The 63,802-nt window shown below is 40.5% G+C and overlaps 1 protein-coding gene across 3 annotated transcripts; it reads left to right on the top strand.

Annotated features, from left to right (window-relative positions):
- Positions 1 to 5,451: 5,451 nt before the first annotated feature.
- PPA2 (pyrophosphatase (inorganic) 2) lies at positions 5,452 to 40,527 on the top strand. 3 transcript variants are annotated; one of them, XM_027890505.1, is made up of 12 exons: positions 5,452 to 5,611; positions 7,405 to 7,469; positions 9,094 to 9,138; positions 17,706 to 17,759; positions 20,228 to 20,347; positions 22,101 to 22,187; positions 23,501 to 23,627; positions 31,275 to 31,402; positions 33,182 to 33,267; positions 34,673 to 34,742; positions 39,263 to 39,302; positions 40,347 to 40,527. In XM_027890505.1, exons 1-12 carry the CDS (start codon positions 5,482 to 5,484, stop codon positions 40,373 to 40,375), a joined length of 981 nt encoding a protein of 326 aa, XP_027746306.1. In that variant the 5' UTR covers positions 5,452 to 5,481; the 3' UTR covers positions 40,376 to 40,527. The 3 variants fall into 3 exon arrangements, with proteins under 3 accessions (XP_027746306.1, XP_027746305.1, XP_027746304.1); XM_027890504.1 differs by lacking the exon at positions 17,706 to 17,759 and having other exon boundaries at positions 5,498 to 5,611; XM_027890503.1 differs by lacking the exons at positions 39,263 to 39,302; positions 40,347 to 40,527 and adding an exon at positions 36,142 to 39,192 and having other exon boundaries at positions 5,498 to 5,611; positions 34,673 to 34,743.
- The last annotated feature ends 23,275 nt before the right edge of the window (positions 40,528 to 63,802 follow it).

Below are 63,802 nucleotides of genomic sequence, written 5' to 3'. Positions count from 1 at the left end.
TTTGTGTAGGTCTGTGAAACAGTCTCAGAGCTGGGCCAGCTCCCAAAGGCGGACATCTAAGGGCAGGGCTGCTTTGAAAGGGCTGGGAGGTGAGAAGGAGAAGTAACTTGCTACAAAACTGAGCAGCCCTTTGATTTCTTCAGAGTTACAGCTGCGTAGTTATTTTCTAAGGAAAATAACCTGACTCTGTTGATCAAGTAGATGGCACTGTGATATCAAAGCTAATGAGGAGAGACAAGCAAGCATGCGAGACACAGGTAAAAGAACAGGAAGATGAATCCTTATTATTGTTAAGTTTCAATGTAAAGTAGGGGGGCGTAGAAATTGCCAAAGGTGAAATATTTTCTCTGGGAATTTCGGGAACCTTATGTCTGGCAATTCACAAATCAAGATGGGAATGCAGACTAAAAACTATCATGAACAACAGGCAAGATTTTCCTTTTAGGTCCCTATTTTGAATGATTATAGATTTGCAGCTTCACACTATAACTTCATATTTCCAGACAGTATTTTTATATTATGAATTGCAGCCTTTTTTTTCCCATCTCTTCATTTGTGTTTGTGCACATATGTGAAAGAATCAATGAAAGAACGAACAGGAAAGGATACTATTTGGCGATTTCTGTTTTATGATGGGGAAGTTGCCTTGGATAACGAAGACAGAAATCTTAAAAAAAAATTTAAGTTTTAGTTCATACTCACAAACAAGTTTTGATGAGAGTTAGGGTAGACTGAAAATCCTTGGTTCACAGAGCTAGACATGAACTCAGTGCAGACGCCTAAGAGGAAAGAAATGGCCATATCCTACAAAACATGACTCAGCCACGATGCCTTGGCCTCTTGATAGCCAAATTGCTTTCTAGGCAGAGGTCCAGAGAAGCTAAGTCTGGCAAGCGAATCCTAACATACATTATGGGGAGCCTAAACGAAAAGCATGGTTAAAAAAGAAACCACTTACTCAGAAAAAAACCAAGGTGTAAACTTGACATCTTCCTACACACGGTAATGTAAATCCAAATTTTGCATAAATACAGAGGATCAGTCTCTTTAAAGCAATCGGGTTATTGAAGTGAATTCACCCAAATTTACCCCCAAAAAAAGGGTTTGCAGTGTGGCCCAGGGTACTTAGTTTCTTTGGGACACTAGCCTGTGTTTTTATTCACATTGAGAGGGAAAGTAACATAACTTGACAAACCTAATTCTAGTTGCTGAAATAGATTATTCCCTTTATCCAGATGATGTAGTGTTTTGTTGCCATCAGGCATTCACCCACGAGCAAAATGCAAATATGTGTGTGAGTAGGCTGCGGGTAGACATCCTCTCTAGACGTCCTCTCCCAGATCCAGCCGTGCCAATGAAAGAGGTTACTGACTCCCACAGCTCGTCACCCTCCTCCTGCTGCAGACTGTCAGTGCACAGATCCACAGGAGCAGTTGTTCATGCTCCTTAATTTGCTTTGGCTGAAAAGCAGCCTGATTAACTTAGCCCGACGTCTCTAAGCTACCTCAGCTGGCCTTGCTTGTCTTGGTCTGATCTAGGGAGCACTGGTATGAGTTGATCCGTTGGCACCTTGGTGAGATGCTGATGGCTGAAGAAGGAAACACTGGCAAACAAGTGAAAGCAGCAACCTGTTCCACTGAGGCAGCTGGATAGGGAGGATGGCTATCCATGACTGCTGGCCTCTTGCATACACACAGCAGCAAAACAAAAGGCTGGCAGGAATTGATTCCTTCAGATTAATGGTCTTATAAGCCATGGAGATAGAAGTTCTATTACAGCAAAATTTAACGATAATGATGTAATCACCAGTCAAGAGCAAATGCACTGAAATAGCACATAGTGGTACTAATGAAATTCCTCAAAGCCTTATTAGCTGAAAAGATGAAAATTATTTTCATTCAGGAGGATGGGTGTCTTTAAATTATAATGTTTTCTGTATTTAATTTCCACAGCATTTTCATGGGCAAAAGCCTTAATTTTAAAATATATACGTGTATATAAAAAAATGTATCTAAAATAAATATAAGTGTACATTGCAGAGTACAAACTTTTAAAGAAAGGATGTCCTTCAGGCTTAGATGATTATATTGTTGCTGAGTTTTTGCTATACTCCAGTGGCATTTTGCTGGAATGAGATTCACCCCTGTGCAGAGGGCAAGCATAAAACCTAAGTACCATGTAAGTCCTACTTAAGTCTTAAGGACCTTGTTCTCATTCCATTGAAATAAATAGCAATATTTTCATTGTTTTTCAGTAGGGGCTGTTTCAAGGTCAACAAATGGGATCAGTCCTATAAATGCCTTTTGCTGGCCCAATTGGAATGATACTACAAGGAGCTGGATGTAAAATGCTTGGGAATGAATGTGAAGAAATCCCCTGGGATTAAAAGACTTGGTAATTCTGGACACTTTGCTAAAGGTAAATACCGGAACAAAAAAAAATTAACCTGTCTCAAAGATTCAAGGATGTTAGGTAGATTTATTCTAATCAGGAAGCTAGTCTCACTCAAATATGACTTGAGGAGTTGTGCGCGTACTTCTGCTGTATTCTCTGTAATTTAATGCACAATACTGAAAAATGCAGTAAAACCTATTTAAAGCATTTTTATTTCTTCAGTAGTAGGGTAATTTTGGATACTTTAGAGTCCTAAAATATCATGTTCTCTGCTGTGGCAGCATTAACATGTGTGGTTTTCTGCTGTATCATCTACCCTTGCTAGGTAACAAGAAGACATCAATCTATGCATCTAAACAGAGTCTGCATAGAAATTCGTTTATATTTCATAAGTTCTAAGTGCTTCACAGCTGATTTCCCATTACAGATGAGAGATCTTTAGGTAAGACCAGGTTCACAATACAAGGCAACGGAGAACTCTGTGCTCAGACTTTGTGCATCTTACAGGGACTTTGTGCCTTACAGGGCATTGCAACGTATTTCACTTTCAATCTTGTATAGGGAAATAAATATGTATCGGACTCCCACAAAAATAACCTTGCACCCAACTGTTAGCTTTGCAAATGTAAAAGTACCGTGTGCGTGCTTGGTAAGTGATTTTCAAAGATTCTGACCTTCCATAAATGAAACCCAGATTCCTCAGAACTAAGCAGAGGCAGAAGGCTGGGCCTATGGCACATGTTTCCTTTTAAACTTGCCCATCTCAGCAGCAGGCCAACTCAAAGAAAGCATACAATAATAGATTTTAATACAATAGGAAAAAAAAAATTGGGTTTCCCTTTTTTAACTATTCCATATGAAAAGCAGATTATTTGCCCTCTTGACAAAATTAAAATATCAGTAACTTCAGAGACCTTCCCATACCTGAAGGGAGTCTACAATAAAAAGGGAAAGGGACTTTTTATAAGCCCATGTAGTGACAGGACAACGGGGAATGGCTTCAAACTGAAAGAGAGTAGGTTTAGATTAGATATTAGGAAGAAATTCTTTACTATGGGGGTGGTGAGGCACTGGAATTGAGAAGTTGTGGATGCTCCATGCCTGGAAGTGTTCAAGGCAAGGTTGGATGGAGTTCTAAGCAAGCTGGTCTGGTGAAAGGTGTCTGAAATGTGTCCCTGTCCATGATGGGACGGGGGGGGGCGTGGGGTGGGGGTGGGTGGATCTAGATGGTCTTTAAGGTCGCTTTCACCCAGGCCATTCTATGATTCTATGAAGAATTTCATCCCCACATGTCCAGTGGGGAGGATTAGCCCGATAACCTTGCATTTGATGAACTCAGGGAAGAAAAATGCCAACTCCTATAGTGGAACATGAACTACTATTTTGCAGCTTCTGCGGAAGTGGGTAATGGGCCTGCAAAATAGCATGGAGATAAGTCTGTGGTCACAAATACAGCAAGCAGTGGCACAAATCAGAGGAGAATACAGCTTTTTTTTTTTTTTTTTTTTTTTTTTTTCCTCAGAGCTTTCTTGTAATGGAAAATCTACATACTAACTACATACTAGAACACAGCTTCCTTTAAGATCCAGGGCAGCAACTAACATATTTCAACCTAGTACATAGGGGAACAGTGACTGAGGCCATCATGAAAATCTCTTGCTCCAATGTAAAATAATTCTTTGTCCTTTCTGCACATGCTGAATATACAATCCTGACTCTTTCCTGATCTACCTAAGTAGTAGAGGGAAGAAATAATGTGAAGAAGTAGTTATATCCTGTTTAAATCTGATTGAAGAGACTAAGCCTTTCTGCAGCAAATAAATAAATTCCAATAACATTTAAAATACTGCAAAAATAATAAGGGTAACATGGAGTTATCCTCCAGAGATCTTTCAGGATAATTCAAATCACAGTTAAAATTCAAAGCTAACATTGACCACTTTTAATGGTGAATACATGAGATAATTGGCTCGGGATTTAAGTGATGATACAATAAAAGTTGCTCTCTCATTTTCTCCATCGATGAAATGCAAATAGTGGTATCTGCCCCTTTTCAGGAATTTTTGAAAGATCCACAAATAAGGAGCACTGCTCCAAGAACTATCACCCTTATCGACAGAGGAAATTAATTTGAAATTTTCCTCAAGGATCAATGAAAAGACAATTCAAAGGAATCAGATCATGTGTAGAGGTATTAAGCTTTAAAACTAGGACCACATGAATACAGATGAGAATCTAATTTAAGTATCAGCAGTGTTCAATATAAAAATTCACCTGCCATTGGCAACCTAAGCAAATAGCCCGTCCGTAAGCAGTGCAGACACAGACTGGCTTGGGTGACATAAAACTGTGTGCCAAGAAGGAACAAACAAACTACGGAGCAGCATGGCAGGGTCGTCACACTGCCGTGGGCCTCAGGTAGGGATAGCAACCCTACCACCATCATCCCTAATTTTGCATCCACACTTTTCACAGAATCACAAAATCGGTCAGTTTGGAAGTGGGTCACCCGCTCCAGCCTCCCTGCGCATTGCACAGACCTGCATCCAGACAATTCTTGAATATCTCCAGTGAGAAAGACTCCACAACCTCTCTGGGCAGCCTGTTCCAGGGCTCGGTCACCCGAAAAGTAAATTCAATTCTGCCTCATATTCAGGTAGAACTTCCTGTGCAACAGTTTCTACCCATTGCCTCGTGTCCCATTGCTCGGCACCACCGAAAAGAGCCTGGCTCCATCTTCTTGGCAACGCCTTCTCACGTAGCAGTGCTGGTGGCCCCGAGAACTCCTCAGCCCGGGCACCGCTGGGGTACGACCCTGCCCAGGCTTGCCTGGCTCCCGCTGCGGGTCACCTGCAACCTCAAGGAGGGGTTGTTTTGTTTTGTTTTGTTTTTTTAAATCATTATTACTTTCAACTCGGCGGACCGCTCCCTCGAGGCCGGGCAACGCACAGCCTCCCTCTCCGCCCGAGGCGCCCCCCGCGCCGCCGGCAGGCCCGCGGCCTCCGAGCCGGCGGGGGCAGGCGGGGCCGGGGCCGGGGCCGGCGCAGCGCCGGCGGCCGCAGGAAGGGGAGGGCGGCCGCCGCCATCATGCGGGCGCCGCGGGGGCTGTCGCGGCTGCTGCTGGCGGCGCGGGGGTGGGGGCGCCTGGGCGCCATGGCCCGCTACGGCACGGAGCAGCGGGGCCGGCCCAACTCGCCCGATTACCGCCTCTACTTTAGTAAGTAGCAGCCCACCCGGGCTCCGTAAAGCCCTTCCTTCCCCGTCCCGCGCGGCGCACGGAGGGGGAGAGGCGGCGGGTCCCCGCTCCCGCCGAGACACATCGGGCTCGGTGAGGTATCGCCCCTGAGCCTCCCCCTTGGCTGCAGGGAGGGAGCAGTGTTTTCCAGAGCGGGGGGCGGATCCGGTGGAGATCCCGGCTTTTGGAGGGGATGCTGGGCCTGCTCAGCCCCGGCTCTGCCGTGCCCTTCCGCAGCCCCGGAGGACGAAGGGCGCCGGGGGTGAAGCGCCGCCGTGGTGCCGTGCTGTGGCAGCCTGGGCGCGGGGGGCTGTGGCACCACCCGGGGCACAGCCGTGGGAGCCTCTGCGGTGCGACAGCCCAGCCTGTCCCTTGTGACCAAGGCAGCCGTCCCTCCCTTCCTCCAGACACGTCACCGAGACGGGAGGCTGGCATGCGAACCGTGGGGCTCCGGCCCCGAGCGGGGGTGGGGGGGAAGGCAGCGAGTGGCACAGCGAAGGCACGGGCAGCGCTCCAGGAGGCTTCTCAAGGCCCTCTGAGAGCTGGGGGTGTGCCGTGTTCGGTATTGCCCATTTTCGTAACAATGTTGTCTGCTTGTGTGCCAGTTCTCCGGCAGCGGTTTTTGAAACAGTGTTGTCTATCTGGGTGCCAAATCTCTAGCAGTGGTTTTGTACGTTTTTTTGGTCCATTGACCTACAAGCAAGTCAATTCTGACGTCCGCTGGTGTGGGAGAAGCGGAGGCGGCGCGTACCCGGTTGGCAGAGTCCTGCCAGAGCTCCCTTGTGCTCGGTCCCTGGGGCTGCCAGGGCACGAGCTCATCCAGGGAAAGTCACTTTCTTCAGTGGAAATGAACAGCTTAGCACTAAACTTTGTTTTGTTCGGTGGGAGCAGCTGGGAGGGCTTCCTGGAGTTGCAAATCAACTCCATTCACTCCTCTTTGCTGAGGTGGTCAAAGTAAAGTCCAAAGCTAAGTGACGTTCCTTCTCTGCTTTTTCCTTTACTGTGAATAGAGGTGCTAGCAGAGGAGAAATTCCTTGACGTTTGGGTTACTGTTTACACTGTTTTGATGTGATACTTGGGCTTTTAGTATGTTGAAAAAATTCAGTGGAGTAGTTTGAAAAACTTAATCATCCTCTCCAATGAATTTTGTTTCTTTCTGGAGTGGGAGCAAGGCTGAGGCACAGATTGGGCCCCCTTTAAGTTAATGTCAATTTCTGCTGGTTTCAAGGTGTGGTGTTTCATATCTAGGGCCTGAGGGATACCTCACTCTTTTGATCAGACTTTGGCCTACTATGTTGGGGGATTTTCTCTTTGTGGCCCTGAAACTCAGTTTATTAGAAATCCAGTGAAATCACACTGTTCTAGCAACATTGCTAGAAACCCAGATGAATTCATGTATTGCTGATGGACGTGAGGTTCCTTTGTTTTGATTTGGGGTTTTTTCCGCTATTAATGGTTGTTATGGCGAGTGAGGAGAAAAGAGTATGAAAGGATCTTCTCATCTTTACATAGTTTGTATTGCCAGGTAGTCAGAAGAGGAGCATAGTGTTGAATACTAAAGCAATAAATTTGATTCTAATGAATCCTTATCAAAACAACCAAATTCCTTTTCCTGTGTGTAGGTTAATTTTTAGCACCTGAAATCAAACTTTGGAAAAAGTTTAACTGATTCATAATCGTAGCATGTATACATTTCTTTATTGCATGATATTTAGCAACACCAACATCATATGGCACATCTTTAGGTTTGCAATGTTACTTCTTTTGTCTTTCAGAGAATGCAGATGGTAAATATATTTCCCCATTTCATGACATTCCACTGTTTGCTGCATCTAAAGAGGTATGTATTTATGCCTTGAATTGCAATTAATTTCAAGACTGTTGGATAATCAGTGGAGAAATGCATTGTGCCAGAAACCCAGACTGATTCCTTATGTAGTAAAGGCAGAATAACTCCACCACATTTTCTCTGCTGAGTTCAGTAACTTGCAGTGAAACGTAATGATTGCCGTGTAGGCAAGCCTAGGTGTTTCTTTAAGTCCTCAAGTGACTGAGGGCAGGAGGAACCCTCACTGTACCTTGTGATTATTCTCTGTGTTTGGGTTTGTGTTTATGTGCGCTTGAATTAATTTTCTATTGTTACTCTTTTTAAATTGGCGGTTTCCAATTAAAAGTGTACATTTCTTTGTAGTGGAAGTACAGCACAGTTGCTTGCGCAACTTACGGCGTACGTCTTTAATTCCCAGAAGGAGCGTTGTAATTGGAAGGCAACACTAATGCCCAAGAGAGAAGTGGTAATGACACCTTTGGAGAATGGCAGTGCGTGAGGTGCAGCTGAGCACTTTCACGTCTTGTTAGCCACCCTCCCTGGGGCTTCGTTACAGCAATAATGAAACGCCTGTTTTCTCTGTCACTGGTGGGAGAACTGCCAGTCTTCAGTTTAGGTTTAGGTTTGCTTGTCATGGTGTGCTTGTTACACAAACAGGTTGGGAGGGTTTTAGCCGTTTCCTTGATCTGTTGCTGAGTCTCTGTGGGTGATATGAATGGTGTGAAAGGTCAGTAGTTTTAACGTGTTCAGATGGAGACTTCTGAGCTGATGAACCAATCTTGTGAATTATTAAAATCGAGAGATTAAAAATATGAATGAAACCTTTTTGATCAACAGACCCGAGTGCTAGTCAATGGAAGAGGTAAGTCATTCAGAGTGTCATTATAAGGTGCCCTGTTCAGTGAGTGCTAGTGCTGGAAAACCAGTGGGCATTTTCATCACATGTTCCTTGTTGGCCTTGCTATCCCTGTATATAGAGTTTAGAGTTTATAGGAGTGGGCTATAGTCTGTAGTTTTTCAGTAGATTAAATTAGAGTACAGCAATATCTGATCAATGTGGAGAGACTTTCATTTTGGTATGTGAGCAGAAAAACAGCATCCCACCTGACAGAGCCTGGGGAGGGCGGACAGGGAGGAGGGGGCAAGAACGGGAGTCATTGTGGTGGTCTCCCTTAATTTTGCCTTCTTTGTAAGAGGAGGACATATAGTTGTATGTTACAGGCTTTCCACCCTGTGGTCTAAGCTTTGTGGACTTTATGATGGATAACTCCAACCTTATTTTTCATACTCGTTTTGTTTATTTGGGATTTTTTTTTGCCTTCTTCAGCTGTACAGAATGATGACTGTGTTTTTAATCAGTTGAGGACAGGCCTAAATTGCTGCTTAAGTTTCTTAGTAGTTGAGAGACAGTGGACGTATCCTTGTACATTTTTTATTTTCTTCTGTTAACATCTTGAAGGTTAATATTTCACTATGAAACAGAACTGAGTACTTTTTAAAGTTATACTTTAGGCCTTTATGCTCAAAAAGGGATGTTTCAATTGCATTGCAGACTACTGTTATCTATAGTTATGTGAATACGGTATTCCTCTCTGATGTTCTTGATACACTTTTTTACTTCACTCTTTCCCTATAGGATAAAGAAATTCCTGCAAAGAGGGCAAAGACTACTGGATCTGAGGTACTCCTAAATTTTGGGTTTGGGTTTGGGGTTTTTTTTTAACTATTTCGTCTAGTTCCTTTCCCACATCAGTTCATTACTCTGCAAAGTGAACTTGCTCTCAGTGAATAAAGTTGACATGTCTTCAAATGCAAGTCTTTCAGGAGGAGAAGGCTTAAAGAGATTTAATATTCTCCTCCTTGAATAGACCAGAAATGTCAGGATTCTTTTATTTGTCAAGATGTTCTCAAAGGCAAACACTTATACCACTCTTTCAAAGGTTTGTTGTGGCTAGTGCAGTGTAAATATGTAGATCTTTTTTACTATTGCATTCAGAAACATTTGCAATAAAACCGCCATTAATTAAATATTCATTATACTCTGTGGATAATCTTTGTTATATATACAAGAACTCCAGAAGTCCTCAGTATGTTAGGGCAGAAATTATACTAAGTATCTACTTTTCAGAATTGTTGTTTTGTATTCTCATATGAGAAGCCCAAAGGGAAAAAAATTACATCTGCTAATAGTTCAGCATTATCCAGCACTGAATTTAAGCCTAACAGAAGCCCAAAAAACATGGAAGATCTGCTCAAGCTTTTTCTGGGAAACAAGATTTGTTTATGCAAGTGTCTTTTCCAAAATGTAACATCTTGTGGTCTGCTTTGGCTGGCATAGGCTCATCTGAAAGTTACTAAAAACATGTGAAAGAAAAAAAATGAACCAAACTATGTTTTAAGGCCATGATGTGTGTATGTGTGTGGGTAGGTGTGTGTCCCAAGCTTTATCTCCTCATATCTGTTTGGCCAGTCATATTGCAAAACTGTAACTACCCATCTGATGTGAAAGAACTGCTCTAACTGTCTGGGTTCTCACAGTTTTGCAACTGGTGTGTGGTACACCGGTTCTTCTGCTGTGCAACAGTCCCCACACAATCCTGCCCTGTGTATTACCTCTCCCTTTGCTCTGTGATTCATTCAAGCTACAACGCCTAAGTAATGCCTTTTAGATTTCCTGTAGCTTGATGCCCATTCACCTACAATCCAGTAGGTGTAGAATCATGTCTGAAAGGAATTATTCAGGAGAAAGAGTATGTACCAGTTGACTTTTCTGAAAAATCATTGTCTTGCAACATCAGTTCTTATTTACTGCTCTTGCTGGAAGTCAAGTATTCTGTTTCTTACCTGCTTATAAATACTGTGACAATACCCACCAGGTGCAAATATGTTTTATGCAGCATCTAAAAATGTTCAAAACTGCATTTGTCTATGCAGTGAGAAGCACGTTAGCTTGTTGAAAACCATGTTTATAGTAGTCTGGGGAGAGGGGGGTAGAAAATGCCAGTGAGGCTGAGCAGCTCTTGCTTTCTGGGCCAGTGTAGCCTCTGGGGCTGCTTCACATAATTCCTCCTGTGAGAGAGCTCTGGACTGTGGTCTAATAGAGCTACAGAAAATGAGCAAAGGCAAAGGTACATTTCAATCTTAGTGGGTTTCTGATGCAAGTAAGCAAACAAATGCACAGAGTACAGGCTTCCCAAACATGCTTGGTCTTTACTTACATGGTAAGATGTGAGAACTCAGATCGTTTAGAAAACCGTTTTTCATTATGATCTTTGGGAGTTGGGGAGGAGAAAGAAAACAGAGGAATCTTTGTGTTCAGGAAAGCAGTTTCTTCTTACACTGGGCTCTTCAGCAGATCTCGCCTTAGCCTGGTGAGAAATGCTCTGCTTTGTGTGCTTGTATGCAGGGAAAGCATAGCTTATTAGGATATAACAGGAAAATGAGGAATTGATTTGCGTGTACTGATTTCAGAAGAACTTTGAAGCACTGTACTCCTTCCTCTTGTCTAGGGATGCAAAGGTTGCTATTGATAGCTGGTGTTCAGTTGATCCTTGCACTGAATTTGAGCAGAATTCAAAGGTGATAGTCGTTCTTAACCTGGAAACACACTGACATCTTTAAAATTTGTGCTTTTAAGGTGACAGTTATTTGTTATTCTGGACAAGGGCAAGCCCTCTTAAGAGTGTTAAATTAAGTGTCTTAAATTATGCTGAGCTGGTGTTCATCAGATGGCAGTCTAGCTAAGGAAACTGAAGATAATTCTGCAAGAGTCTCTTCTGTCTGTCTAATCTACTTTAAATTGCCAGAAAAGAAAGTTTCAAAATAGAGGAGTTTCAGCTTTCAGCAGTCATGGGGTAGGGGAAGGCACATCCTACAAGTCGCTGTTTTGCAGTCTGTTTGTAGTTCTAAGGGAAACGTGGTGGTGTTTCTGTATGAACTGTTTTCACTAATGCAAGTATTTCTTGTAACATTTTAGACCTTCCCAAATCTCAGTTAAATTTAACTTTGCAGACACTGCTGACAACTGACTTTTTACTTTCACAGATGATTTTTGACCGTTTGATGACTAGAGAGAAGTTATTTTGAGGGAGAAACTGTGCTGAAAGAAATCATATTCAACTCCAGTCTCAAAATTATTAGCAGTTTGCAGTCTGAACTCCTGCATTGTCTTAAGCATTGCAAGCACTTGGAATCCATTCCTGCTCAAGTAAATCTCTGTGAAAGGTTTCAGAAGTTTCACATCTCTGTCTGGAAGAGCGGATGTTTCCACTATGGTTGCAATCAAAACTGTCAGAGCCTGATTGTTGAATATGGTCTTCCATGTCTGGCAGGAAGAAGGTTTGAAGAGGTCATGGTTGTCTTTTCAAGAGAAATGTGACATGTTGCTTCCCTGCTGTAGTGAAAGGGTTTCTAATCTACTTGTCATTTTATATCTTTGGTAAAGTATTCACATGTCACATCATTCAGAGGACCCAGGTGTTCCTGAATACAAAGTTTTATTTCAGGTGTGGGTCCTGGTAAGGAATCTGTCCCAGCATGTAGAGATTGTAGTCCTTTAACTTGCAGACACTCACAAGGGTATCTGAAAAAAAAAAAAAAAACAAAACAGAAAGAAGGAAACAAGACAGCTTTTGTTTTTGTTTTATCCTGTGGGTTGCACAGTGCTGGAATGCCCTTGTGAACTTCAGCTGAGTTGCTTCTGTGAGGCAGAAACTTCTGATAAATTAACTAGTCAGGTGAGATATAAAGGGTTATCAGAGTGGTCATGCAGTCTGAATAGGTGATCTGATAGAGGACTTTATGCTTCAAACAGTGTTCAAAACTGGTGTCAGAGTTGTCTCATAATAAAGTCAGTATGTTTCTTAAGAAAGGAAAAGCTGTCATCATTTTCTGTGCAGAACAGGTGCACACTTTCTACTGACTTTGTATTCTGCCTTAACTACAGCCTCTGTTACAGTTCTTGCTATGTTAGACCTTTTTTAATATATGTAATTTGAGCTATAATGCGTCCATTATGTGGTCAGGGATTTGTGTTCCAAATTTTAGATTATCAGTGAATCTTTCACCCTGATGCTTGAACTTGCCCAGTCGTTTTCTAAGGATGTGTCCATTAGCTGCAGCCTTGCTTTGTGTTCTTGTAGAGGGACAAATACTGAGAGTAGAAGTAGTCTTCATTCAGCAGTCCAGCTGAAATCTACCCAGAGTAGAGTGGGTTTACTGAGAAAGTTACGTCAGTGATTTGATCAAACTTAACTTCAAATAAATGGTTCCTTAAACTTGAGAAAGCCAGTGTTTCATTTTTATTCATGTCATGGTTGTACACTGTAGTTTTGCAGATGAATGTGTCCCATAACTGGTTGATCAGAGAATAAGCCTGACACCAGTGAGATACCTGTGTGTAAAAACCTAGATGTGGTGTTTGTGATTCCCTTTTCAGTATAAAATGAGGGAAGTACACTATGAAGAGACTGCAGGCACTTTGCATTTATGCTGGGCACTGCATTCCTTTTTTTTTTGCTATGTGGCATGTTAATTTATGTTGGAAAAGTTCCACTGACTTCTCATTTAGATACTACCTATTTGGTGTCCAGATGTTGCTGGCATCTGGTTCGTTGTTTTCATTTGCAAATACCTTACAGGAAGTGTTACGTTGGGAATACTTATAACACGGGTACTCATTTTATAAGGAAGCCCCACTCCATTTATTTCTGGGTATATTTCATGACAGTCCATATTTTCCCTCTTGTTTTCCTTTTCTTTTTTTTTTCCCTTTCTTATAAACATCATCCTTTGTTCACACTGCTGCTACACTGCAGCTCATCGCTTTCATTCTCGTCAGTCCTCAGGTGCATGCTGCCATGTTCAGTTGATAGTTGATGAGAATCCCTGCAAGATTGCAAAGTAGCAGACAGAAAATAAAAGGAAATGATAGCTGCTTTTCCTTTTCTATTTCTTCTGAGCCCAGAACTTCACTATGATGAAGAGTGACCAGCTACCTCTAGTGCTTTCGGATTTTTTTAAGTACTCTTCTATAAAAACTACTAAAATAATTGTATGCTTTAGCATATCTTTTTTCCTTGTCATGCAAGGTGATGGTGAATCACAGTCAGGGCTTAAAAAGTGGTGATGTTTGTCATTTTATGAAATTGTACTGAGTTTCTGTTCCTCTTTACCTTGTCACTTTCCTTGCTCTACAGAGGTTGCTCCACTTCTGCTTCAAATTAGCTGAACCTTCAAAGTTGAGCATTAAGAGTTGCAACCCTCGAGCAAAACCATGTTTATTCAATACCCTTTCTTCAAGTGCAGGAGCTAAGGAACTTGGAATGACTGGGAAAGGAAATAGTTGAACAACAAAGGGAAAGTTAGGTAAGAAAGAATTGTTTTTGAGACAGGTATAGGGCATTCCACAAAGGCAGATTATAAAAATAGTGTCAGAAAGTTTTTGGTGTTTTTTTTTCTCTTCTGATATTCATATTTCTAATGACAAACCCTGATCAAAATGAGTTATCTTCTATAAAAATCTGTATTGCCAGAACTAGCAGTTATTTTTGGCCATCAGTCTTTGAGGAGAGAATGATGACTAACAGTTTACCTGGGTACAACAGTCTGTATTTTCCTTGTTTTTCTCGATACTTGCTGTATAAATGTGCCAAAGTGTTTTTGTGTATCTTTTTTATCTTTCTGTGGTTTTCTTATTTCAAAAAAACCAAAAAAATGTTTCTGTTGTTTATGTGAGAGACATTTCTGCTTGTCTCAGCAAAAACTATATCATGATATATTAAAAATGATGTTCAGCTGAAATGGAATGCAGTAATTTGCCAACCAGTGTTAAAGACAACATCCCGATAAAGCAAACAGTTACAACCTACGTGAGTTCCCGTATAATGTACTTAGTGTGTAGTTCTTAGGAAATAAAGGGTATCATTTAGACATACTGGTTGTTCCTACTGATGTCATTTTCTGCTGATTTTCTTATTCAGTTTTAGGAGTTAGGAAATGCACTTTTGACTTCTCTGTGTTGTGCAACTAGATTCCACACCCCCTCCGGGCCCCCATCACCTCTTCAAGGTATAATAGAACATAAGTACAAATGTCTGTCTCGTGTTCACATTGACCCAAAGTCAAACAAGCTACGTAATGCCCTGGATTGAAAGTCCCTCTGGGCTCTGTCAGCGCTCTTTCCCTAGCAGATGAGTTCTGTCCCTTTCTCTGAATCTAGGAAACTGTTTTCTCCTTTTTTCTTGTGTGCTCCAGGAATACTGTTCTGAGGAGATTGTCAGCCAGCAGAGATGGTCTGAGGCTGCTCCGTCTGGCCTGTTGTACAGTCGGCTCCCCTTAAGTGGAGTCCCTTCTACATTAGGCACTTGCAGAGTGGGATTAAATCTGGACTGCAGCTAGCAATGATCTCAGGGCAGGCCAGGGGACTACTGTTGTACTAAGGTGGTTAAATGGTAGACTTTTCAAGCACTAGTTTTTGTTTAATGAGAGATCTTTTTTCTGTCATTCGAAGGTGTGTCAGATGGGCTGTTGAAGCAGTCTCATCATTGCTTGAGGGGGTAGAAGTGCTCACTTGGGGGTTTTGTGGGGTGGAATATTTTGTTTTACTGATTTAAAATAAAGATAAAAATATCAATTACCAGATGCATTCACTAGCCAAAACTAACCACTGAATGACATATGCAGATGGTAATCTGTGAAGACAGGTGGTGTCTGACACTTGCATTTCTGTTTGCAGTTGAGGCAGGAACAGTTTTCAGCAAGGGATGGGGGACAACATTCAAGTACTTTGAAGGAATAGGTGCTTGGTGTGGGAAAATAAGAGTGATGGAAATATTCCTGGGTGATACTTAGGCAAGGAAGGAAACTGGATAGGAAGAGGAGGGAAAAAAACCCTAAAAAACCAGAGGAGTCTACTTCTCTCTGTCTGTCAAAATATGTGCTCTTCTTTCCACACCAGTGGATCTCATCTCACCACTGTGAAAATTTGATTGCCCTATAAATAAAACTTTTTATTTTTAAATGTAAATACTGTATGAAGTCATTAATCTCTTGTAAATGCTTGTGGCAGCTTAGAATTAGAGAGAGTACTTTCAGGGATTTTTTTGCATACAAATTAATCTGTCAGGCTGTCACATTTAAGACTCTTGACAATTCACATTTGACCGATACCACAAATTATGAGGGCCTGGTCTTTGAGCTGAGTTGAATCCAAGTGGGGTTATTTTGTTTGTGTGTGAGAGCAACACTGTGTTCATTTCAGTCCAGTTGTTGTCCAGCTCTGAGGGTTGATTTGGTGAAGAGCTGGACTAACTGTTGACTAATTAAAGCTCAAAACCAATTTTAGAGGTTGCTGAAGCCATTGTATTTGACATGGTCAGGAAAGCATATAGTAGCATCTAAACAAGAAAAACACAGGATTGTGGTAGAGGAGAAGACATCATGTATAATTCCAGGAGTAGTTTGTAAGTTTTCTGCCTGTAGCTACCAGTCAGAACAGTTCTTTGACCTGCTTAGCAGTTCCGTAAGAGTTTCTTGTCAGCACTGGCTTTCATGCTGAGCATTTCTGTTTTCCACGTGTTTCCCAGATGGATGTGCAGACATTATTTGGCTCTCTTCCAACCCTTCTCTTACCTGCTGGTGCATGTGTGTTGCTTTGTTCTGTCTCCTTCCTCAGTATTGACATTTTTGAGCCCTTGTTCTGATTACTTTTGTTTCAACTATTCTTATATACATAAGGTGTTCTTTATGTAACTGAAACTTATCTGAAGCACCTTTCTTCTTTGTTTTTTTTTTTTTTTTTTTTTTTTTTTTTTTTAAAAAACTTTTTTTTTTTTTTTTTTGGTCATGACCTGATTGGTAAAAGTGATTCCATCTGATGTGCCACAGATTGCAGTATGGGCACCGTACTTAGGGATGGCAAATATAATTTTAATTTGTTGGGAATCTGCTGTTAGGGTTGTGCATAGCTTGTGATCTCACGATAGAAATGCTGAGTGACAGTTGAGATTTTCCTTTGCTTATTGCTTTACACATTCCAGATTTGTTTGGGAGGAGATGATCATAGAACCATTGGAATTACTTTAATCAGACTGTGACATTGACCCTGGTAATGGTATTTTTTTGTTGCAGCTGCAAGATGCAAGGAGCAAAATTACAAATATTTAAGGGTCCACTGGAGCCTTCATTTCAACGTTGTTAAAGAGTCAGTGAAAATCAGCAGTTGGTTTAACTTTATATTTTTTTCCTACAAATTCTGCAAACACATACTTTGTCTTTCCTGAGCTGTTGTGATTGTTAATACCAACGTAAGTTTTCTTTGGCTATGAAGTGATATCCCAGGCAATGTGATATTTTTGGGGTTATTTTAGTAATCTAAAATAGGTTGTAGACATTGCTTGATGGTTTGGTCTAGTTACCCAATACAGTGAATACTCCACTCCTTGGTAGTGCTTACCTCTGACAGCTTCAGAAGAAGAAATCTTACAGCAGTTACACAGAGCTTTTTGGAAAACACTGCTTTAACTTCCTCAGTAAGAAAGGTGTAGACTACTTATTTTTCTTCTAAAAGCATGCAAGTTTCCATGTTTTGGGTTTATTCCTCCCACACCCCCTTCTCCAAACAGCTTTCACTTCGTTTCTCTTAGGAAGAAGGCTAACACGAATTTGAGGTATTTGTGTCCATGTCCTTCCTCGGCCATCACTTTTTGATTGGTGTCACCTCACTTCAAGTAGATTTGACTGAGAATCAGAAATGTCAGTGGTTGTTGCATTTGCATGGGTTTTTAAGAAAAAATTAATGAGGCAAAAGAGGAGAGCCTTGAAGAAATAAATCCTTGGCGGGGAGGAAAACAGAAAAGCATTGTCCTTTCCATTGCTTAAGGGAAACTAACTCTTTCCTACAGAAACATCCAATCCTCTTTGACTAGTAGACTGAACCACTGCCATGTGGCAAACCATTCCCTGGACATTTTGTGAAAAGTAATCTTGATATGGGAATAAAAAACATCATGTGTATTTCCATTACTTTTTGTTGTTTGTATTCTCAAAGGAGTGAGGTGGGGAAAGGATGAACCAAAGAGGTTGAATATCACTGTGTGGAACTAAATGAATTGTAGAAGTAAAAGCAGCTGGAATGGAGAAGTGTAGTGCATGTTGCTGCTGAATGCAGAGGAGAGAATTTGTGTTACTGTAAAATCCTAATTGCCAAGAGAAATTTATTTTTGGTTCTGACATTGTTTTTTGTTTTAGGTCCTGTATAATATGATTGTAGAAGTACCTCGTTGGACTAATGCAAAAATGGAGGTAATTAACAAAAATACATTGATTATGTGAGTATTTATGGAAGGTATGACAATGCAGTGGCTTCCAGTAGTCTGAGTTTTAATCACAGTGTGTATTGCTCTTTACACATAAAATCTTCTCTGTTAAAAAATTGATTTGAAGTGGTGCATACAGACACTCTCCTTGCAATTATATAAAGTGTCTTCTTTACAACCCTCTGATTGGAGGGTGCAGCATACCCTCAGCAGAGTCCTGAAGTACTGACTTTCAGGATATTGTCCAGCATTTTAGTCTTACTTTTTCTTGCTTATGGAGCATTCCACTCAGAGGATTTAATTCATCATTTCCACTGTATGGTGTGCTGGGCCAAATCCTGACAAATGGAGTTGCAAATAAAAAAGCATTTCTTTGTGACAAAAAAAAAAATTACTTGGGGATCTCACTGATTGAAAGTATCTCCTGCAGGGAGATATTTTACAAATAGAGCTTCATCTGTAGTGTTTGTAAAACAACACATCTCACCAGGATATGTCCTAACTTTCTGAAGACTTGTATTAATCTTAGGGATGCTTCCCAGCTGCTTTTAAGGAAGCTTGTGGTTGAGCTGTTAACTATTTTAATTATTGAAAATAATACCAAAGAACTTCCCCAGCCTGTTATTTCAGAATTTTGTTTTCTCCTTTCTCTGATGATAGAAAATTATTTTGAGCTGTGTTTACCATCACAGTTGTTATTCTGCAACCAGAATATCTTACCTTAGATATTTACCTTGTATTTCCAACTGATGATTTATCGTGGAAACTGAGTTTTCTTTCATAGAGATTTCCTTTGACAGTTCTACTTGAACTCATTGCCTAAAGCTCAGGTTGCTCCCCTTCCTCTTCTCTTGAGACATTATAGTCAGGGCTAGAAAAGTTTACTGTCCAGTTAGGTTGAGAAATCTGTGGTGTTTAGACTCTTCTGGCTTGATAGAGGAGACTAGATGTAGTTCTCTAACATTTAACTTCTAATTAACCTGAAATTCCCTGCATCAGTCATTAAGGCAGTTGTCTTGCCATGCCATTGTGTCCTGGCACTCCTTCAGTCCAGACTGTGGTAAGCTGCTAATACCTGCTAATACCTTGTCTGCATCTCTGTGCTGATATTCCCTCTTGTAGAATGGAGATTGTAGGAAATTAAACCTTGCCTTAGAGTGAATGTTACCCTCTGTTACATCCCCAGTGACAGATCTTCTGCTCATCACCTTATTGCGTTCTTGTTGTTCTTCCCTTCATTTTACTGAAGGGGCTTTTCATGAAACTTTTGTCTGCTGCTTCCAGTCACTCTTCTTTGTCCCACTTTCCATCAAGAAAAAGCATCGCTGAGCTCCACTTCTGTCAGTGTCCCAGGTGGCACATTTAAGGTCTTCACTGTTAAGTTGTGACCAGGAGCAAGTTAGAATCCAGTGTGAAACCAGAAACGTGTGAACCGTTATCTCAGCTCTTGGGGAGGGTTTACTTGTGGAATAAGTATGTGCTATTTATTGACAGTTTGCTGTGGTTCAAAAAGGTGGAATTCCTTGGGGATGGCTTTGTAAACAAAGTGAGAGAGGTGCTTTAGGTAAATGACGGTGATGTAAAATGAATATGGAGTAAGGGCTGTGTGCTTATGCATGGAAGCTGTGCACCACCTGAGCCAGTGTAACCACTTCAGCTGCTAACCGGTGTTTTGCCATTCAGATGAGTGTCCGTAAGCAAGAACCAAGCTAACATGTATTGGATTGTAGTGTGTAGTGTCAAGAGGATGGGAACAGTGAATTAGCTGTGGTAGGTAATTCGTATGGCAGTGGGTTTGTATTTGAGGTTCTGGCAAGGATGATGCTGTTCAGCTTCTGTGCTTCTGAGAGTGCTTCCCTGGGATTAAGAAGACCCCCTTCTAATGCCAGCTTAACTTGTTCCAAATCTGCGTTAAGTTGGCATTTGGTGACTACGGAGAATTTGTGCTCGCTGAAAAGCATTTGTATGCTGAAAAGTGTTGGAAATGAGGGATGTGTGCAATGGGAGAGCAAGGAACAGAGGGCAAGAAGAACATGAAACATTTCCTCTGTGAGTGCCAAAAGTCTCTGTTGTCAGAAGAACTTGTGCCACCATTTGCATGTCTGTTGAACTTGTACTATAAAGTGCAAAAGCTTCTGACTTAAGTTCCTTTCAGTATTTATGTTTGACCATGACAGTGTCCTTATAAATTTATTACTTTCTCTTCTAGATTTCATTTTTTTCTTGCACACTTTACAGCATTATTTAAAACCTTAATAAGCTGCTTTTTGAATATGACCCTTGAGATTCAGACTGAGGCTATTGTACTTTTAATAATTCTCAAACCACAGGCATGTGCCTGCCAGATGGATTTTTCTAACTGGTTGGGTATGGAATGAATTGCTTTCCATTTTATCATTCTCCTTCTCTTTCTCTCCCCCTCTCCACCCCCGCCCTTTTTCACGATCTACTTAGATTGCCACTGAGGAGCCGTTGAATCCCATTAAACAAGATATAAAGAAAGGGAAGCTTCGATATGTGGCAAATATCTTTCCTCACAAGGGTTATATATGGAATTATGGTGCCCTCCCACAGGTAACATTTTTGTTATAATGGTGAAAGTTTTCTGTCTTCTGTGTAAATTGCCTTGTAAATCTTGGATACTGCCTGAATGCAAATCAGCTGCAAGAGGGATACTTCTCTTGGATACGTTTGTAAATTAGGATTTTTTTTATGTTGAACTTTATTGTGTCCATAAATTTTGATCAGAATTTGGGTGTGGAAGTAAATCTGAGCTGTGTTTCAGGAAGGAGTTAAACGGTCAAGAAATCTCAAATCTTTAGTCTGTCTCTGCACTGTAGTGACAGACTTAAACTGTCACGGCCTGCCATTCAAGAATACATTGTCAAGTGGCTCTTCCCTGCTTAAACAAGGCATTTTTTAAAAAACTCATTTAGGATTTTCATATGCAGCAGCATAAATTTTAATTGGGATTTCTTAATATCTTTAACAAAGAAGAACACAAGGGCTGTTCTCTTTCAGATTAAACCTCAACTGCCTTACTTAACTTTTCTCTGAACTGTGAGCCTTTACTGATCAGGACACAGTCAAAACTTTGAGCCTTGAAAAGCCCAATTAATGGATGAAATTTTGAGCATAATGAAAAGTTTTAAACTTTTTTCATTTCTGTGAATAACTCATTGGACTTAAATTACTACTGAAGAACATGATGGAGCTTGAAAAGAGTAGTTTATTTTCTTTACAATTAACTGTATAAGCACTGAATGTTTAGCCATGAAAACAGAGAGGGCTGGAAATAATTGTAATTTTTATTTTTTAATATATTAGAATATTTGCTATCATAGCAGAAGCTGCTCTACTGTCCAGAGAACAGCTAGTGAGCTTTCCTCTTAACCTAGTGGTGAAGAGATGAAATTGGGCACAAAACTAATACTGATATAATGTAGCCTTAAATAAAAAGCCCTTTGGAAGAGTATTGGAAAAATTAACAATTTTGAGGTGGAGTTATGATCATGGACAGCAGGAGCTAACAGCATAGCTCCTTGAAAAAAAAAAAAAAGGTTTCTAAAATCTTTTCAACAAAATTTCATTGGACTTAAAATTGTTAACAGAAAAGCTTTTCAACTGTAGAATGAGTTACTCATTACTTGCCAGTAAGAGTAAGAACAAGTACTGGTCTAGTAATTAAATTAGTATAACTTGGCTAGGATTCCTTGCTTGTACAGTGCTCAGAGCAGGGGTTTAAACTTGCCCTTGGAGAAGCTTCTTCGGTCTTAAACAGTTTGCTGTTCTTGGGAATGTACACATCTCAAAATATTAAGAAGTACTTCATACTGAAATCTGAAAATTTTAAAAAGCTTATTGGGTTCAGGCAAATCCATGCCTAGGAGGGTGGTTAGCTCAAAGCCTCCATGTTTTTGAAAACAATATCTGTTAGTGTCATGGTATTTGAAAAGTATAATGAAAACGTAATTGTATGTCCTAGCTTGCTCCCATAATCACTATTAACTAGAAAAATCCGTATTCAGGGTCCTCTGATGCCTTAATCACTGCACTTGGGTAAAGTGTATCTGTTGAGTCATGGATGCAGTTAATATTTTTGTTCCTGTGTCCTCAGTAATCCTCATGTTACTTGTCCTGTGTGTGAATTACTCAACATCAGTCCACTGGCTGTTTGTTTGTTTGTTTTTTCTTCTCCCATTGAGCAAGCCTATTCTCAGAAAGCTGATGTTTTTATTGGTGTTTTTATTAATCTTAGTAATTTAGTGGTAAGGCAAGTTATGATTGCAGTTTAGTTGGTAACTGATAGTTCTGTTTCCTTTGGCAGACCTGGGAAGATCCAAACCATAAGGATAACATTACAGGATGTTGTGGGGATAACGATCCTATTGACGTTTGTGAAATAGGTTCAAAGGTTTGTCTTTATTGGGATTAATTTAATTTATCAAGGTTAACTTAATAATTTGGTAACAACTTCTGGAAGAGAAGGACAGATGGAAAACAAAAAAATGGTAATAGTGTTTGGGGCTGATGAAAGGATAAACAGAGGATCTAAGGGAATAGGTAAGGAAATTGTGGATTTTGAAAAAGGAGGAAAAAGGGAAGGAATTCATAAAGTCTTTGTATTTGATAAAAGGGAAAATAAGAAAACACCATCCTGAAGTTTTGTGGCTGGACATTGAGTTTTGTGTGAGGTAGGAGAGAGTTAAGAGTTAAGATTTTTGGGGAAGGAAAATATTTATTTCTTTTCCCCCTATTAGCAGTATCTGAGCTATGAACAGGTTGTTGAAAGATGAGGGAGTATGACAGCCTTAGCACATTAAAATAACAAGGTCAGACCCACAAAGGAGATAGGTTCGAGTTTACTCATGGGTGCAAGCAGAAGTAGATCCTCTTCTAGAGAAGAGAGGAACCTGTCGCCGTGCTGCAGATTTATGTGTCACGGAGTGGATGGATAAAAAAGAGGTGCAGAAAACACCGTTAGTAGGTAGAAAGAAAAGGTTTAGCTCCCTGAAAGAAAAATGTACATATCTAGAGGCAGCAAAGAAGGGAGCAGTGTTCTGTGGTATCACAAATGAGGTTATGAAATGGATGAGTTTGGAAGAGGGATTTCTTGGGATATTTTAGGTAAAGGGAAATTAATTGGTGACCTCAGTGGAGGTGATCACTGATTATTTGAGGTGAGGAGCCTAAAGATGAATTGCAAGGGATCCAGAAAGAGTTACAGAGGGATTATCATCTGGTAGGGAGAAAGTTCCTAAGGTAATGGAAAAATAGTTGTGCTGGTATTTCTGGGGAAGGGCTGTGTGTTTATGTGTGTATATTGGAGTCTAGAGGAAGGAATAGCGAGAGATAAATTAGGACCATGAGTTGAGAAAAGTAGAGAGTCAAGAGACAGGAATAAGTTAAAAAATGAATATGAGCTACTTTTGACTTGCAGTTTGGAGTGAGGATCAAGAAAGTGGAGGATAAGTAGGATAAAAAGAAAGGAAATATTTTCTAGATTCTTGTGTACTTAAATGCTGACTAGAGGATTGAGGTTTGAAGAAGAGTAATGATAGGAGAAAGGCTAGAAATGTTAAATACATGTGTGCTGGGTTTGCAGATCTGTCTTGCAATACTGCTATAGCTGCTGGTCAAAAATGTAGTAAAACTATGTTTTTTTGTAAGGTAAAGGAGAAATTCTTTGTGGTGTTTTCCAAATCTTTGTGACATGTTCCGTTTCAGGTTCGTTCTTCTGGTGAGATTGTTCAGGTGAAGGTTTTGGGTGTTTTAGCTCTTGTTGATGAAGGGGAGACAGATTGGAAGATAATTGCTATCAGTGTGGATGACCCAGAAGCTCATAAAATCCATGGCAAGTATTTTTATCTTTTTTAATGCCGGTTATGTCAGCAACTTGCACAGTAGAATGGCACCTGAGTTTAGGTCACTCAGGACAAGGAGAGGCACAGAGTGGAAAGGCAAGACTTGACTTTTATTGTTCTGTTTAAGTCAGGTGTTTCCTTCAAGGAGGGCATATAGGTTTTCACAGTAAACTTTTTTGAAATGGTTCACTTGGATCTTCAAGAGGACCTGTCATACAGAAAGTCTTTTGACTTCTGAAACACAACTGCCTTAGAAAGTGACCTCCTAAAATTAAAGTTTATCTCCTGTGTAATAGTGAATATTTACCCACTTACATTATGTAGCACACTGCTGTTTTCCTTGTTGAAAGTGTTTGTTCCTTTTATATTTGCAGACATTGTGTTGCATTCTGAAAAGGCTGTATATTTCCAGTACTTTGTCACTTGTAATTGTATTACTTCCAGGGTTTGTCACTTAGTGTGTTTCAGCTTTTAGCATGAAAATTGGCAGTGTAAACTGCTAATGCAGCTCACCCTAATATCACCCTAATATCCCCCTGGGTGTGCAGGGGGAAATACACTGTTCAGACTTTTCCTCTCTGTGACCATTCTTCTTGGTATCCAGAGGAAATCCAAATACTGAAATGTGTCTATGTGAATATCACATGAGACCTAATTTTGCTGGAAGATGTGTTAAAGCTGCAGGGAAGTAGGTTTTTACAGCACAGCTAAAGTGCAGCTTTCCTCTGGATAAATGGGCGTTCACTTCCTCAAACACAATGTTTGGGAATCATGAGAATTATGTGAGGAGGTTTGTCTAAAAGTGACTGTTATGAGACCAAACCACATGTATATGTCTGTATAAATATATATATATATATATATGCAGTCAGTACCCATCAGGTGTGTACAATCAGCCTGCTCTTTGTTGGTTGGGAGCACCAAGGCACAAAGTGGCCTTTCTGTAGGAGTAGGGCTATCCAATAGTTTTTTTAAGCAATTATGTTTCTCAGCCACTGAGGCTTTTTCCTAGTTTCTGAATGTAAAGTAAGTATGTCACTGGACTGGCCCTTCATTCCCAGTTTTCTTGCAGGTTGCTTTCACATGGAGAATACTTGACTTGTGGGGAAAGAAGGGGAGAAGAGGAGATGAGGAAAAGGAAACTCTTGGGTTGCTGATGATTAAAATCATTGGGCAGATGAATTACTACATAGTGTTTATGACTCTTTAACTACTTTGATAGAGATTAAGAAGTTCAGCTTAAGGAAATAGTAAGTAATAGTTTGCTGTTAATGTTAGTATCAATTTAAACCACTCTAATGTGCAGTGAAATGCATAAGTGTCAGTAGTTAAAACACAAGTAATTAGCTGTTCATTTGTATTCAGTGTTCTGTTTAAAGTCTTACCTTTTTTGCTTAACAATTTCTGAGACAATGTAGTCTGAAAATTGGATGAAAGAATTCAAAAGGAGTCTACTAAGTCGGGGCAAAACTGTGGCAGTTTATTCCAATATTATTTATTATTATGGATTTGAAGGTCCTCTGCTGTTTTTTGGTTGGTTGGTTTTTCTTCGGTACACCCCCAGGTAATGATTTATGGCATTTCTGTTACAGCTTTAGTTTTTTGGGGAGTGGGGGAGTAGGAGCTTTAGTGTTATTTAAAAGAAAAACAAGGGGGAAGAATGGGCAAACCATTGCTGTAGTTGGTTCCTGAGTGCCTACTTTCTTATCAGAGAATATGTGCAAAACTTTGAGAACTGTCCTGAGATACAGAGAAGTGTAGAAATATTGATCCAATTTAATATGATTTCCCTTTGGGATTGGAGTTGCAGCATAGGATTTACAAAAGAAAGAAAAGGGGGGTAAAAGCCCCCATCTGCTTTCACAAAACATGACTGGCTTGCAGTGTTTAACAGCAATCATTCTTCTGTCTGAAAACAAACAAATCTGTTGGAGCCGGCAGTACAATATGTCCTTTTATACTTGCTTTTCCCCCTTCCCTAAGTTGTTAATTATTTCAGCGTAAAGGGATGGCAGCTACAGATAAAACTGGTCTCTCCTCGGTAATTGACATGCTGCTGTGTTACAGAGGTGGCCTCCTGGGGAAGATGAGGCTAAGTGTTGCCTTCTAATCCTGTCCGGTCATTTTTGTATCATTTGTTAAACATTTACAATCGGACTGAGAATCATCACATTTGCTTTCAGCTCAGTATGTGCACAGCCCCCAGTGAACATTTGGAAAAGATAATTCCGAGACACCAGAGCGGTGATTACTCGCAAGCCCCATCCTGAGCCCGCGCAGTGTGTTAACTCCTCTTGCCGCTTTAAGCACACCCCAGGTACTCTGTATATTCTCCATCCAGGATCGTGAGCGTTCTCATAAGTGCCACTGATTTTTCTGAGGCTTCACAGAACTTAAAACTGAGCAGTCCCAACTTCTGAGTGGTTCTCATTGTTCATTCATAGCACTCTGCTGTACTGTGTCCTGCAGGCATTTATTGATAAATACTGGTTTAAATTGGAAACCCCGCCTAGAACTCTCTCCTTCACACAGAGCAATAAGCAACTCTAATTTACAGTGACAATACCCAGGAATAATTAGCAATGCTCAGCACCTATTCAAGTGGGAACTGTGTCATCAGTGGGAATGGCAGGGGCTTAGTGTCGTTTTTGACTGATTTTGGAAGGCAATCTGTTTGAAATAATAGCACTTAATTCTGGTGGGCGTGGGGACAGTCTCACACCAAATACAGGCTGTATATCAGATGCAGATATGTGTGTGAGAAAGTTTCTTTTAGGCTAAAACTAGACATCTTCAGATTTATTTACTGGCTATTGTCTTTCTGCTCATGCAGTTGCTAGGCAGATGGCCATTATTGGACCAGCAAAGCAACTTTAGACCAAGCAACTCTGAGAAAGGACCTAAAGCTCCTTGCAGACTGAAACACTAAATCTTGGTGATGTAATAGGTTGATTTTTTTTTTTTAATTTTTATTTTGGTTGATTGGTTTGGATTTTTTTTCTTCTGGGAAATAGTAGCCAGGAGTAGAAAGGCTGCATGTCTGCTTACCTCATAATTTGGATTGAACTTAATATATTGGAGTTTACATGCATATCCGATGTGCTTTACTAGGTTGAGACCGTAAAGGAAGAGTGATGTTTTCATGCTGTGATTTGGTCTAAATCTATGTGCCTCTTCATGTTGGCCAAGAGGTTTTAAAAGTCATTGGCAACTGAAGCAGGAATTGTGTTTGGAGCAGCTTATGAAGAGTCTGACTTTCAAAAGGTCATCTCACCTTCTTTCAGCACGTTGGACTAGTCATGTATGCTGGGTGGCATCTGGGAGGTGTTCTACTTGTCTGGAATCTTAGCAGCCATTTTTTGCTATTGCTCACTGGAAAGGTGCCTGGATGTATTCAGCAGCAGTTGGTGATGTCTGCTGGCTTTGTTGCTCTGCCTTTTGCTGGCACTAGTGTAGTTAACTGTGCTGTGTTGCCATGCTGCTTTTACAAAGTGCATCTCAAGGTAGAGTTAAGTGATCAAACCCTAAATGGCAAAACCAAAGTATATTGTATATATTGTTACAGACCCTTCCTTGCATGTGAATATATTTATATGCAGAGAAGCAGCAGAGGCCCATAAAACCTTTGTTGTGGATTTGTGTAAGCACTCAGTATAAAGAAATTAATTATCTGTACCAAGGCTCCCCTCCTACCCCCTGCTCAAAATACACCAAATGCCTTTATATGGAATGTAGCTGCTGCTTCCTGTAAATGTTTATAAGATGTTATTAAAAACATATGTCCTCTCTTCCCACAGACCTTGTTTAGAAAGCTTGCTGCAAGCATGTTGCTTTAGCTTTGCTTGCAAGAAGCAGCATCTGTTGTACTAAAAATGGTAGTTTTGTGCAAATGCTTTTGTTGCTCTCTTTCGTAAAGCCAGATAGAAGTGGGATCTGCGTTAGCATTTGCTCACTCCCTTGACAGAGGGCTAGCAGCAGTTCTTTGTGCCAACCTCTGGAGATTTTCCTTATTGAGACTAAACTGCAAACTTTATTGTGATCAGCCATCTCTTTTTAAATCTTGGTGCTTAACTTTGGTGCCCAGAAAAGTGAGACCTGTGGTTTTATGTAGGCAGTATGAAGAAATAACCACCTGGAGCCCAGTGGGGTCCATGCTGGCTGTACCTGCGGCAGCCTGGCCTTTCTACTCTGTCATTTTGAGCGGGGCTGGCTTGCAGAGATGAACTGCCATAGTCTGTGGGCCATGTGCATGCTTGCTACTCCCAAACCTGCCTTTGCTCCTTTTGACATCAGTGTAAGTACATAGCTCTGAGGGAAGGTAAACAGTCAGGGTCTGAAAAAAGTATCTTAACAGTGTTTGCTGCAGAAACAACATCTAAGTTGTGTTGTTGTTTTTTTTGGTGTTTTTTTTTTTTTTTTTTAAATTTTTTTTTAATTGAAATAATTTGCATCTATCTTCTGTAGATATCAGTGCAGTAAATCACGGTACTGCTTATTGTGATCTTTTCTTTTACCTTTCTTTGCTTACTCTTCTGTTTCCTGAGTATGTTTTTCTCCTTTTCCACCTGATGTCCCAAAGAGGCTGTTTGGATCGCAGAGTGGAACACGAGCTGTCTCTCAAGTTTTTCTGTGGCGAGTTGTAATGAACTGATCAGGTGGCTGTTGAGTGATGCGAGAGCTGCTGTTTTCCTTGTATTTTGAACTATGTGCTGACTCCACAGCAATAGGATCAATTTGTTTGTTTGTTTGTTTTGTTGCATTGTTGCACTTTTTCCTGTTGCTTGCCACCAACTCCCACTATAATACAGATGGTTTGGATCTCTTTTTTTTCCTTCAAGCACTTAAGCTTCATTTGATGCTCAGTAGCTGTCCTTCATAGTAAAGACTAGTGACATGAAGCACAGGGATGAAGGAAAATAACTTGCCAGGAACCAAGGAAATAAAAGCAGCCAATGCCTGTCTTAAGTCCTCAAAACCAGAATATTCAGCAGCCATATAATGCAGCCATATAATAGCCTGATTCTGTTTAGTCATTTTAGCTAGGCAAGGTGTTTTCTGTTAAAAGAGAGTGTGAAATTCAGGGAGATAATTCTATCCACAAAGATGGTCATCCCTATCATAAGGAAGTAAAGGCTGTCCCAAAGCCTATTCTAATCTTTAAAACTTATTTATAAGGGACAAGAGATGAGAAGGACCAAGTGTCAGTAGACAGTAAAGCATTTTTGATGAACAGTTTTTATGGGAATAGGAAGCAAATAACCAAGTAGAGGGAATGGAGTAGCAGAGTTAGGAGAGACATTTGCTGGAACAGGAACCAGAAAAAAGGAGCAGCAGTGTGAGAAAGTGTGCTTGAATTTAAGTAGTGTCTGGAGATGGAGATCTGGAGTTTGTCCACTGCTGGGAGCCAAGGACATTGCTGCAGCAGCCTGATTTGCTTTACAGACTTGAGGAGATACTGTCTCTTCAACAAATGCTATTAATTGTGAATTCAGACCTCAGAAGAGGAGGAGATGACAAGGATTCAAGTTGGAGGAGGGATATTCTTTTGCTTGGAGAGAACAGGAAGATACACTGTATCCCTGAAACCGATTTGGAGCTGCAGTTTTATTAAGTGCCCAAATGAAGCATTCTGGCTCCAACTAAGATCCCACCCTTTTCTAAATCGTTCCATCTGGTTGGTCTTGCCCACCCATCTTAGTGAAATGCCTCTTGTGCTCTTAAACACGTATTCCAGCTAGACGACCTGCCTCTAGCACAGCCTTATGTGCCCTTGCTTTTTTTCTGGGATTCTGCCAATGCAAATCCCTGATCTCCTACAGACAGATGGCCAGCAGCCAAGTTCAAAATGTGTTTTACTCTGAGTCCATAAACACGTAGCCCTATGAAGTGTGTGCAGAAGCAAAAATTTACATGGGGTTCTTCAAGGTTTTGTGCTTTATTCTTTGGGTAGTGTGTAATGCAGTGGAATTTGGGAGTGGCATCTATCAGATGCTGATGAATACTCAGCATATCTTCTCACAGAGGTTTGGCCTGGCAGTTCAGTCCACATGTCATCTTTCATGGTGGTCTGCTGAGAACTGAATGGTCTGTAGCACAAGACCTTTCCTCTTCTCTTAGTATTCTCTTTAAAAATACTTTAATGTCTTTGTTCAGGTTCACGATGAAATTTTGAAAAGACATTTAGGCACTTCAAGATGGAAAGCACGTGAATAGGTGTCAATTCCGTGGACCAAACAACTCTGAATATCTGTTTTTTAGGACTGGGTAGACAGAAGAGTATCTTATCAGGAATCAGCAGATGTCATTAAATGAGAAATATCTATGGGAGAAGAGAATGAAGTAGCCAAGCAGTATTGAGAGAGAAAGCAAGAGAGAACAAAGAAGAGAGACATGAGTGAGTGACTTGCAAAACAGTAGAGAAGGAGAGTAACACCATAGAAGGCAGCCTGAGCAGAGTGAGGCTATGAAATAGGTGGAAGACTACAGCAATAAGAAGTCAGTTCCCATTTCCCTCAAAAGTGACTGTGAAAGGGAAATAGACAGAAAGATTACACCAGTGACAAAGTACTCAGTTTCTGGAACAGATAAAATCCTTTTTTGTATCAAAATCAAGTAGAAAAGTATTGAAGGCTTTTCCACATAAACATACTGCCAGAGAGTTAATTTGCCGATGGGTTGATAGGACCACCCCACTGCAAGTGACAGAAGTGGTGGTAGTCTCAAAGGACAAGCCAGTAAAATTTGATTTGCACAGCAGGTAAGCGTTTAAGATCATGAGCTGCATCTTTGATAGAGCAGTGTAGTCTTCAAGCAGAATTACTATGTGACTGTTTAATCTCTATGTACACACTGTGGCAGTGTTCATCTCTGCCTCACAAGGGTGTCCCACAAATGGCATACGTGTCCTGTTAACATCTTTGCACATTGGGATTATAGAGGTAGAGGTGGAGTTGCTTATCATTTTGATATGCTTATTATATGCAGATACCATGGTGTTATCAGTAAAGTTAGTGTTTAGTGCTCCTGGCATGTATCTATCTTTTACTGAAGGGGCTGAATTTGGAAGTCACATGAGCAAAGGGATGCCTTTAATGCAAGTTTGAGAAGTCATGTCTGTATTTTGTTTTGAGGTGCTAGTTTAAAAATCCATGTGTTGAAATTGTTTTTACTGGCTATTCTTTCATTAACAAAAAAAGCTTGTAGCCCCTGCAGTTGCTGGGGAAAAAAAATTACCTCAGTGAATAATCTTAAGTATTGCAAGAGATACCTACTGAGATGAAAGTCTATAAATATGGAATTTTCTTCTTCTTCTGTCACAAATATGGTCCTTTTATTCATTGTCCCTTTGGGTCTTAATTAACAAATGTCAGGAGGCAACTGGTTTACCTGCTTAGTATGGTTGTGAAATCATAAGATATTCAACTCTGGGCAGCAAATGTAATAAAGTGAAGTTCCCCAATGACTTTGAAAGTGCTCAGTGCAATCAAATTGCTTGCAGATCCTCTAGGAAATTTTAAAAAATGATCGTTACAAAACCTGTGATTAAAAACGATCCATTCTTTTGTTGTTCTGTTGGTTTTTTTTTTTTTTTTTTTTTTTTTTTTTTTTTTTTTTTTTTTTTTTTTTTTAACCTACAGATATCGATGATGTCAAGAAGCACAAACCAGGTTACCTTGAGGCTACAGTTGACTGGTTCCGATTGTATAAAGTCCCTGATGATAAACCGGAAAATCATTTTGCTTTTAATGGAGAATTTAAAGACAAGGTGATGATAATGCAAAATTAAAGATGCATCATTCTGTCATGTGGCCTCTGTAATACCTCCTAGAATTTTTGGAACTGTGAAGGAGGAGGTTTAATGAAAAGAATTTTGATGTGAGGGACTTCTAAATACAATTTATTAGGCTGGGATTAAATAATATTTGCTGCTGTACATTTTATTCAGGGAAAATGCATAGGTCATTAAAGGAATTCTGCAAAAAACATTCAGTCCTAATGCTGCTAAGACTTATACACACATCGGTGTGTTTGTAGGCATTTTTCAAGGCATTTTTCATTCTCCCTCTCAGAGTAATGAACAGATTGTCTTTTCAGGTGTTTTTCAGTCCTGTTTGATAATATTTCTGAATTTTATTAAGGCTATGCTGACAGTGGGTTGCAGATTTTCTCAAATTAGGTATTTGCTCAAGGTATACTTTTTCCTGGTAATTCTGTATAAAACATTTGAACTGTTTTGCTCCAAGGCTGAAAAGATATTTTCCCCCTTTTCTTTTTCTTTTAGAAAAAATGAGTGGCTTTTTAAACTACCTGCAATTAAAATGGCCAGTGTTTTAAAGGGGAATGGACCCAGAAGTATACTTCTTTGAAGAAAATACCTGGATTTTTCCAGAGGAAATTGAATGTGATTTCAGTAAAATGGCTTTACACCTTGCATATTGCACACTCTCTGTAGATTATTCTTGGCAACGAATCACAGGTTTCTAATGAATGATGTCCGTGTGTCAGCTAGTTCACCTTGCAGGGTGCTGTCAAAGTTATATAATGCCTTCTAACCAGCACAGGCAACTTTACATGTTTTGTCTGGTTAAAGAGATGCCCTGACTCCCTTCTGCACTAAAACTGTCTTTGAAATCAATAAAGTGTGGAGTTGTAATGTTTGATAACCTCATCTCTCCTCTCTTCTCCCAGGAACAGCTCTTAGAGATTTTCCTGCTCTGTAAAGTAGTGTGTGGCTCTGTAGCCACAGGTGAACAGCATATCCCCTGTCAGGCCATTGAGTTCAGCCTGGAGGCACTAAATGCCTGGAGATAGCTGGTTTGGAGCACTTGAATAATTCTCAAGCATTTCTAGAGACCCAGGATGTGGCCAGGCGGCTGTGGCTGTGCTCCAGCAGCTCTGGTGAAGTTCACAGTGTTCCAGTGGCACTTTTCCAAGTCACTCCTTGTTAGGAAATGTGAATGTTCTGTTGGCAGCTTTTTTGCAAGCCAGTCTAGCTATCATCATCTGGATACTGAGGGCTTATTTTACTTCATTTTTTTTTAAGCTTACTTTTGTTTCAAACAGAAACTGTTAAGCAGCTGACATGTTACGTTCTTTCAAATGCTTAAGTATATGATTGGGCAATTAATGAAATAAATGCAAATTTTGCCACTGGAGGGGAGACCCTAATTCTGACCCTGACGCACACATGTACCAGCAGAGCCGTAGCTCACACACTTTGTCCCATTTAGGACCTGGTACAGTTTTCTGCAGCAGTAGGGTTCTGCTTAGCATCTAGTGCTGATTTAATTTCTTTCATGCTGCATTCATATTTTCTGGCTGAGGACTGAGGGAAGTCCTGAATGTGTAGCCAGTATATTTGAAAGATAGTGAAACTTGTTTCTTTTACTAAAAAGGGTGTTATATTCTCCAGAAATTTAATGAGGCCACAAAGGAGGCCCTTTAAAATAACACTTGAAATAGTATGTTCTAATAAACTAGTTCTGTGGCTTTTTTTCTGTTTAATAACACTTTAATTCATAAAACTTTCCTTCATGTAAACTAGGATTTTGCTGCTGAAATTATTAAATCCACCCATGAACACTGGAAAGCTTTGCTTCATAAAAAATCTGATGGAGGTACTATTAACTGGTAAGTATCCAGTCATATCACTTGCTCTTTGTATTGTGCTAGTATTGGTGCTATTCAACACCTTGCAGCTGTCCATGAACCGCTTAAAAAAAATTTTTTTTTTTTTTTGAGATAACAGGAATACTCATGGTTTTGATTGATAATTAATTGATAGTAGAGCATGATTGATTATTTGCACCTTGTATGATGATGATTTACTGGTAAGTGGCATTACATAGAAGTGGCACAGATTGCTTCAGCTTTCGAGGAATTGCCCGGAGTGTTTGTTTGGGATTGTGTTGGGAGAATCTTGGTATCCTGTACCAGTCCTCTTGTCATTGTTTATTCTGTCCTTCACTGCTGCACTGCTGCGTTGCAAAATTCTTTGGCAGCTTAGCATTCCATATTTTTTAGTTGATCTCTGGAGTGAGAGAAGCAAACTATTGTTCTTTACTAGCCTTTGGCCTGGTCTGAATTAAAATGGAGTTTATTAAGCTCTCTGGACTGGTTTGCGTTAGCAATTCTGGCACTAGAGGCCCTGATTAGCAGGGCTGGTGCTTTCCAAGGACTGTAGATTGTCATTAGGGAAACCAGAGGACAAAGGATTTGGGAAAAACTGTTCTCAGGTAGTTATTGTAGTCTTCTGCTTTGGGAAAATGTGACTCTCTCTCTCCTTCTTGGAGCTGATTGTCCAGCAGTTACCCAACTCCTTAGCAGTTGGACAGGTTGGTAATTTTACTTTTGCATGGCAAGCATACTGTAGGATAATATTCAGATTTTGGTCTTTATCATTTAAGAGGAGTTTTGAGCTTCATGTTGATAAAATTAAAAAAAAAAAGAATTAAAATTGCAGTTTTGCTTTGAGGAATTGAAGTTCTTGCAGTTTACTCTATAGGACATTAAAAACTCAGAATTTTGGCCTGCTTTTCCTTCCTGTTAGATACTGCAGATAGATACTGAAGTAACCTGCTGATACTTCTGTGACCTGCCACAGAATCTGTCCATCCTTCAAGGCATAAGAGAGGGGGGGATGTTCACACCATCTGTGCTGGCCGTCTAAGCGTTCTTCAACTCTCTCAGGAAGTGCCAGCTTATCTCTGCTGACTTTTTGGTGGGATTTAATTTCTTAACTGTGGTCCTCTGAACTGTGCCCAAGTGGGCAGCCAGAAGCACTGAGTTTGAGCGCTAATGTAGAACGCAGAGCCTAAAACCCCCCTCAAACCCAAAGGAACAATGAACTCTTCCATGCGCCTGTTCCTTTGAGCATTACTGGTTACTTTGTGTTTATGAGTTCCTCATTTCTTGCAGATACACATTTCTGAGCTGTCTATGTGAAGGTGGTTTGTTTTCTTTTGCCACAGGTACTTAATTGTGTCTGGCTCTTTTCCACTGATTGATAAAGCATGTTTTTAATTTAATTTTTCAGCACAAATGTTCTGGTGAGTGGCAGCCCATTTTGTTGCAGTGAGGAGGATGCCCGGTCAATTGTTCAGTCGGTAAGGGTATTTATTCCCCCCCACCCTCCCCCGCCTTTTTTTTTTTTTTTTAATGATTAATGGGCAAAGAAGATTTAGAGCTCCAAAACTGAAGTAAAGTAGCTAAACTGAAATGGTCCTTTAGCAAAAATTTAAGACATAAAGTAATAGGAAGAGCACGAAGGTTCTGGGGGAAGAGTAAGCTGTGTGATATAAAACTTTCAATGCAGTGATCCAATTGTGCTTTCTGGCAGGTTCATTACTGTTCTGGTGGGTTTTTTTGGGTTTTGTTCTTTTATTATTTTTCCTCCCTCTGCAGTGCTGTTTCTTCTGATCCTGAATAGCAAGATGGACTGCTATTTGTATCTAGTCTGCTGTCTTCTCTGTCTCCCTGTTGCCATGAGTTACCACCCAGCGTTAGAACTCATTGACTAGCTGACTGTAGTCCGTAATCACTAAACAGACCCTTTGTTTGTCTACTGGTATAATTAAATGCAATGCTGTAAGAGAGGGGGATGCTTTTTTGAATGTTTCTTGAAGATTGCCCATCATATTCTGAAAATTAACATAAAATTAAAACATGCAGGTTTCCTTGTTCAGGCAAGAAAAATTTCCTGCAGGTCTGATGCTTTCATGTGCAAATGTTAGCGGAGGAGAATTTTTTCCATTTCAAAATATGCTAGTTTGGACGCCGGAAATTAAGCAAAGTTAACAGAAATTACATGGAGAAAAATGCTCCCAAGTATTACTTTTTCTTTTTTAACATGTACTTTGACTGAGCCTGTGCTCACGATCACAGGAGCGCAGCAGGTATTTTGCACATGTGTGTGGCTGCCAGGGCACCCAGTGTTTTGCCTCAATAGCCACAGTAATTATGCAAGTTCAGGTGTCAAAGGACACGCCATCCACTGTCTGTGCGGTTAACATTCCAACAGCATTTCTAGTAAGAATGTGTTGTCCCGGGTGCTGTTTTGTCACCAGCAAATAAGACTGTCAGTTGTAAAGAAAAGTTGGTTTAAGTCATAAAGAAGTATCAAACAAAACTTTTTCTGATTGAGGTATCTTGCTTTCAGAACTTCTTTATCGTTGCATTTGTGAATGTTGATTAATGAGACTGTAAGTTTTAAATGAAAGAAAAACAAATTTTGGAATTCAAGTATGTTTTTAGACATGTCAATCACAGCTATAAGCAAATATTTACCTCCTCTATACTTTAACATTTACAATAACTTTTAGTGAGTTTTCAAATGCCACTAAAACTTCAAGTCCTGACATATTTGGATGGTGACAAACCTGCAAAAGAATATTTCCTTTTGCATTCTGTGCTCTTTGTATTTTGAAGCATGTAGGGTAAATAATTATTAAATCATCAGCATGCCTTATTTGGTCTCTTAAAAACAAATCAAATTTTTTCTTGTTCTGGGGGGAGGAAGTTTATAAAACCAGTTCATAAAATAGGTACTTTATATCAAACATATTACCTTTTTTATTATGACATCTTGCCTTCTTATCAAAAAATATGAATTCCTGGCTTTTTTGTGCCTCGCATTTTTTTCTTTAATTGATAATATTTCTGTGAAGTTGTCTCCACATACTCCATTGCATGGTTCTGTTTCAGTTCAGTCTAAGTCTTTAATTATGTCTTTGTAGGGTGCTGTCTCTTGGTACTTTCCAGACTGGGAAAATATGCAATACTCTATTAAATATGCTCATGCTGCATGCAATTGCCAATCTATGATAACTAAAAAAATTAAAATGGCCTTGAAATAGGAATAAGGGAACAGTTGAATTCTAAATATAAGTAGGGAAGCTGACTTGCACATTTTAAGCAGGTATCTTTTTGTCTAGTACACTACACTGCATGCTTTGGTTGTCAGACATTCATCTCTTTCACACTGAAGGGAAAGTACGTGAGTGTTGGCTGCAGAATTTTAATGGCTATGGTGATTTTTAAATGAAAGCTGCCTGTGTTTATCTGCATGGAGGTTTGTTTGGGGTTTTTGTTGGGTTTTTTATATTAAGTAAAAGAGATACATTTTCTTCTAGTTTATATCCGTCTGTTAACTCCTGGATAAAAACAAAATATGAAAGCTGAGAAAGAGATTTTGTATGCAAGTACAGTGAGAAACATCTCAGCTACTGCAAAATTTCTGAGCTATTTGTGCAGTGAGAACTGGTTCCCTACAATTCTGTTCCCAGGATCAGACTCCAATTGTGGCATTTTGGGTGGGTGCTAATTGCCTTAAATCAGATATATTTTCTCAAAAAAAACACCCCAAAACAAACAAAACCCAAAAGAAGACACCAAAACCCAAAAGGCAACACTCAGTATTGTTATGGAGCTGTTTTCATGGCAAGCAGGAGAACTGTAACTAAAAACCAAATGGAAAACATTCAGATCCTTATCAAATGTTTGCCAAATTGTGCACTAATCAGAATTTCATATAGATTTTCACTGGGTAATTCCCAAGTTAATACAGTTGATTTCAGAATTGTTTGACCTTTCAGTATTTTACTGATGGGGATTGGAATGGCTTGTCTGCATTGGGGAATTTCCACTCCGTTGAGTTAGTTTCCAGTACGTGTACTGCCATCCATATTGGTGGCAAACTAGGAATGATTCCACAGCAGGTAAAGTTGCCACGTTCAATCAATCCCAAAGAGACAGAAGGTAATCTACGTGTATAAGCACGTACACTGTTCACTTGAACCAGCCAAAAATGCACCAGACCCCTGCAACGACAAACCTCGCTGAATTTTAGCACTACATGGTGAAAATTTCTAGTGCTCTCCGGCCTCTGAAAGTTGTTTCATCTCCTTCTCAGCTTCACAGTCAGTATATGTTGAAAAATAAACCAGGAGGAATAGAACTTTGTAGATGAACCTGTTAGTTCTAAGATATACTGTTTATTTGAGGCTTTTAAGTGTTGCCATCTGTAAAACTGACCAGGACCGCCAAACCTTTGTTTAACATTAATCCTAAGAACTGCTTGCTCTCTGAAGAAGCTGTTGAGGACTTTGCAAGTTGGAAAATCTCCAAGACAATCTATATATAGTTAGTAGAGCAGTGTTTCTCAGACATGTCACATAATTATTCTCTTATAATAATGGAAAGTGAGCTAGGAAAGCTTTGCTAGATGATGTCTCTTTTGATAAAATGCAGAACAGTGTTTTGCAGGGGAAAATATTTGACTTTTTTCTGGTAATTTAAAAAAAATGTATAAACAAATTTGAATCTGTATGTTTACTGATGTGTTTTGAATAATTCAGATCTAATCAGGAAAGTCTTTTAATTGCCTTTCTCCCTACATGCTTTTTGTGAGGACATTTCCATTTGGGACTTACTAGAGGCAGAATTTTCTGTACAGTTTTCAGTTGTGAAACTAAAGATTGGTGGGTTTTTTTTAGTCTGGGGTTTATTTTTTAATAATTTTTTTGTTTTTTAAATGGTGTTCCAGTTGAAAGTGTTGTGTAGTGAAGAGACTCCTGGTTCCATGGGATGAGGTTTAGATCTGATCCTGGGGGAAATGTGCCAAGTCCTTGTCTCAAACCTTTTGAGCAATTATCCCAGAAGTGGCAGGCGCCTGCTTATACATGGTGACCACTGGTTCTCCCTGCCTCATGAGATAAAGCTTGGGTTTTACTGGAAAGAGAGGGGATAGTCTGGTGATGTCACCTGGAAGACCTGAGTTACGTTTGTCATAGTGGTGCATCCTTTCACACCAGTCACATAATCCCCCCATGCAGGTGAAGTGACTTCCTGAGTGAAGTGGGAAGAAGACTCTCTTTCCTCCTCAGAGGCTTCAACCTTCTCCTCAGTGTGTAGAGCCTTGTGCCTGCTCAGGGAATGTCACACCAGTGCAGCTCAGTCCAAGTGCTGTGGTGTGCTAAGGAAGGGCAGTGGAGGCTGGTTGCATCCTCATCATAAGGCTGATTGCTTCCAGACAGTGTTAAAACTGGCTTTAATTTTGTCCTTTAGGTTACAGGACAAGACATGCTGTGTAATACTGTGGTTGAATGGTGGCATATCCAGCTTTGAAATGTCAGACCTAAATTTTAAAACAAATTGTCACTTTCTGCAGAACTGAATCCTACTCTGTCAAAGTGTGATTGTAAAGGAGTATCACCATACATTTATTTTAAATTGTTTTCAAATGTGTAATGTAAATTTTGTGTGTATGTGTGTGTTCACATGCATATCTTATAGTGGAACGTGATAAATGGAAAGGCACTTTTACCCTTTTTTATGTAAAAAACAAATCCTCTTATCCTCAGTGATGATAGAGTAGGAAAATCCCCTTTAAGTTAGGTAAGGCGTTAATCTATCACTAATTATTTGTGTGCTTGTTTTGTCATTTATGAGCAACAAAGAAATTTGTAGAGTGGGAGTGAGAAATCTGTAAGGTGGAATATTGTCCTGTGGGAGCAACAGAAACTTCTTGTTTTGTTAATACCTCTTGCCTTGAGCAGTTTGGGTGCTACCTGCGAAACCTTAAATAAATACTGATACCTGGGTTTGGTTTGTTGTTTTTTTTTTTTAGGCACCAGTGCATGTGAATGGAGATTCTATTTCCCCAGAAGGTACCTTTTTTTTCCCAGATGCCATACTGTTTCTCTAACTGCTTGCTTTTAAAAATTGACATAATTGTCTTGTTGAAAAAGGTGGTTTTGTGTATGTGAAAATGATAATAGTTATATCCTGTCGCACCATATTGGCTGTCCCTTGTTATATAGAACATTACAGAAATTCATGGATAGTTTGTGGGAGATTCCTTTTGAATAAAAGTGTAGTCCACATAAAAAGATGAGAAGACAAAATTTTTCTGTCACTGATTATGCAAGGCAAATGCATGACATTTATCCTTCTTAAAGCGGAAGAGAGAGGTTGGTTTGCCTTAGTGTTTATCATACCTCACAGTAGCTAACTAATCAAATGAACAGCTCCTTTTCCCAAAATTGACATAACCATACCTACTTTTCAAATATAGGTTCTAAAGACAAAACTTTATCTTTTCACTATTATGACTGTTGTTCTTCTTAGCAGAACATGTGTTTTTCCTTAAGAAATAAGACTGCATCTTACATTTTCATTTTTAACTACTTTAAAAAAAATTTTTCTACTGGCAAGAGCTGTAGAGAAGACATACGATCTTTTTGAGATGGAGAGAATTATGAAAACACTAACTCAAACTTATTCATGAGCTGAGTTCCAAATTGTTTGCGAAGGAACATCTGTGTAGTCCGTGTCATGGGAAAACAAGTCGCATTCCATTTGCCTTTATTTGGCATGCCAATAAATAGCATTTATTTACCAAAGTATTACATCTCAGACCTCGGACAGGCAATTGAACATAATCTGCCTGGTCTTTGATGTTTTCCAGAGATGGTCACAACAGTGTTGTAACTTGTTGCAGGATTGTTTCAGCCAAACTAGCTGTTAAAGTGAACAGATATTATTTTGGGGCCCTGCTTTGCACAGGCTGGGCATAGAGCTCACCCAGAGGGACTGTTACAGGAGGGGAGGTAGCTGAAAGCGCAGAATGTTGCTTTTTCAAGTGTTTGTGTACAGCTGGTTGTATAGAACTCATGCCACTCTTGATGTACTTTTTTTTGTTGTTGTTTTAGTTGATTTCTGGTACTTTTGTCCCAAGTGATCGTCAAAGTCTTCCGAAGGTGCATCATCAAATCTTAAAGTCTTCCCTTTTTTTGAAGATGGGCAAGAGCACTAATTGTTGGATTCCCATTGAAACAACTTTTCAACTTGTGTAAACCTTCCCTCTTGTAAATAAACACTGCCATTATAATATGAATGTTTCCTTTCCATGTCTGTCTTTGTGTAGGGTGGAACAGAGGGAAGAGGAGGGCTTGCTGCTTTGTTTATTTCTGCGTCTCAGAACTCCAGAATTTCTTGTATCCACTCATGAAGTATAGTAATGAATGAGATGGGAAATAAGTTGTCTTCAACCTTGTTTTCCAGATTTTGGAATAATCCAGCCGTCGGGTGCATAGAAGACTGTTAATTTGTATTTTAGGGCTTTTCTGGTCACCCTGACTTTAATCCATTTCACGTAGACAGTAATCTTTATGTAATAGGCTTAGGAGTTAACCATGTTCTTTGATAGATGACTATTTCCTGAGCTGTACTTACTTTTGTGCCCAGTTGTCTCTGTGTGCTTCATAGTTATGAGCAGAGCATACTTGCTTTAAGAGAAACAAATACAACATCACTCCGAAGATTAATTCAACTAGGAAGGGCTAACGCCATAACAATTGAAGTAAGGATGCACGTGTGCTCTCTGTTCAGCATCCTGTTTTGATAACTTGTGTGTTTCATCATACAGGAAGGATTTTCCTTATGGAAAGCTTCCATTTTTAGAATTGTGTATGTTTTTGACAGTTAGTTATTCATTCAATGAGACAAGATTAATAAAATGTACAGAACTGAGCTTTGTACTTTCATGGTAAAAATATCTGCCATTTTTTTCCTACTGCAGGATTATATCTGGCTTGTCTGTACAACAGCGTTCGTTAAAGACAAAAAAAGCCAGCTGTTAAGTAGAAAGAGAGGAAATGATAATATAGACAGACAGCTTTATCCAGCTTGTTACTGAGACCAAAGGTAAGCACTGTCTGCTTTGTACAGTGGCGGAAACAAAAGGTTTCTGCTGACATAGGATGGAAGTGAAAGATAAAGAACTGAAAAAGTTATGCTGTGGCTTGCCATAGAGGACTGACTTTTCCTATACAAAGAATAAGTTTTTAGTAAGAAAGTTTTCACCTTTGGAAACGTTTCTTTGTTTTTAGGATACGATATCCCTGGTTTAGAGACTCCTCTGGTACATTGTGTAGTGTATAAACACCAGTCACTTCAGAGTGGTCAGTTTGGGCCGCAGCACTTGGGAGCAGATGAAGTTCTCCCGTCTGCACTGAGCCCTGCATTCTTTTATACACAAGAGTTCAGGTGTGGTATGAAAAATGCAGCATCAACCTCAGATATTAAGGACTACTTTCATTTTTTGTAGTCAAGGGATATGTTGCGTCCAAGGTACCTTTATAGTACTAATTTCCTGTATTTATTTTATACTTTAGAACTCTGTATGCATGCAGCATTATACCTACAGCTTTTCTTAAATAGAGTAAATGTTTCTCGAGTGCCTTTTTGTTCACACTGGGTCTCTTGGGATGAGTTTCCTCTGGTTAGAGGTGAGCTCTTGTAGCTTGCACAACAGCTGCTGCATTTGCCTGTGTGGCACTAAACCTCAGAGGCATTCTGTTTTGTGAAGTGCTTAAGGACAGCTGGACAATAAAGGGCGCTGTGTAAAATCAAATTATCTTCCCTATACAGTGGTCAGTCCTGTCCTTTTCTTCTTCCTTTTTTTTTTTTTTTTAAAGTTACTTCATTTTTACTTAAAATAATTTTAATAGTAATTTTCAATTTCTAAGTGTATTGCTGGAATGTGGTTATGAATGCAGAAGGAAAAATAAATTTCTAAATCAGATTAGGCTTTGTGCGAGAAAACAACAAATAGTACTTGGGAAAGCTGAAAATTGAAGTGATTGGAAATGCCTTATACTACCATAAATTTGAAAATGTTAAATTGTTTCTTACGTGTAGAGTATGTAAACAAATGATTGTCATGCTGAAAGTAAAGACAAGTGTTTATGTACATTTTCTGAAGATTTTTCCAAAGTGGGATATAAAGATGTGCTGTTACACATAGCCTTGCTGCTAGAACGTACCGCATGCTATTCCACTAATGTGGATCTCAGAAATTCAGTGTAATTAAATAGCTGTGGAGAGAATGTCTGCTTATAAGAGGACTGGAAGAATGGGACAGAGAAACTAGAATATTATTTATCACATCTCCTCAGGAAAAAGAAAAGCCTGTGCAATAAACACATTATTTTATTTTGGCTTTTTTGTATATGTATGTTTGTATTTATATGCCTATGTTGTTGTATTTTAAATTGGTTTCATTGCAGCGGGAAGCTAAGTGTAGCAATTGTTTTATGAAAATAACCTTTTCATATCTGATACTAATATCTTCTGTAAATAAGAACATGGAGAGAAGCATTATTTTTTTTTTCCTCCAGGAAATAAATCCATCTTAACTGTATTTTTTTCTGTGTTGAGCATATAACACACATATGTACTTATTTCTTTCAAGGATAACTTTTCATCTTGCTTTCCTCTTTCTGTGTGTTTTGGAGAGAAGGGAGAGGTTACCTTTTTCCTTCTCACTATTGTGACAGTGAAGGTTCTTTTTACTTATATAAGTAGCTGCTGCTCAAAATAGTACCTTTTACTGGCATGGAGTCCACACATCAATCACCCCAGTGGAAAGTGGAGTTTGAGTTTTACTTATGTGGAAATAATGTTCATTATTCTTTATAAAGTGTGGAAATAAAAGGACTGTGAAAAGAGTGTGATATTGTCCCTGTTAGGATGTTATTTTCATGCTGTTAATAACAATGGACATCCTCTGAAAACTCCCAAAAGAATAGAAGGTAATTCCAAAGTATGTCTGGGAGAACTGTTCATAGATGTTATGCAAGGAGATGTTATGCCTTCCTATAACTTGTCTGTGGTTACCATTTGTATTAACACTTTAGAGCTACAGCATAAAGCAGTCTTAAACTGACTGAAGTATTATTTCATGCTTCTCTTTGCTTTTACTGGGATTTAACCTTTTTAATGGCTTGTAGTTCGGTTCTAGTCCAGTGAAAATGCGAACCCAGTATTAAGTCAGTAGGGTGCAAAGGTTGTTTTCCTGCCCTTGCTGTGAAGTGTAAGATGATCTCCTGCCAGGTTTGACAACCTGGGTTCCACTCTCTGTGGACAGGAGTTCTGGGACTTAGAGAACAAATAGGAAAAAAGTTAATATAGAAAGAATATAAGGCAGATCTAGGAGGTCCAGGTGAATTAAAGCGAGAAATAGAACACTAAAGAGGAGTGACTGAAATGCTTTAAAACAGTTATGCCTAAATGTTAGAGCAATATGTAATAATGCTGATTATGTGTGACTGGAGAGGTCAATAGGATGCATTTGCCAAGGAAGAACACTTACCTACCATACAAAAGTTGGAATTGCATCCCCTAATTGCTCAGAAATAGTACTTTAATCTTTGGTCTCCCGAATGACTGAAAATAATGGAAAGCAGCAATTGTATTTATTGGTAAGTTGACTTTCTGGGAATCTCTTGGATTATACAGAGATGACGTGGGTGCTCAGCAGTGTTGACTGACTGATCCACACACAGTTGTTGATTTCTCACAGCTTAACTGTTACTGTTCTGTGCGGCAAGTGCTCTCTTCATGAAACTACAGATGGGGGCTAGATGGTAGACCAAAATAAGCCAAGCTCAGTGCAGTAGATTGTCACTTTGTGATTATTTGTCAGCTTTGGGTAATTAATTCTTTTATAATTCTTTGGCAGAAGTTTTTAAGGGTTCTGCTGCTATAGGCAGAATTCAGGTAGTGCTGCATGGGGTTTTTTTCATTTTTATTCTTGATCTGCTAAGTTAAAAATTATTCAGTCTTGTAAGTAATTCAGTATGCTGAGTCAAAAGTTGCTGATGATTTGGTCTCCTTGCAAGGGTCAAAAAAGGGTTTCCTTTTGTAAGGGAAAATGCAGAAGCCAAAAATAATTTCCTGAAGAATATGTGTTATGTGCCAGAACACTGCTGCCCACTAGCTTTTTCCATAAAGTTTGTAGATTCTTCACAGATGTCACCAAATTTAATGCAAACTTTTTTGTTTATTATCTTTGGAAGAAAAATACTTGCATGACTCAGGTGCTACTGCACATATGCAAATTTATGTGTTCAGTTGCACACCTTGTGGTTGGCTTCTGTCTATGTATTAATACTTGCCTGGAAATTAAGGGGTTTTTTCCAGACCTGAAGATCTGGTTTTGTGTGCAGTGTTCAGTTCTAATAGATCAGTGGATGATCTATAAGCGCCTTTTTTGGGATGAAGAGAGTAAGTGTAGTTACTGAAATGGTTGCACTTGGTAGCTGTTATTGGCTTTATGCTCATTTATTGGTGTGTATATCAGGACAGGGATATTGGAATGTTAGGAGACTGATTTGTCTGCGTATCTGACTGCTGCCTGCTGCTATTGTACCAACTGCAGGTTTGGGGATTTTCTTAAGCATTTTATATTTCCCATTTAAGTATGCTAAAGAGTAAACATCCATCTGGTGTCAAAAGCCTTGGGTTGGAATACAAAGAATTAACTTTAAATTCTACTTCTTCATAGTGTACCTTGTGGGCTTGGGCAGGCCACGTAATCTTTATTCCACGTGTAAAATGGGTAGAAAAGTTTCTTCTAAAAGTGATCTGACTTCTAACAGAGACTTGTCCCAGCACTGAAGAGGGGATCTCCTTCCAGCGTGAAGGAAAACATAGGATGCATCCAGCTTTGTTTACAGTGGGGTTAGCTGTACTAACAGGCTTTCTGAAGGATTTGACTGAAGACTCAGGCTTTGCTAGTCAGACTGATCTGCCGAGGGTTGTTTGATGGGGTAATTATCTGAAGAGTGAAAAGAGCAGCAGTGGTGGTAAAAGTTCAAGGTGTAAATTGGCATCTTTGTCCTTGTGAGTTCTTTGGGAGACTAGACTCAATTCTTAAGCAAGCCTTTAAGTCCCCTAATGGGCCTATTCACAGTGTTTTTGGAGTGCAGAAAAGACAGTTTCAAAGTGTAACTCGTGACCACCTGGGAGTTCTGAACATTTTAACTGTAAATCATAGGAGGCCTGGGAACAAAGCTGGTTTAAGAGTCAAAGTGAAAATATCCTGCTCTTCAGAAACCTACTATGTAGTAAAAAAATCACGTCTAGCTGAGTGGCATTCGGCAGCCTGCTCTCCACGGAGAGCTGAGATGAGAGGGAAGGCACAGTCAGGTGAGCATGATATTCCCCTGACAGAGCTGTTCACTGAAATTTACTTATTGTCTCATTATTGACTTGATTTAACTAGATTATTTTTTCCTTGTATGTGACAATTTGGGAATAAAGAGTTTAGGAATTCCTAGCTTTTTACTTGGGCAGTTTTCTGACTGACAAAGCACCCTAACCTTTCTCGCTTTTTGTGTCTCTAAAGAGGGATAGCATCTGTTTATGTTACAGTAATGTTGTGGGCATCAGTGGCTTTAAAAACTTCAAAGATCAGGGAAGTCTAATTACTGACAGATGTCGCTCTGACCCTGTAGGTTGGCAGCACAAAGCTTCTAAGTGTTCGGACAAGAGGAGTTTTGGAATCCTGTCAAAAAAAGTTTCTGTAGCTCTGTGTATGTGGAAGGGAAATCCTGGAAGAGAAGAGAGTCAGGGTAAGAGGTATTGTGAAGTGCATATGAAAAGAAAGTTATAGCTAGTCATGCAACTTGGAGAGCAAGAAGAGAGAAAAAGGAGGCACAAATGTGGGAAAGAAAATGGCATCTCCTGTCCTAATACAAAAAGAAATTTGAGATTTGTGTTTCTGTGGACCCAAGTGTCATTGGAACATCTTTGTCTGTTATTTACAAAGCCTGTAAGGGTGTTCCTCCCCGATTTTGATAATCTGCTTTGTAAAAGTAGCTCTGATTCACTTAGCTCTCTATCTTGAGCTGGAATGGTTGGAGAGACCTCCAACTGAAATGCAAATTAGCCTTAGATGTTTCTCTTCAGTCCATACTCCTTGGAAGAAGTGACACAATTCTTGAAAATATCACAGTGATGTTTCTGTGACGTACAAGCTCTTTGTTGCATACAGAGTATAGCTACTCTGAATCATACCAATATGCTTATGGTCTGCCTGAAAGTATAATGTATGCAAGTTGCACAGCATGTGATATTTTTCACTGAATGTGTGATCTAGTGATCTCATGTAAAAGAAATTTTTTCAGAGAAGGGAGGGAAATAGGGATGGGGAGATTTGCCCTTTACCAAGAAGGGACCAAGCAAACTGTAGCAGTTAGTGAACATATGCACACCAGCTCCTAAAACTTCTGGAATTTTTAAATTTTAACTTAAAAGCCTAATCCCTTTCTAAATATAAGCTTATTAAAATAAGTTTAGCAAAAATGGTTTCTTTATGATGATTAGTTGTAGAGTGAATAGATGTAGCTGACTCATTTCCAGTTCTCTTCTGTAGTAACTGGGGTTTGCTTTCTGAATTTTTAAATTATAAATTTTCCTATTTAAAATGTCTATTTCTAAATTATTCATTTCAAAATCACGTTGCACTGAAGTCTTCTGACCCATCAGATGACGCAGAGTATACATAAAAATGAAATGCTCATTCTGTACAACAACTAGGAAACTATTTTTTCTGATTTTAAAGATGCTATTTTCTAGAATATGAATAATGAAAAAAAACTAATTTTGCAGCTATAACCACCTTGTGCATCTATGAGAACTTGTAATCACGATCAGAGGGCATTGTAGTAGGTACATCAAAATATTATATAGCACCTCAAAGAGTATTAAGTATTAAAAAAAGATCAGATATGGGAGAAGAATTAAATGCCATTCCTGGTCTGCCATTGAGAGAACTTGAGGAGCAGTGAACATTAATGGGTTACTGAGGGGCAGTGGCTGCTCTGTGAAGGAGGTGAACTCCAGAGACTTACCTTACTCCTCAGCTTCTGTATGCAGTGTCACGGTGCTATTGTTTGACAGTTACATGTAACGTGGAGGAGAGCGGCTGCTTGCAACACAAACATTCAAGTAATCAGGACTAAAGATTAAGTGCTGAATTAGCATGCCTTAAGCAGTAAAAATGTAGGATATTGGGACCTTAAATCCATGCTGTCGTATCTTCATGTCTTGCTGATCTACGTACGACATCTTGCTAAGGTGCAGAAAAGGAAGCCTTGTGTTCCCAAAGGACATAAAAGTGCGGCTCACCTTGAGGAAGTGCTTTTCCCTGGAACTAAATGCTATCGTGTCCTTTTGTCAGCTGAATCCTAGAGCGTTCACGAATGACACCAACCAACATGTTGACATGGAACCAAACTGTGAAGAGCTACTGCCTTTCAGGAGTTAAGTAGCAACACATGCATTGTTTTCACAAACCCTTTGTGCTGGTGTTTGGAGATTGCTGACCTACCTTGGATTACTGTAAAATGTAGAACACTCCTACATCACTGTCACAGAACTCTCACCTCACACCTGGTGGCAGGAGTAGGAGGTAAAGTCTTTTATTACATGAAGAAACTTCTGCACATAACACAGACCTGCTATGGTCCTGCCTTCCTTCTTACTTTGAATCTTGTATGTTGATGAAAGTATAAACTAGAGGCAATTCCTTTGGCAGGGTGACTGAAGCCATCTAAGTTGAACTATTCATACAGTCCCAATAATTAACTATATTTTTTAGCAGTTTTCCATTAATAAGAAATTCTGTTGTAGAAGTCTGTGTATTTGGGTTTTTATTCAAGCTGATGATGTTTTCTTCAGTAAAAGTGTGGTGTTTGGACCATATGCTCAAATGTTAACATGTTTAATGCCAGCAGCAGAATATTTACATTAAAGGACATGGAGCCAAGTTAAACTCAATTGCAACTTTATTCACTGGATTACAGTGTTACCAGCAAAAAATAGCTATGATATCTTGCTTTTTTCCCTCTTTAATTTTTCAAACAGGCTGAGGCAGATCTGCCCTTTGTGGAAGTTGTGCTCTAATTGCTATTTTAAGCCCTAGTGCAGCAGAGTAGAGGGGGAGTGCCAAGAGGTATTCTGCTTGAACCTGAAGCTCTTGAGAAGGAGGAATGGGAAGGTAAGTATATGCAGAATTTTATTCCATCCTCCCTCTTGTCAGGGGATTAGAAAATGTTACATGTCTTTCTTTTGACGATGCACAATTTAGCTATGTGAAATTAAACAGTAGTTCTGGAAGAGAGATTTTATGGGTAAGATTGAGGCAGTTGAGTTGACTGTCCCCAAATGGCTGTGGATGCACAATATCTAACTGTAGCAAATGCCTCATGAGCTTTCCACCTCTCAGATCAGGCTTTCAGAGATTTACAGTTTTGATTGTGTAACTGAAGCAAGGGCATTTGGATAGAAATGGCTAACAGAGGGATAACTAGACTAAACAAGTCAGCGGATTTGAGGAAGTGGTATCTCTGAGCAAGGCATGGCGTGAACAGTTAATGCTGGACATCTCTTCTGCTCTGTTGGAGCAGGGGGAAATGGTCTGTTCGTAGATCGTGTCAGAACTGGGACTGCAGTGCAGGAGTAAAAGCTCTCTACTTTGTTTTAAGCATGAAGGAACAGGGTGTTACCTAGTGGAGTCACAGCTGGTGGTAGGATGATGTGACCATGAAACGCAGAATTTGAATAAGCACTCAGCCTTCAAAAAAACACCAAAACCCAACCCCCTAAGAACAACCTCAAACCCTGGATGACCAACATGCCGGTTTGGAAAGAGGATCAGAAAAGTCTTTCTTTTTACAGTTCCCCTTTCCATCTGAAAAAGAGAACCATCTGAGAAGCACAGAAAGGAGAAGTTCAACGGAACTTTTATGGTTGGTTTATTGGCAAACACTTGGTCATTTTTTTCTTTCTTTCTTTCCCTCCCCCCTCCCCCCTTTCTTTTCCCATTCCAAAGTTGTTAATTCTAGTTAGGCCCATTTCAGATGTTCTTGGAGAGGGCTGACAGGAACTTAGGGTCATAGTATGATTAAGCCACAAGTGATTCCAGCAGAAGATGGACCGTTGGCATCCCACATGTATCCTGTGTGAAATATGTCTGCCTTTAGAGGCATTCTGTCTTTTTTTTACTGAGACAAAAAGGCAACAGAAGGGATGCACAGTGGAGAATGAAAAGCTGAGGAACCTGCACAGAGGAAAATTTGATCTGCCATGTGGATTAGGCAGCAGTAGAGCTCTAGACTGTTTTCTCCTTGCTGAGCTGATGTTTCTTGGGCCAGGGACAGTGAGTGTTCAGGCAGGGTGAGCGCTTGTGCACTCATTTTTGTAGAGCACAGATATGTAGGAAGAGTGTTGGACCTGGAGTCGTCTGGGTATTTCAGGTGAGAGGAGTCGATACACACTCTGGAGGTGATGCAGATGAAAATGTGATGGGAGATCAGGGTTCTAAGACAACTGTGGAGTTGAAGGAAACAAGTAGACTTTTGTGAGGTATCTTTTTTCCCACCTTGTGTGTTACTGCTCTGATTTTATATTTGTGAGCATGAACAAGTGAAAGAGGTCTCTCTTTCCCTGGTTTGTTTCTCAGAGCCCATCAGTTTTTCTGTATCATTTGCAAACCCCTGTGACACACACTGACCACAACAGCTCGTTTCTCATTCTGAGAACATGGTCAGACTGCGGTGAGAGGTTAGGGAGGTGGTACCCTCAACTTCCCCAGTTACTTTAGGTCCCAACCACTTCCAAAAGGAGGGCAATCTGAGGGGGAACAGTTGATTAATTCACTGCTTAAAGGTGTCCAGCTCTCAAGCCATCTTGTGTTACTTTCCTAGTTATGGTGTCTTCTCAAGGAAAGATCCTGTATGATGCAAGAACTGACCCAAGACGAAAAACACTAGCTGGAAATGTTGGGAGGAACAGAAGTACTTCCATGTTTGCAGAAACTTTTGGTCATGCATTTACCATGGGTTTTCAATTTTTTAAAATGTTTATTTCCCCCTATATTCGGTGAGTTTGCCCAATACCTTGTATCGAGTTAGAACAGACAATGCTTTATTTCCTTAAAGTAGTCACTTGTGGAAATTGGTTGGAAAGCACAGTTCAGTGGTGCAGGCAAATGGAAAGAAGCTCAGGCCTTAAGGAAATATGTTTTGGGGGAGGGAGCTGCATAAAGATTAAGTTAAAATGAAAACGTTATCCAAAACAAACAGTGAACTTAAGTCTGTGTTAGTTTTCCCTCTTGAAGTAGTTGGAAAATTGTCTCTTGCATTTCACATCCCAAATTTAAAGCGCCGTCATGCTTTGTGAAGCTGAAGACATATTACAGATGTCGATTTTCTACATGTGATTTAGTGGTTACAGCGAGTGGCAGATTTACAGCATCGGGACTTTCAAGTTTTATTGCAGACTGAGTCATTTAGTGACCTTTGGGTGACTCTTGTTAAACACCTACATACGGAGCTTGGTCTTGAGCAGTGAGGAATGGCAGCTGCTTCCCTGGGCTTGCCCTGAGCTTGGCCAAGACCCGGGCAGATGGCAGGGCCGGCATCCCGCACTTCTGTCTGCCATCAGCAGGGGTAGCTAAGCCGCTGCTTCCCGGGCAGTCCTCTTCCCTATTTTCCTTGCTCTTGCTTGTGGGACAGAAGAGGCCAGGGCAGTAACCGCAGAGGTTCTCCCCCTCTCTGCCTGCACGGAGATCGGGACAGGAAAGGGGAAGTGGTGCAGTGTGTCAACTCAGAGGACTGCTTTCCTGGAAGCATGCTGCTTCCTATGGAAGTGTGCATGGAGATGGGAGTTACTGCCGTTGCGTTTTCTTCCCCCCCCCGCAAAACTTGGTTGAATGTCCTGAAGTTTGCTTTCTTGATGTTGGAATGAGATTGTGGCAAATGCTGCAATACCCTGAGTGGAAAAATGCCGTTTGAATTTCTCTGAGACTTCCCTGAGGAATGGAAAGAAGGAAGGTAAAATGAAAGAAATGACAGCTTCATCTAGATTAGCTTCCAAGTTAGTGCCACATGGCAGTCAGATGACTGCGCACAGCTGCATGGCTGCGCGGTCACATTATCCACATCCTCACTAAATAGTTAGTTGTTGGTTACTTCAGGACAAGTCAGGGAAAGGGAAGGCAGAGAGACTGCTGGGACCCACTGTCACGTGGCACAGGAGAGTCTGTGGTGCTGTACTTCATGCTGGGAAGTGAAATTCGTGAATGGTGAAATGGATACCTTTGTGCACAGAGCATGATTCTGCAAAAACCCAGGCTTAGAGGGCAAAGCTGCAAAAGAATTCTTGTGCAGATGACTAAATGCTCCAAGATTGCTAATTTCCACCTTCAGCACTGACTTTTTTCACACAAAGAGATGCGGTGGGAGGCCTGGGGCTGCTGGCAGGCACAGGAGGAAGCAGCACATGGGCAGTGTTTACCATCCCCATTTCCTCCAGAGAAATAACTGTGGGCGGGTTGGGTTTTAGGACATAATCTCTTCAAACTGGCTTTGCACATCATGCATGGTGTGGAAACCACGGCTTGGGAAGCCCTGACCTAGATGAAGGCAAGCCAGTGAAATTACCGCTCTTAGCCTGTTTGAAACTACAGTGCCACGAGTTCTGAACTCTAAAGGGAATTGTTACCAATGAGGTGCAGCAAGCCTATAGTGGTATTCCTTGTCTGATTGTTAGAGAACTACTGAATCAGACATGCTGTTTGCATTCTCTAAACTGAGTCCAACACTAAACGTAGAATGCAGGTAGAGGAGGGCGAAGCAAACACTGTTGCTGTAATCCTTTTCCCTCATGGGACACAACAGAAAAGGATGGGAGTGGCACATATGGATGTCATGATGGAGCAACTCCTGGAGAAAGTGTGTGAATCTGAAAGTCGCGTAATAGTTGAGACATCACTCACTTCCTGTAATTACAAGGAGAGAGGAAACTGGAACAAGGGGTCAGACCCCGGCTAAAGGCAAGTCCTGTGAGGCAAAGGATATCCTCAAGGGATGCTGTCCTACTGGGGGCCATGGCCACTTCTATGGAAGGGCAGGAGTGAGAGGCTCTTCACTGTTGGCTGCATAAGAATTCTCTGCCATTCTGGAAATGCTCCAAGACTTCAGGACCTTATGCTGAATGTATTAAAAACATACCTGGTTCTTTCATGAGGCTGTTATGATATGCCTACCCTGCTGTTTTTCATGAAAGACTGCTATGCTTTGGTAAAAGAGGAGGGGGATTCTATGAAATTGAAAGATCTCAAACAAGTTTGGTGTGAGCTCTGCATTTTTTTTCTTCTTTCTTGAAAGAACCACACCAAACAAACCTCCCCAAAACACAAGAAAAACCCCTAAAAACAAAAACCCTAAAAACACTGGAGAACGTTGAAATGTCAAACCAAGCAGCTGTTTTTTCAGCTGTTGCAGGTATTAAACAACAGCAAGAAAATCCTCTGCTATGACCTGTCATTGGAAATAATCCCTTCTTGATCATGCTGAACAGCTGGGTTCATTGCTTCTCCTGCAACTGTAATCTTCAGCTTCTCGACTTGTTACCTGCACAATGATTCGCCAAAATGTTAAGCTAATGGTATGAAATGCAAAATAATGAAATTGCAGATGTTTAAGTGCATCCTTGGGATTCATAAATTATGGGAGCTACAGTGAATTGTTGTTAGGAATGAATTAGTTGTTCGGAAGTGACTTACTTTGAAGATACTTTTCTTTTTTTCAAAATGCTAAATGCTTTTGACCTTTCTCCCTGTTGCAGTGCAAGTGACCACCTAATAACACCACTTCAACTTTGTTGTTTTTTTGTGTTAATAAATAACATTTACTTTCAACTGTAATACTTTAATTATGCAAATCAAATTTTCACTAATGGCTTTTTTCAGACCCCATAAATCTGCAGCATAATTTTTTCCTTAGTAAATAGGTCAGGGGGAATGCACCACTGACAAAAGTGTGGGCAGATGCATTTTGGATTTGGCTTAACTACATCTATGCTGCATAATCACTTAAAAAAAAAAAAGTGGGGGGGAAAAAACCTGGTTACCTGTATAAATGTTAAGAAATGGATATCAAGATTGGAATTACTGTGTTTTCTGTTGTTATTGTCAATAAAAGGACTGTTTAATTCACTTAACAAATATCAGTGGAACCAATCCTGAAAGATCTTACTCTGAGAATATCCTGTAGGCTTCCTTTACTTGGACACCAACATGTTTATTTCTGGCTTGAATCTGCTTATTGTTTAGATTAAAATCTCCTTTGCATGGTCAACATAGTTAAAAGCAAGCAGACTGCCTTATGACTCCTACAATATCAACATAAGAATAATTGCAATCACAAATAAAAGGGCAGGAAATAACATGCATTACTTGAAAAAGAACGCATAGCTTTCATGGTCACAGATTTTTAAGGTTAACAATTACTTTCCCTTCTTTTCTCCTGTTTTCAAATCAAAATAATCCTATCCCTGAATAGCACCAAAACCTCAGGAACAAGCAAGCCACCCCAAAAGCCGAAAAGGTGAGATTCATAATTGCTGGGACAAATAAAAATGGACTTGTGTTGTGTCAGATTTCTAGAATCATATTTGAGAATTGTACAGTGATTGAATTTTTGCTGTGTTACAGAAATAAAAGCACAGGGATGTACTGAGGTAGAGTTGCCAGAGCCAGACAAGCCAGAATCCCAGTGCACTGCAGGTAGGTTTAAATTCAGTATGTAGCAGTACCAAGTAATTTCTGGATGATGTCTATACATGTACATCAGCCAAGGCCACTTCATCTGGGTGAGAGTCTAGAAGATCATATGAGAAGTCAGGGTCATGAGAAGGGGACTCGGAAGGAGCATAATGCTTAGCACCATCCAGTATGTTGAGGGTCATGTGATAGCTGTAGCCAAAAAAGGTGCATATGAACAGAGAAGATTAGATATTCTCCATACCATGCCTATACTTTACCATCTTTCAGGCATTCTAAGTTTTTATAAAGAAAATTGGGGTGTAAGGGCATGAGACACCTTAAAGAATCAGTAGGTGAATACCAGGTCTTTGAAGATAAGCACAGTTTGTCTCAGAGGACTTGTTGATTATCCAACAGCAACTTGATCTCGTGGTCTGTTGGTTCAGTGATTTGACACACTGTGTTGGCATTGTTATTTAGGGTGTTTTATGTAAACCAGTATGAGCTGGTTTATCCTGTTTAGAGTGTAAGCTACTTCTCCTATTCCTGCAACTGAACCTAACAATTCCGTTGCCGTGAATTCTTTCCTTATCTGTCTCTGAACTCTTAACTGTGATCACAAACAAAACAGCTATGACCTCTGTCTTTGACATGAGATTGTAAGACTTTTCTTAATACAAGAGGGGGGATACTGCCTTGCCTGGCTTTGGATAGCTGTTCCCCATTACCTTCACAAATGACATCGCCTTTTTAGAAAAGGATGGTAGTATCTGAAGAACCATCATTGTACCAGTGTTTCTCAGGCTACAATCCTGGACTGCTGATCAGCCATAAAATATAGGGCATTATCCCAGGAAGGATGGAGAGTACCATGTGTGTGCTCTCGCATGTTTCAGCAAGTCAACAAAGGGGGAGGAAACAGGCAAATCAAAATAGCGGATGTACAGAGTTTTAGCTTCTTTTTTTGTTGGGACATCTTAGTAAGTAACGGGGAAGCAAGCATAGCCTTGGATATTGTTTGGTTTATTTTCTGATGGGGCAGATAGTCCTAGGATTTATTTATTTCTCAGTTGTTGGGAAGCACTGTGCTTGGACTCTGTTTTGGTGGGTCTGATTAGGGTAGACAAGAGATGCCGTCTCTCCTGCCTGGAGCAGGGGTGTTGCAGGCATTGGTCTGAAGGAGAAACTACTACAGCTCCTGTTGCAGGCAGCTGTGATCATCTAAACTTGGAAACTATACCGTACTAGGGTTTTGTACGTAAATCCTTGGACTTGGTCAGTCCTGCTATTGCCATTCTCAGAAACACCTTTGTTTTCTTCAGGGTTAAGTGGCGTGGCACATCTATCTCACGTGAGCCATAGACAGGCTGCCCTCCCTGCAGTGCTCAACCCAAGCAGCTTCCAGAGCAGTCTTTTTACACAATAGCTCATGGTGTTCAGTTCTCCAATTTCTGAGGAAACTCAGCCCTTGCGAAACTGAACAGATGGATCTGAGTTCCAGCAAGTAGACGCGGAACTGTGTTTTATTCCCACATCCTGAGCGAGTGCTCTAACCGCTAAGGAAGGGCAAGGAAACTGCTGCTTCCTCTGGTCACGCTGCGTAGTAAGGATGTTGCCCTTCCTCATGAGAGCAAAGAGGTAGGCAGGGCAGAGCAAAATGTGCTGAACTGCAGCTGAAAAGAAGGGCCTCCTGTTGCCCTGTGTGAAGAGCCTGAGCCCCCTGAGTTTAAGGAGCTCTTCCCTCCCCAGTGCTTTCTGGTGCTGGTTGAGCCAGCTTATGGTGCAGTGAGCAGTTTGCATGGATCGTGCTCTGTAGCATCAAGCCCTCTCCTGCATGGGGAACCTACTTGCTGAAATCACAACTGTTCCTTTTGCTGCAAAATCTAGAGACTACAGTAGTTTGTGTCCTTTTGTGTAGCCCTGCTGTGCCAAAAACCTAGGTCCACAAAAAGATTATTAGCTTGTTCCTTAGGGGACATTAACACCAAAATACTCTGGACGTATGCACTTGTACAGAGGAAAAGTACAATTTGACACTACTTTCTTCCCAAACCCTCCTCCCAGCAGGCTCTATATTAAATATACATTAACCCCCCCCCCCAATAACTACACAATTATGACAGTTGAAACAGAATTAGAGGAGCTAAGATAAAGCCAGACTCTGCGTCCCACCTGCACCGCAGGCTGCTGGCAGAGCACCTGTCAGTCGTGATTTGCATCTCTACGATGGTTTCTTTCCTGGAAGAAAAAAAACCCAAAAAGCAGGCTTACTTCCAGCCTGCTACCCTGAAAAGCTTATCAGTCACAGCGACAGCAGAGGCATAGTGAGGAGCTTTGCTCTCAGAAGCATCGATGACAGCACTGACAATCACTTCTGCTGCTGGGGGGATGTCTACCAGCTGTTACTAAAAAAATTCAGCTGTAGCATAAGCAAAGCGTGCACTGGCATTTGTGTGGGTCTAACAATCAATTTCTTAGGCTTCCATTTGTATGTAAAGTACATAATAAAATAGTCCTACAGGAAAAAAAATGAGTCCAGTTTCTCTAGAAAGCTCGAAGCTCTCTGGGATGGTCCAACACCCTGAGTGCTGGTGATCTAAGCACTAGCATCATTCAGAAATGGATGGCATCTTTCTCTTGAATAAGCAGCATGCTTAACAGTAGAAATAAGAAAAAAGTACCTGTCCAAAGGCCTTGTATAATGCATTGGCGTTTTCAAAGGTTGATCTGGACTTTCGGCACTTACTCTGGTAGCCTTAGCACTGAAATTTTAGTGTGTTGCATTCCTTGCTTTGGATGGATGCCTTCTTTCTTTCTAAGCTAAGACCAAGCACTGAGGCAGTTGTAGTTTAAAGATAATAATGTCTTTAGTTAAATAAACCTAAGACTGCCATTGTTTTTAAATGTAGCTCCAACCCCTTTGTTGCAAATTATGACTTTCTGCGTTAGCACTGCTGTGACTGTGCCGGTTCCTGATGTGGGCTCATTAATAGATTATTTCCTTGTTAGCTGTAGGTAAAGCTTTGACCTAGAGCTGATTAGGGAAAAGAACTTCTGTATCTATTATCTTTTCTCTTTCATAATTAGTATAATTATGCTTCTGTGCCCCAGACAGCAGTCTCAGACAGACTGCTGTGGAGCCACAGAAACCGTCTGGACTCCCTGAATGGGAGTTTGCTGTTAAGCAAGAGATGGCTGGGTTCTGTAGTGTCAGGGAAAAGCTGAATTACAGCATTACACAGAAAGTAACCAAACCAGTGGAGAGAGATTTCCCTTCCTCCCCACCCAGTTAAATTCAATTAGCTGGTAGGAATGCAAAAAACAGGTTCTGTCATTTCCACTTTTTTAAAGACAAATTGGCACACCTATGAGACAGAATCAGTGAAGGGCACAGCATTTCAGTTTATAGGTGAAAATGACAGGCAGTGTTGCAGAGGAAAGCATCCAGCTGAAACTGCTCTGGTTTTGACTCAGTACTACGGCTATTTAGTAATGTGTTCACCTGCTCTCTGCTGGCTTGGGCTGGTTGAGAGTGCTCGCAGCTGAGCAGAGTGGGTGTGACTGGGGCTAGTCCAGCACGGGGGTGGGGGTTGCTTTCCGCCAGAGAGGGGAGGGTTTTTCCTTCCCAGGGTTCACTGGCTGTCTCTGAAGCGAGGTTACAAAACAAAAGCAAAGGAAGGGAGGACTCTTTTCAAGGTAGATCGTAGAACCCTTTAGGGGAAAACGAGGTAAGGAGATGAGTTTGGTTTAGTACCTACTACTAGGAAGTCTGTAAAGCATTGAGCAGTGTAACTGGCAAGAAATTCTGAAGCTGAAAGTTTGAAGGAGTTTAAGTGTGTATTGGAGAGCACTAAGAACTGTCCTTTTTATTGCCTCAGCCTTCCCACCATGTTTCCACCTCAGAGTACATGTTAGTTTTCCTTGTAGTGCATCTGGACCAACAGGATTTAGCAGGACTGTTGTTCTTTACGGTCATTTTGGATATCATTACTCTGGTAGAGTTGAATGATAATTCCCTTCATGAAAGGGCACCTGTGGCTGAAATGCACAGCTCAATAGAAGGAGAATGGAGGTTACGGTAGTCATTGCGAGGCAGAAAAGTGCAACTCCTTCCGTGGGCTCGGGGCTTGGAGTCTCCACCTTGTGCATCGCAGTTGAGTTCTCCCGTGAGGTGGGAATGGGTGGCTGTTCAGTGGGAGCAGCCTTCGTCCAACCTTTTGAATTAATCTTGCCACCTCAGAGACTTACAGTCTGAGGGTCTGTGTATCAAGTGGAGAGGGAGGCTCTAGTATTTCATACTCTTCTCCATATAATGATAAATGCATGAGCAGCTGCTGGGAGAGAGGAGAAAGCTCAGGCTCTGGGAAGCTTAGCTGAAGCATTAAGATGCTTTCTTGGGCGCTAAGAATTATAAATTTGAATTCCCTCCAGAACAGAGGGGGTTTAAGGCATAATCTGCTACATCTCAGCTAAATGCCAAGCTAGTTGTGGTCTGAAGGCAATGACTCCTGCTCTTAAAGTAGGACTCGAGGCGTTTTCTTTTAAGCAGAGGATGTGCATTGTGGAGCAGTGATGCTCCTTCTCAGTAAATTCCTGAAGGTCCCAGGGAGGCTGTAGAAGCTTCTGCCAGGGATCCTGGGCTGTGCCAGTTGTCTGCCCCTGCATTTCCTTCTGAGGAGCCTGATTGTCCTTGGATTTTGCGTAAGCTTGGTGATTGTGTTAACACAGTCCCAAACTCCACTCAAGGAGTGCTGCCTGGGGAGCTGCTTGAGTCCCTCTGTGGGTTGAATTCCTTGCTGTTAGCCCCCAGCGCTGTCAGGGAAAAAAAAAGCACTGAAACATGTGAAAGTACTTTGACATAAAGTACCTGGCAACTGATGGGGTGTTTGATTCCCCCCCCCCCCCCGATTGTTTTTACTGTATGACTTCTAAAAAAAAAATTATTAAGTAAAAACATAACCCAGTTGGGAAATGATAAAACTACTCTGGGTTATGCTGCTGGGTTGTGCTGTGGTGTAACTGTCCACGTTCTTTCTGTGTTCCACATGTGATAAAATGACCTGGGGGAGGGGAGGGTGTCTGTAACACGGTCCCGGGCTCCTTGCCTGGAGGTGTTCCATAAGCAAACCCAGAGATGAGCCATGATGTGAGGTTTGTCATGTGTTAGGCTGATGCAGCAAGGGAGGGTGTGTGAGGCTGTGATTAAGGTTATTGTGAATCACCGTGAGAAAGTAAAAGGCTTGTGTACCTTGTCGGATTTTCGGTGGAAAAAGAAAAGTTTTGTGATGTCTGGACGAGTCTGCGTCTTCACTGAACCATTTTCAGGCTGTGATTAAATGCTCTTACAGCTAATGATTGTCTGATTTTTTTAAATAAAGCATTGGTAAGACTGTTTTGTTAGTATAATAAGTAACACATTTTGGAAGTAAAAAAAACTGAGCACAAGAGCTTGTATGCCCAAGTTAGGTTAGTGTCTTGGGGCCCAAGAAAACAGGTAAAACCACCCGTCAGAAGGAATGATACCGTTTAATCCTGGGTTACCAAACAGAAATTTGAGAAAGTAAGCAAACGGCAATGCCTGCATCTGTAAAAGTTTCAGGCTTCGGCTGGATTTTTACTAACTTCAGGAGGCTGAGTTCCCGCTAAGAAGCATGAATTGGCTTATTAATTGGCTGTTACTGACCTTTCCCTCTGTTTACTCATGGTGCTAATGCTTTCTGTGCATTACAGAAGAAATCACAGCTTACACTCTCTTCCTGCGGAGCTGGCAAGCATTTACTTAGCAGCGTGAAACCCCTCCCTCCAGCTGATAAGGAGCAAACTGTGTTGGAAGTGCCAGCCATTCAAACTGAGACACAGCTCCCACTTGTGCAGGGTGGAGGCTTCGGAGTGCTCATTAGCAATGGTATGTCCCCGTTCCGATGGGGACAAGCCCAGCTGGAGTAAGGCTGGCACAGAGCAGGTGAAGGAACAAGATGATCTTAACCTGTTTACACAACTTACTGACAGTTTACCAACCAAATAAATAAGCTTGTATGCTGACTGTATCCAGAATGAGTCAGGCCATTTTACAAGATGTCTGTTTTGGCTACAGAAGTGTAGGTGTTTTCTTCTTGTGAAAGACTTTCAAAAAAGAGTGAGACTGGCGTGCTTCTAATGTGTGTGGAAGTTCTGGCATTCACTCCTGGGGTTTCCTTACTTCTTGTTTGCTTGTTGCCTTACAGTGTATTACTTTTCCCCCCAGACTTTCTGAATATAATTTATTAGCTACCCAGTTATCGTGCCGTCTTCCAGCCTAAGGGAATTAGTCATCCCCAGCTCCATTTTTCTTTTCTTATTTTCAAGGCGTCTTAAAATCAATAATGACTCCCCCAGTTTGGGTGTGGCTCCCATGTGAGAGTACTTGAAGAGATTATTGTTCACTGACTTCCCTTTCAAAGTATCCGAAGTGAGGGGCTTTAATTCATATTTTTTGCTTCTCTTAAAATGAAAGACACGAAATGGGCACAGTGCATATCAGTGAATTTTGATTCTTACATAGCACCTTGATTTAGATCATGTTCCTTGCCACTGTGTGAGAAAAGCTTTTCTATTTATATTTTTACAGGTTACAACTATTTTTTTATAATATTGGTTTCTGTAGGCATGGTAAACAGGTTGAATTGCTATGAATGGAGGTAGAGAGGATTTAAAAAAAAAAAAAAAAGAGAGAGGAGGGGAATAAAGAAAGCCTGTAGATAGAATTTCTGATATTTTGGAAACACTTTGAGTTACAAGCACTAAGAGGTGAGCATTTCAGGGGCTGCAGAACCTGGTATGATGTTCCATTCCAGAGTCCTGTGTAAGCTCCTGTTGGAGATTTTTGTTAATTTTTTGGAATTAGTAGGGATGGTCATAGTAATAAATAAAACAGGAAAATATTGTGAAGGCATAAGCAGGTTTTTTTTGGGTTTGTTTTGTTTTTTGACTGATGGAGGGCAGTGCACAAGCATAAAATTTAATAAAATAATCCTCTACGAACAGAAATAGCATAATGACAAGTAGAATTCACCGAATAATTCTCAGAAAGGCTTTTTGTTTTTCCTCCTAAAGTTTCTTTGCCAGCTGATGTGTGGAGTCAGGGTGGTGAGCTTGGCAGAAGAGGGGATAGCTCTGAAAGGGTGCTGCAGCTCCTGTAAAGCTCCAGTCAGCACACACTGAGGTTTGAAGGTCTGAGACTATTGAGGGATGAGGAAAGCATGATTTCTTAGTAGATGGAAGAGGTCTTGTAACTGATGCTTAAAAGTCTGGGTAATGGTGCTGACTAAAGACCCTGGTTATCTTCTCTATTAGAAGAAATCTGTTTTTTACATATTGGGCAGATAGATCTCTTCAGCACCTGAAGATTCATGCAGAGAAGCAAATCTTCAAATCCCTGGGGAGAGCTGGAAGCTGCAGAAACTCACAGGACCCTGAAGAAAACTGAGACTTTTTGCAGTCATTGTTGGTGTCTTGGTACTCCCGTGCTGCAAGTAGTGCCAGCTGTGAAAACTGTGTTCTGGCTGCCTGGATCAATGTCTCTGCCATTCCTGTGGATTCGTTTTCCACCCGACCTCCTTCTGCTCGGTTCCCAGGGGCATGCTCTGGAGGTGGCACTGCCTGCTCACAGTTTGTGTTCAGGTCCCAGCTCATGGGGGCCCAAGGTGAGAAGGAGAAACCCACACTCAGTAGATTATCTTCGCAGTGTAAACGATCCTCTTTGTCCAGTGCCTGATTCCTGCATTGCAACAGGTAACTGTAAAATCGCATCCACAGCAACAAACAGTTACAATTTCTCTGCCTGTCCTTCCTCCCCTTCCTTTTCTTTATTATGGCAGGATTATGCTGATTTTCACTTTTTCTGTTGGTTTTTTTTTTTTTTTCCTCTTTTCTATAAGGGGAAGATTGAACGAGATGGAAGATTTTCCTTTTTTTCTTCTCTCTCAAGCCAGTCTTCCCTCTGTTGCATATGATCCATTCAGAAATCCCCAGTCCATGTCTCGCTTCTATTGGTCGCAGTTACTAGGTGGTGCTTCTAGTTCAGTACAGCTTGTGTGCATCTTGGAGTAAAAACTCTGATGAGCCTGGCTGGAGTTCTGGAAAAATTGCCTGGTTGTTGTACTGCTGACAAATAGGTAAGGGTGAGTGCGGTTCACTCGCTTTTGTGCCAGTTCTCGTCCCTTCGTGGTTACTCTGTAGCGCTCTGCAGAATGGCTGCTTTGTCTTGCCTTGCATTTTCCCACAAGTCCTGTATCCACTGTCATCTTAGTGCTTTAAAACTTCATTAATTGCCTTTTGGGAAGGACCTTTGGAAGACTAAGCTGTTGTGAGAGTTTCTTGAATCTTGAAAGGGCAAGAGGGTCAGGGCAGCACCATCTCTTATAGCTCTCCCAGGCTGGGATCAGCCTTGTAAGCAACGCCCTGAGAAAACTGTGCATTTCATACACCGTTTCCCAGAATCTGCACTACTGAAATCCCAGGTTTTGCAGTGTACCTAGACTATGTTGTGAGCAATCAAAAATTATATAAACAAGGTCTATCACTGTAAATCTGTAACTGGGAAAAAAAAATGTTTTAATAAGCATGGAAATAGATATTACTGTAGTCTGATCCACAGTTAGTCTGCACTGAAATACTTTTCAAAGTGGCCAGCTGAGTGTTGAATAGTTAATGTGAGATGTTAAAAAGAAGCTGAAGTACCTGCTTATATTCCAACAATCAGGTGGCTTTAAAAGGTTTCAAGCTGTGCACGCTGAAAACCTGGGAAGGCTCCAAGAGTTTGTAGCGTTTCTGGCCACGTACTTTCTATAGACTTAAAGATTTGTTTCATTCTTTCACAGAAAAATCACAGAATATTCTGAGTTGGAAGGGACCCACAAGGATCATCGAGTCCAACTCTTAAGTGAAGGGCCCTTCAACCACCGTGATACAGGGGCAAGTTTTCTGCATATATGGACTTAATCTAAAGGAAGGGAATTTCAGTATCTTCACCTCCAATCTGTTTTGGCTTTTTTTTTTTTTAGTGTTTTGTTTGTTTTTTTTTTTTTTCTCCAGACCTTACAGGACCTTTCCCATCTTTTGACGCTGCACGTAGGATTTTATGAGTCATAATGAAATATTTTATTGATCAGGTTATGAAAAATCAGTTGAAAAGTTGCCCTGGCTGTCAATTTTGCGCCGCCTACTATGTGTGCACTGGCAGGTTTGACTGCTCAGCATTGTGAATGAGAAGAGAATACCTTGGGGTGCCCAATTATAGCAGCAGCGAGAGGAAATTCAGAAGAGTAATTTTGGCTTCCTTCATTGCCTTTATGTTGGCCTCTGAATGAGTGGCCGTTCCACTCCTTTCAGATTTCACAGCAGTGAGAGCACTAATGGCAACTCTGCAATTTTGACTTCTCACGTCCGTGAGATCGAATCAGTGCTTCTCCCTCCACATTTAGTAAAACAATTTTACACGCGTGCTGAGCAGCTATTCTTGTCTATACCTGCTTTGAGATGGGCTAGATGAACTGGAAGATTTTATAGAAAGCCATCTCTTTCATTCCTTCTCCCTCACCCCCCCTTTTTTCCTTTCTCTTCTCTCTTTTTTTTTTTTTTTTTTTTTAAGTAAACTTCAGATTGACAATGGAACAGTTTTATAAAGGGAGGTATTTTTAAAGCAAAGATGAGGAAAAGCCAACTGTTTTATCAGGGCTTATCTCATTGGGGTGGAAGTTTAAAGCAGGAAAGAAGAAAGTTAACATAAACAGA

This window comes from Empidonax traillii, unplaced genomic scaffold, assembly GCF_003031625.1.
Source record: "Empidonax traillii isolate 1590-97213 ecotype Southwest subspecies unplaced genomic scaffold, ASM303162v1 scaffold290:size645333, whole genome shotgun sequence".
NCBI lineage: Eukaryota > Metazoa > Chordata > Aves > Passeriformes > Tyrannidae > Empidonax > Empidonax traillii.
This window is presented reverse-complemented; position numbering and strand designations above follow the sequence as displayed.

Bases quoted from the DNA above. Each gene is read 5' to 3' on its own strand.
- PPA2 (XM_027890505.1), top strand. From the start codon at position 5,482: ATGCGGGCGCCGCGGGGGCTGTCGCGGCTGCTGCTGGCGGCGCGGGGG. The intron at 9,139-17,705 runs GTACTCCTAAAT...TTTTTGTTTTAG, and splicing joins CAAAGACTACTGGATCTGAG to GTCCTGTATAATATGATTGT. The intron at 17,760-20,227 runs GTAATTAACAAA...CGATCTACTTAG, and splicing joins GGACTAATGCAAAAATGGAG to ATTGCCACTGAGGAGCCGTT.